Source organism: Camellia sinensis, chromosome 9 (assembly GCF_055761805.1).
Source record: "Camellia sinensis isolate YWXY chromosome 9, ASM5576180v1, whole genome shotgun sequence".
NCBI classification, from domain to species: domain Eukaryota; kingdom Viridiplantae; phylum Streptophyta; class Magnoliopsida; order Ericales; family Theaceae; genus Camellia; species Camellia sinensis.
In genome coordinates this window covers 168,114,815-168,186,903 of record NC_138969.1, presented here as the reverse complement: position 1 = coordinate 168,186,903, position 72,089 = coordinate 168,114,815, and the positions used below count along the sequence as shown (strand labels likewise).

Sequence of the window (72,089 nt, the reverse complement as noted above, 5' to 3'; positions counted from 1 at the left end):
CGATCTTTTCTCTGCTGATTTTGATACAGGTTCCTCCTCCATCGAGACGCCCTTGCTCACCCCTGATCCTGTCCAGCCTGCTCTACCTGAAGGTCTACCTCTTGTTGCCACACCTCCTTCTCCACCGGCTCTTCCTCCCACCGATCCTCCTACGGGTCGACCACGCCGGGTAACTCAACCTCCTATCCATCTTCGTGATTATATTGTTGGATCTGCTGCCTTCTCTACTTATGAACCTACCTCCTATCGTGAGGCTTGTACTAATCCTCTTTGGCAGCAAGCTATGACTGATGAACTCCATGCCTTGGACAAAGCTCATACTTGGGATCTTGTTGATCTTCCTCCTGGCAAGACTGCGATTGGCTGCAAATGGGTTTACAAAATCAAAACATATTCTGATGGCTCTATTGAACGCTACAAAGCTCGTCTTGTTGCCAAGGGTTTCAACCAAGAATATGGCATTGATTATGAGGAGACATTCTCTCCTGTTGCTCGGCTTACCTCTGTTCGCAGTTTACTTGCTGTTGCTACTGCTCGCCACTGGGGGCTCTTTCAGATGGATGTCAAAAATGCTTTCCTCAATGGTCATCTTCTTGAGGAGGTCTACATGCAACCTCCACCTGGGTCCACTTTTCAACCTCATCAGGTTTGCAAACTACAGCGTGCTCTCTATGGCCTCAAGCAAGCGCCTCGTGCTTGGTTTGCTAAGTTCAGTTCTACCATTCATGACTTCGGATTCACCTCTAGCTCCTATGACTCTGCTCTTTTTATACGGACTACTTCTCATGGTACTACTCTTCTTCTTCTGTATGTGGATGATATGATTATCACTGGTAATGATAAAGCTGGTATTCTCCACCTCAAACAATTTCTCCACCAACAGTTTGAGATGAAGGACCTTGGTACTCTTAACTACTTCGTAGGCCTTGAAGTCTCTCATGATTCTACTGGTTCCTATTTGTCCCAGGCCAAATATGCATCCGATCTTCTGGCTCGTGCTGGTCTTACTGATTGCAAAACTGCCTCTACTCCGGTTGATCCTCAGATTCGTCTCACTCCTCTCGATGGGACTCTTCTCTCTGATGCTACTCTTTATCGCCAGCTCGTCAGCAGTCTTGTCTATCTCACAGTCACTCGTCCTGACATTGCCTATGCTGTTCACATTGTCAGTCAGTACATGTCGGCTCCTCGCACTCCCCACTATACTGCTCTACTCCGCATCCTTCGCTACCTCAAAGGCACTATGTTCCATGGTCTTCACTTCTCGGCTTCTTCCTCTCTTGACCTACGTGCCTTTTCCGATGCTGATTGGGCTGGGGATCCTACGGATCGACGCTCCACCACGGGATTCTGTTTCTTCTTAGGGGATTCTCTTCTTGCTTGGCGTAGCAAAAAACAATCCCTCACTGCCCGCTCTAGCACCGAAGCTGAATACCGAGCTCTTGCTGATACTACTCAGGAACTTCTCTGGCTTCGCTGGCTCCTTGCTGATATGGGTGTTTCTTCATCTGCTCCTACCCCTCTCTACTGTGACAATCAGAGTGCCATTCAGATTGCTCACAATGATGTTTTTCATGATCGCACCAAACATATTGAGATTGATTGTCATTTCATTCGCCAGCATGTTACCTGTGGAACTGTTCATCTTCTTCCTATTGCTTCAGTCGATCAACCCGCTGATATCTTCACTAAGGCTCATCCTCCTGGCCGCTTCAATGATCTTGTTTCCAAACTCAACTTGGTTGATGCTTTCCCTCCTTGAGTTTGCGGGGGGCTGTTAGTATATACTTGTTAATTAGAATAGCTTTAGCTTTATAATTGTTAATTGTATAGCTTTACTTTATACTTTCGGTGTAATTGTTAATTGTATAGCTTTACTTTATGCTTTCGGTGGTAGTGGGTTTTTTGGTATCCAATGCCCATATTTCTCTCTATAAAGAGAGACTTCATTCTCTTTGTAACATATAACAAATATTGAAACATTTCAGAGTCTCTCTCTCGCTCTCTAGCTTCTCTCACTCTCTCAAACTAATCTTTCACTGGCCATGGTCTATGAAATGAGAACGATGGCTAATCAGAGGGAGGGAGGGAGGGAGGGAGGGACAAAGTAAGATGAGGAGAGAAAGAGAACACTCCATGCTATTTATAAAGGTTAGGTGATTTTTTGTCCTACCAATTTTTTCTTTATCATATATCATGATTTGTGACACAAAGACCAAAGTGAAATTTGAGTGAAAGTTCAAGAGTGAAAAGTGTAATTTTTTACCTAAACAGTGACTGGCAGAAGCTCTGCATTTGAACAAGGTTTGAAGTGAGAACTTAATTGTTGAAATTGGAAGACAAGGGACCAAAGTGAAATTGGAATGAAAATTCGAGGCCGAAAATGTAATTTACCCTATTATTTTTTTGTTTTGCCATTTGTTTTTCTTTGTAACCTATTATGATTCAATACATGAGCAGTTTGTCACTAATAACGATATTTGGGAAAATACAGTCAACTATTAGTGTGAACTGCCACTTTTTTCTTTTTCTTTTTTTTCATTTCCAAATTGTCCTGCCTCAGATTTCGATTTCAATAGATGAGGCACTCAAAGGTTGAACACACAGTATTTATCTAATGTAATGTAAAAAACAATGCTCAAATAGTCCATATTAATGTGCGTTTGGCAGGGAAAAGATTGGGTACAAACTTAACCTTTGGTATAGTGCACAAAGTGGTTTTCTCGAGACTTGAACCCATAACCTCAAGGTTATTAGGCCAAGATTTTGCCATTGCATAGACTAGTAATGTAATGTATATTATCTAAAGCCTAAGCCTTGTTTAAAACTCTCACCTCCATCATAATCCAAGATATATTTTATGCGCAGACCATTTGCATAGCACTAGTTAAGGATCACCTACTAATCAGGGACAGGGAGCCTGTTACAATCTCTGCTAGTGACTAACTCAACAATACTGTTATTTGTAGACACCTTGACATAACTACATCAGTAGGGAAAATAGTCAGCAAAACTGAGCAGCAGGAAAGAAAGGATCCTTACAATGTTCCCATCACCCTGTGAGTATTTGCCAACTCTTGCGTAACTCGAAAAGTTCGTGCCAACCCAAAGTCTGAAATTTTGGGATTCATATCATCATCCAAGAGAATATTGCTGGCCTTCAAATCTCTGTGAATAACCCTTAAACAAGAATCACGATGGAGATAAAGGAGTCCTCTCGCAATTCCCTGAATTATGTTGAAGCGTTTAGCCCAATCAAGTTCCACCCTGTTCTTTGCATCTAATCAGAAGCACGACAGTCAAAAAGATGCATTCATCAAGGTCAGTCCTCCCCTTACATTATATCAGCAGTGAGAATAAGAGAACAAGGAAAAACACAGTTTTAGCATTTCTTTAGTAACAGTAGTGAATGAACTATAAGCAATTGACGGTGAAAAATGAGACTGTAAATTATGGTGTTTTCCTTTTCAATAAAACAATGTGTCCGCTTAAGATAGTTAATTTGGGAATATTTCACATATGGTTCAGTCCTACTTGAACCTACAGGGGGATTATTTTGTTTAAGGAGAGTAACTTGGCATAACAATAGTATTTCATGGAGAATCGTAGGGATTTTAGTCAATATTATAATATTCCTAATGAAACTTTAATCTACAAAAAATAAGCATGAAATGCAATTTTTAAGAGAGGGGAGGGGGGGAATTTCTTTGCCAAGTCAAACTAACCAAACAGAAAAGTGTCCAAGCTTCTGTTTTTCAGGTACTCATAAACCAGCAACTTCTCTTCCCCTTCAATGCAGCAACCCAAGAGCCTAACAAGATTCCTGTGCTGCAGTTTGGAGATCAATATGATCTCATTCTTGAACTCTTCCGAGCCTTGCCCTGAATGACTCGAAAGTCTTTTCACTGCTACTTCTTGCCCATCTTCTAGTTTTCCCTACATAGTCCACAAACTTTATTGATTACTACATAACTATACGTATATCACAGGTGCATGTATATGGTAGTATGAAATATTTCAAAGAAAAGAATTTGTTTACCCAATAAACAGGGCCAAATCCTCCTTCCCCAAGTTTATTCGTGCTGCTGAAGTTATTGGTAGCAACTAATACTTTATCAAAGTCTAACAGTGGTAGCTCCGATGACTCTGAATGTATCATATGGCTTCCCCAGAGATTATCTTGTGAGTTGTCCATTCTATCAGGCAAATCAAATCCTTTTATCCTGTTTCTTCTCTTTACTGATGTTCAAGGTTAAACCATGTGACAAAAAATCAATTAGCCTTCTCAGATGAAGCTTGAAGACCAAGAGAATTGGAATATTTCAACACTAACTGATTATCATAATTAAGACAACATGTTTCATTGTGAATCGATGGGAAAATGATGGGGACACAGATATGTGACATGATACCGACTCGACACTGACATGTTGACATGAAAATTTTCAAGAAATGTAAGACACAAATACGTGGGACACATGCAAATAAATAATTTTATATGTTTATTATATGTCATATATAGTAAATAGAGAATTTGAGACATCACAGATAAGGAATTGGCCATGTCCTACGACTACCGAAATTTTACAACCCTGCAATTTATTTTTCTCTTTTTCTAAAATAAAGATTGTTAGGCAACAAAACCACCAAATTTATGACTTAGCAATTACTGATAAAAGAACCAACTGGGGCTACCCAAGTTGACCAGAACCTTGCACCTCACTAGAAAGTCATCGGCTCAAGTCTTGTCTCTCCTCTCCCCCAGGCTACCACCTCCTATATATTTAAAAAAAAAAAAAAAAAAAAAACTAATAAGAGGATTGTAACTAGTTTTTCTGTGTTTGGCAGCCCATTTTTTTTTTTGTAAAATCATCTTATTTCTCATAATTTATGGTTCATAGAACAATGATTCTGTTTCTCATAATTTATGGTTCATATAACAATGATTCTGCAGATCTAAGCATTAATCCACACAAAAACTAAGGAATTTTCATAGCATCTGCAGAAACCAAAGAAGAAGAAAATGTTTTTGAATCCGTCATTTGTAATAGAATTCAGACTAATGTTTGGACCGGATGAAGGTAGAATTCAAACTACTTTCGATGGAATGACAGTCATTGTTTACCTAGAGAAATCTTTAGTATGGCTTTCAGGGAGAAATGAATATTTCTAGTTCATTTACTAAAAGATGAAGTAACGATGATTGGTTGTTCAATGTAATCAATGTAAACAAGCAGTAGAGCATTCTTACCTCTTTGGTTGGCTCTCCACCTGCACGAACCAAAGATGACAGCACCCAAGAGGAGAACCACAGAAATTGTCGTTACACTGATAATGATTATTTCTCTTTTTTTCTTACGATCTTCACCTGGAAAAATAAAGAGAAAATGAAGACTCAAACTTATATATATATATATATATATATATATATATAAGGGTTGGCAATATTACTCATTCGCAATATATATTATGGGCAGAATTGAATTTACCCAGCTCTGAATTTGCAAGGCGGAGAAAAAGGTCATTCCCGTTAATTGAGAACTGCTGGACATCAATGAGGCCTCCAGACCAAACTATACACCCAATTCCAGTCACAAATGCATAAGCCATACAAGAACAGTTACTCAAGCATCGTTGTTCACAACTTGAGGAAACCTCATTGAACAAATAATCATACTGATCAGGCAGCTTCATTCCACTCATTCTCCAAAACCCATCATTTTTAGCTCCAGCTGCAGCTAAGCTGCTACTGTTCTTTTGGCATAGGAGTTCCAATCGCCTCACACACCCACCTGTCCAATTTCCTTTGTTCCAATCCTCAGTTGAATTGGGTACAAACCCTTTTAAGCACTCACAAATTGGGGACCGGTTCTTGTTGCAACCCCCGTTTGGTCCACAATATCCGTAGACATCACATGGATTCGCTGGTGCCACCCAATTAACATGCCAGCTCTTCGTTTCTTCAGCCCACACCATCGTATTCACTGTTCCTGCTGGTGTCATGACAATAATTGTGACAGCAGAGGTGTTATACACGTTGAATGAGAGATACACACTTTGCTGCTGATTATCCGGTACAAGGTTGAGTCCATTGACATAGCCCTGTCCGCTGTCTGGTATACCTATGAACTTCCATCCATCCCATGGACCACCTCTCCACAAAGTCTTGGAACCATTCCAACAGACAATTTGTGGCGGTCTATCTGGTGTAAGTCCAAGAACAAAATTTCCAGGTGATGGGTCACCATCTGTTTTCCAGGAAGACAGGAATCGTTTCTCTCCTGTGTTGTTGTTCATTCCAATCATCATCCCTGAGAAAAAAGTGTCACATGGATATTTAAAGCTTTCCCATGAGATAAATCCCGAGACATTATCTTTGAGAACAAAATCTCCCAAGTCAGAAAGCACGGCAATTGTGCTATTTGATTGGACAGAGCTATTTGTAGACCAAACAGTGTTCCTCTTGCCATCTAATAGTCTCAGATTTCCATCGCTGCCAATTGTGAGACTTGAAGCAGAGTCTGTAGCTTGAAGCGGGTTCTCCCTGTTCGCCACCCACACAACTTTGCGGTCAGGCATGTTCTTGTACCATATCCCTATATATTGTTTACTAGAATTGCTGGGAGTGAAGAAGCCTAACTCAAATATTTGGCCTGCAGAAATGAGATTTTGTCCTACTAAGATTTGTTGGGACTGAGTCAAGGTATCAGTTGCACATACTGATGGAAATATTAAGAAATACAAGAGCAACGAGAATGACAGAAAATCACAAGCATTACTTTTATTTATGATACCCATTTTCCTCTGTCACCTGCAATATTGTATTGTCTACAGCCGAGTTGAGTGCTTTAGCAAATCAACCACAGCTAAGCCTTTTGTCATCCACATTCCAAACCCTTGCCTGCCATTGAAGTTATCAATCCCGGACAATGTACCATTTCTGTCATTGGTACGAAACGGGACTGATAACAATGCCTGCCATGATTTAGCTATTGAGACAACTCTATCAGTAGGAAACTAAAAAGTTGGATCCAATTGCATTGCTGTGGCAATTGAATGAAGAACAAACACAAGGGTGGAGACTTATACTACTTTCATGGAAGTCATTTCCAAATAGTTTTAAAAAGTGGTTTTATGTAATTTATGAAAATGAATTCAGGGCGGCTGAAGCATTATTCAGGTCAAATGGATAACAACTAAAGAAAAATACAAAGTAATATTCATGACACTAAACGGATATAAATAATATTATCTCCATCACCACTAGTGCAATAAAAAAAAAAAAACGAAGTCAACTTTCTAGAACACCCCCTGATGGAAGAAATTAATCAGCTTGTTTGGTTTCGTTTTTCTGAAAATAGTTTTCAGAAAATTCTACCTTCTTATTTTTCGTATTTTTTTGTTTCTAATGAATTTTTTTAATATTTTAAGTAATTTTTTTAATTTTTTGATATACCTAACATAAATATACTTAAAAAGTAAAAAATTTGTGAAAAAAACCTTTTAAAAATTCACTAAATACCAAAAATACAAAAAAATACGAGAATTCAGTACATTTTTTTTATATTTTTATGTATTTATTAATTTTTAAATTTTTTTTTACTTTTTAGATACATCTAAATAAGGTGCATCTAAAAAACTAAAAAAATGTTTAAAATTTTAAAAATATTCACTAAAAACAAAAAAATACGAAAAATAAAAAATTCAATTATCAAAAAATTTAATCCAGAAAACTCAAACCAAACACGGTGAATAATATTGTGAAAAAACAATGGTGGTGGCTGAGGCAATCTTCAGATCAAATGGATAAAATATTATTGCACATGCCATGACATAGAAAGCTGGAAATCAATGGTTTTATATAAATATATAAATTTCCGTAGATTTAAGTCAACTTTATCAAGCTGCAATGTTCCCACTGCTCCTATCAAAGCCAACAATGCAAAAAGCATCTTCAAAAAAATCCAACACCACTTATGTGGAGACAAACTCATCTTAGTTTAATTTTTATAGATTAAATTACATAAAACTCCCTAGAAATTTCAAACAGTTACAAAAACCTCCTTGTAGTTTTTAAAATTATGTTCTCCTCTATGAAGCATAAATACTTCTAAGAAATAAATGTGACACGAAATGGCAAAACAAAAAGATAAACAAATCAAAGAAATCAAACACACACACAAGAACACAAAGATTTATATAGTTCATCCCAGAATAAAATTATATCTGGCTGCTGTGGTTTACATTATAATCAAAAAAATAATACAACTCTATTAACCAACAAGAGGTGCCCCTTCATCTATTTATAACTATAAAATTAGGATAATACGGAAGCAATTGAGAAATTATCAAAGTACCCCGGACCCCTCCCCCTTGGACTCAGTGTTCAGTGAATAATATTTATCAGGGTTCACAGACGCAACATATGTTTGTGTCACATCTCTTTCAAACATCAATACTCCTCGAAAATTTCCCGGCACATATCGAACACTCGTCAAAACAAGCTTTTTATTTTATTTTTTATACAAAGACATGATTCGAACATTTGGGAGACATATGTGGCCATCACTTAGATGCAAATGAAACTAACTATAAATTTGACCAAAACACTAGAGATGAAAAGATATAAAAATAATATAAAATTATAAAAATTAATATTGTGTTGTATCATTCAATTACTTTTGAAAGATATATTCATATATATATATATATATATGAGTAAATTATATATGCACTCTCTGAAGTTTACTTAAAATACGGATTGTCTTTTGTAGTTTAAAAAATTACAAATATCTCATTGTAAAAAAATTTTATTTATTAAAATTAATTGAAAAAATAAAATTCTTAACCGCTGTCCTATATAATAATAAAATTACTTGAATTATTAGTTGAAATAAGATTTTAACATCATTAAAAACTATTAATTAATTTGATATTTTATTAATAAAAGGAGTTATTTGTTATGAAATTAAAAACTTCAGAAACAGGATATAATTTTCAAAATCACAAGAAACAATTTATATTTTAAACAAATATCAATGAGTGTTTGTAATTTATTATATATATATATATATTATTGTGTCAACATGCTATGTTATATTGGCTGTCCCCCAACTTTAACTAAGAAAGGGACATTACGGTTCAGCGGTCACAACAGTCGCCTCCCTTTGTTAATGGACTGTCAATAAGGTTTACAAAGCTTATCTCAGCATTTTATTTTATGATATCACAATGTCAAATTTTCCCTTAAAAAATTGAAACAATTATTTGTTTCTCCGGACAAACAAACAGGATATCCCATCAATTTCTTGTCTCCATGCCAAACGCATCACAGGCCCACTACTCTCATGGGGGCTTTTCCCATATTAAGCCTATTTTGTATCTTAATTTTCAAATTGGGTCTAGTTTGGAAGAAATTTCCAAACTAAGCTAAAGCGCTATTACAAATCGCGCTTTCACTGTTTAGAGCTCAAAATGGGATGAATAGTGAAAGTACTATTGCAAATCGCGCTTTTAATTAAGAAAGCGCGGTTGAAAATCACGCTTTTAACATAAAAAAAATTTCTAAAGAAAACGCTATTCGAAATAGCGCTTTCACTGTGCATTCGTATTCGGAAAAAAATGTTATTTGAAATAGCGCTTTCATTGTGCATAGCTGTTTTCTTAAGAAAACGTTTAAATTATATTAAAATGTGACCAAAATAAAACAGAAATGCCTTGTAGCACAAATGGTAGTGGGCTTGTTTTGCACCACAGTGGCGTCGGTTCAATCCGCGGGAATTGCTACTTTTCAATTAAGTTCAACTCTTTTTTTCTTTTTTTTTCCTTCCACTCACTCTATACTTTATATATTTAGTATGTAATTTTTTTATCAAAAAAAAGTAAAATGTTTGTTTGGTTAACTAAAATTTTTTTCTATAAAATACAATTTTTTTCAAAATGTCAACATGATTATTTAAAAAGTATTCAGCGTATTTGGTTTGAATTTTTTGGATTTAGTTATTTGAAAACTGAGTTTTTTATTTTCGTATTTTTTTTGTTTTTAGTGAATATTTTTAAAATTTTAAGCTTTTTTTTTTTTTTACTTTTTAAGATGCACCTTAGTTAGATATATCTAAAAAGTAAAAAAATTGTAAAAAAATATTTTAAAAAATTAATAAATACATAAAAATACAAAAAATGTACTGAAAAAATATTTTTGTATTTTTAGTACCTTTTCAGCAAATTATCATTTTTTCAGCAAAATGTACTCAAAAAAATATGCACAGTGAAAGCGTACTCAAAAAATATTTTTTCAACAAAATGTACGCTTTTAAAATGTACCAAAATATTTTAAAAGAGTACATTTTGCTGAAAAATTTTATATTTTGTATTAATTTTTTCAGTACATTTTTTGTATTTTTTTATATTTTTTCACTCACTCTATACTTTATATATTTATGAAAAAATAAAAAATAAAAATGTACGCTTTTAAAATAATTTTAAAAGCGTACATTTTGCTGAAAAAAAATGATAATTTGCTGAAAAGATACTAAAAATATAAAAATATTTTTTCAGTACATTTTTTGTATTTTTATGTATTTATTAATTTTGTAAAATATTTTTTCATGATTTTTTTACTTTTTAGATACATCTAACTAAGGTGCATCTAAAAAAGTAAAAAAAAAATTAAAATTTTAAAAATATTCACTAAAAACAAAAAAATACGAAAATAAAAAAACTCAGTTTTCAAATAACTAAATCCAAAAAATTCAAACCAAATACACTGAATACTTTTTAAATAATCATGTTGACATTTTGAAAAATTGTATTTTATAGAAAAAAATTTTAGTTAACCAAACAAACATTTTACTTTTTTTTGATAAAAAAATTACATAATAAATATATAAAGTATAGAGTGAGTGGAAGGAAAAAAAAAAAAAGAGTTGAACTTAATTGAAAGGTAGCAATTCCCGTGGGTTACTGTGGTGCAAAACAAGCCCACTACCATTTGTGCTACAAGGCATTTGTGTTTTACTTTGGTCACATTTTAATATAATTTAAACGTTTTCTTAAGAAAACAGATATGCACAGTGAAAGCGCGATTTTCAATAGCGTTTTCTTCGGAAAACGAATACACAGTGAAAGCGCTATTTCAAATAGCGTTTTCTTTAGGAAATTTTTTTATGTTAAAAGCATGATTTTCAACAGCGCTTTCTTAATTAAAAGCGCGGTTTACAATAGCACTTTCACTATTCATCACATTTTGAGCTCCAAACAGTGAAAATGCGATTTGTAATAGCGCTTTAGCTTAGTTTGGGAATTCTATCCAAACTAGGCCTAGTTTGGGAATTAAAATACAAAATAGGCTTAATATGGGAAAAGCCCCACCCTCATGCCCTCCTCTCTGTTCTGTTCCTTTCCGATAATTATTTAGTATTTTCAGAATATGGACACGTACTGTTTTATAAGGTTTTGATTGGTAAAGAGAGGTTGGAATTCACGATTTATGTTGAAACAAGAGAACAAGATAGGGCTAAGTAATTGGTGATTGATTTGAAATATGACCATGTGGTGTTTCAAAATTATTAAATAATTTCCCTTTGGCACTCCAAAGCTACCACCACCACCCAACTCCTACACCTGCAAATTTCATTTCATTACCCCAAACCCAGCAGCCCGCCACCACTACTTTCAACAAATTATTGTGGAAATTTAATGCCAAGCAAAATAATATTGATGGTTTTGGAAACCCAGCACTCAAGAGTCAAGACTAGGATTGGGGTTTTTGAAATTTTCCACAAAACTGAATATATGTATATATATACTGGCGATTGGCAAAATTTACAATTTTAAAAAATAAAAAATATATATATATATATTTATTATATAAACTCAAGTGAGTCTTTTTCAATAGAAAAAAAAGGTTCCAGTCCACTCGTCTCATCTATCTAATATGTATATATATATATATTTAAAAAAAAAATAGTTTTAAATGAAATAATGTAATTGATAGAATGGTTTTTCATTACTTACTTTGATGATTAATGAGCTGAGTAAGCGTGAGAAATGAAGAGAAATAATGAGAGAATTTCAATTTTGAACCTTCAATTGTATGAATTAAGACGATTTTCAACACTCCAAAAAAAAAAATCATGATTAACATCGTCGTATTAGCAAATGCAAAAAATAAAAAAAATATATAAAAATTTGGAAACAACAAGACTCACCATCCATCTCTTAACTCTGGTGGTGCTCGACCATGGTACTGAGAACTCAACATGCATATAGAGGGGCTGTGGCCATGGCGGATGGGAATGCCGCGACTGCCACGTGGCCGTAGACGAAACCGAAAATTTGGGAAGATCCATAGGAGCAGAAGCAAAGCTCAAGACTTGGCTTGAGTTGGGCTTAGGATTTTCTGTTGTGAGAGAAAAGAATTTTTGGGTCTTCTGGTTGTGGAGTTTGTGTTGGTGGCTATGGCTATTTGGTGGTTGCTGGGTTTTAGCGGGCATCCACGATGGGATAGCCAAAATTGTTTGTTAAAGTGTGTTATATGATAAAAAGTGATAAAAGTTGGGCTTACAAATATTTGTTAAGATGTGTCAAGAGTTTGTTAATTTTACAAAGTGAGTGATTGTGCAATGAATGTGTTAAGGTGTGTGTTAAATATATATATATATATATGTGTGTATATAATAAATAAAATAAATAAACAATTTAGTTTAATCAAAATTTCAAGCCCAAAATTAAATTTCAAGTCCAAAAAAAAAAAATCCCAAAAAGTTTAAAAAAAAAAAAATTTGCCGTTGACCTGTCAACCGGCCGGTCAACCCGGAAGACAAAAAACTCACTTCCCCTCCCTCGCTAGAACACTCGCTGGAGATAACAAACACACTAACAACTGACACTAACAAAGTGGACTAATACTACCATTAACAGCTCCATTGCACGACCTAACAACAAACATTGCTAGTTAAATCTTAACAACTGACACTAACACTAGCGTTAGCAGCTCCACTGTGGATGCTCTTAGGGAGGAGGGGATACGCTTCCATCCTCCATATCTCAATATATTTTTTTTTAATTTTATCAATCTGAATTTTTAATAATAATTTGAATCACTTATCTTATAAGTCTTATAATAAAAGTAATTTATACAAAAAAATTATAAGTATAAAAATAAATCACGTCTTATTTTATAAAATAAATAATAAATATAATTAAATTTAAGCTAGGAAAAACTACTCATAAATTTCATTCGGAGAAATGTTGCTCTAATTAATCCGGAGTGTTTTTTTTTTCTAAACCATTTAGTTCCTTTTATTTTGGATATGATAGATTTGTTTGTTGTATTGTATATACAGTTTACTGATTTGCCCATAGTTTTTTTTTTTTTTTTTCTCCTTGCTGTGTGTGGGGTAAGGTAGGTTGTAATATTCCTTTTTTGTAGCAGTGGTGCGTGGATTTGTGGGTTTTTCCCAATTGGTTTTTAGTTTGTAATGTTGATTTCGGTTTTTGTTTGTGGGGTAAAGTAGGTTGTAATAATCCTTTTTTGTAGCAGCTTTGTTGATTTCGTTTTATAAGTTGGGGTGTTTGGGGTCTTCATGTTTGATTCTTCTTGGGGTATACGATTGATGTGTTGTTCATGTTCCAGTCAGGTTGGTTTTATTTCAGTTTTTTTACTTTGGTTTTAAAGAGTTTTGAATGTTGTTTTTTGATGTCCTCCGCCCCCTGCGGAATGTGGTATTTCAATGTTGAGATTGGTTTTCGAATGTTTAATTTGGTGGTCGGCTAGGGGTTTTGGTGGTTTGTTGATGTGTGTTTCGGTCTCGTGGGGGCAGGGTTCGTATGTGTACATGAGGTAAACATCAATTTTGTTTGCCAAATTGATGTTTGTTTATAGTGTATCGTTTAGTCCTGATAGTGTTCCAATGTTGGGCATTTGTCAATGGAGTAGAAGACTATGCCTATTTGTGGGTTTCATATTGTTATGTTCTTTTATTCTTCTTCCTGTGTGTCATTTGCGATAAATTACTGGGGGAATATAACATTGTGTGGGGGTGCCCAATATGGGTTTAATTTCATGGCAATACAACATTGAGTTTGGTGTGCTGTGTAATTGGTTTAATTTTTTATGGCATTTGGTCGATTGATTTTACATATATTAAACCATTCACCGATTTATGTTCATAAATTTGTGTGTGGGATGTTTTAAGTTCAATTGTGTTTTTTTTTGGCAGCCATTGGAGTTCGCAGTGTTGTTAGTGTGTACGTTCAGTTCGACGAATGCGGTGTTGCGTATTAACAAACTTTCACATTTGCTCAGTTGGTTGGCAGTGTTTGCGACAAGTTTGATATCTTTGAGCCGGGGTTGGTTTATTTCTTGTTCACCATTCTTGGCTATAATAAATTTAAGGTTAATTGCGACGATGATGTGCAAAATATGTTGTCACTTGCAAAGTCATTCTGTCTTGATCATATAGACGCACTAATTCAAATGCAGAGTAATGTGTCAGCCATTCAACATGGTTTAGTTGTGTCACCCGATGATAGGGGGTGCGAGACCATGGAGTGGCGGACATCCGATATGGAAGATCGAATTGATTTGTATCTTCATATTGTTCTCATACAAAGAAGAGGTTCTTGTATGCTAGATGGGCGTTTGGTATTACTAATGTTGGTCAATCTTTTCTAAGGGGTGCGCATAAATTCCGAACGGTTCTTCACAAGTATGCTGTTGAATGCGGGTTTCAGTATAAGTACGTGAAAAATGACTCCATACGCGTCACTGCTGTATGTAAGTTCGCAACATCAACTGGATGTGAATGGTTGGTTCATGCAAGGGTGTCTGCTTCGAACGGGATTTTGTGTTTGAAAAGGTTCAATAGTGTTCATTCTTGTGGAGCTGCTGTACAGACGTATAGGAACCCACGAACTGGGTCAGATTTGGTATCCGATGTTATCGCATGCCAGTTGTGAACAATCGCTCACGCACCCAGTGGATGTGGTCTTCGACATGAAAGACGGATATGGGTTAGATGTTAGTTACTGGGTTGCTTGGTTGGGAGTGGAAAAAGTGAGGAATGAAATATTTAGTGATCATGCTATGTCGTTTGACCAACTCAGGTGGTGTAGCTATGCTGTTATGCAAAACAACCCACATAGTTATATTAATTTGGATTTCGATCAACAAACTAGATGGTTCGTAAGGTATTTTATATCTTTCCGTGCATGCATCGATGGGTTCAACAATTGTTGACCGCTTTTATTTTTGGATGGAACATTTCTAAAGGGTAGGTTCAAGGGGACGTTGCTTGTGGCTACCGCTAAGGATAGGAACCAAGGTATGGTGGATATTTTTATAATGGTTCTGTTGTAAAGAGTCATGGTTATGTTACACCATTGTCGCGCACCACAAATTGTGGATTGCATCCACATTTGATCTTATTTTTCATCTTACTAATTGGAACAAACTTTTTGTTAGCCTATACGTTACGTTAACGCATCTTTCGCAGGATTATTCCCCGTTGCATTTGCTATTGTCGATTCTGAAAACTCATGTAATTGGAAGTGGTTCTTACGTCATTTGTCCGAAGTTTTGGATTGTTCTAGAACTTTAACTTTTGGGTCCGACCGTAATACGGGGTTGTTACAATCAATGTGAACTGTCTTACTAACCGCACACCATGCATTTTGCTTGTTACATTTGCAGATGAATCTTCGAGACCGGATGAAATATGTTAATGTTGATCAGAAAATTGGACTTATGTGGAAGTTACGAGAATGTGCTTACGCCCCTACAGTGAATTCCTTCAATCACAAAATTGAGATTCTGAAGCAGTGTAGTCCAGCGGTGGTTGGAAATTTTTTGAAAGATTTGGGGCTAACTCGTACTTTACGTAAACATTTTGGTCCACATTTATACTACGCAATACACACCAACAGTTGTGTAGTATGCACGTAATGTATTGCCATTTTTTTAACCCGCAAGGGCCGTAGATATGGCGAGATGTGGTCCAACGCTGCCTAGTTGTTCAATAACTAAATTCGGGAAGCTCGTCACCTTCCCATTACTCAACTTGTGGATGCAATTAGGGGAAAAATCATGGAACAAATGTCAAAGCGTAAAGTCAAATCCATTGGATGGGTAGGAGAGATTTGCCCAAAAATGGAAAAAATTTTGGTTCATGCCTTTGAAAACAGTAGGTCGTGGATTGTTAGTCAGTTGAATGACAATGTTTTTGAGGTTCGTTTGCACCCATCGGTTTTAGTCGACATTGGCAAGCTCATGTTCTTGTTTCCAATGGCAATTGAATGATTTCCGATGTGCACACGCAGTTGTTGCTTTTCGAAATAGTGGAAACAACATTTACGATTACATAGAATTGTTTTACAAAGTGGTGGAGTATAGGGCAGCGTATGCAGGGTCTATCCACCCAATTCCCATGGTGGAAAAACCCAAGTTCACTATCTCAAGACTATTTCATTGCGCCACCTATTTATAAGCATCCTCCTGGTAGGCCTAAGCGAAAAAGAATTCCATCAAAGGGTGAGGTTGTTCAACGTATACGGTGTAGTCGTTGTGGCAAGATGGGTCACCACAATAGGAAAACATGCAAGGAACCAATGTAGCGTGCTCGCCGTTTTTGTCCCCCAATTCTCATCCCTACCCATTGATCAAATAATGGCTGAACACTATATTATTTTTTTAGAAATAATATGCCAACCATATTCGTACGCTTCTACGTCATTAGAATTTTATAAGACGTAATATATTTATTTTTTACATTTGTTTTAGTACAATAAATTTGTTCATTCGGGCTGAAACTGTTTTCCCAATTTTGTTGCATTGTATATTTCACCATTTAATTTTTTTTGGTTGTTACGCCATATTTCATATAACATTCATAATGCAACCCATTTACCTCAAACATTGTACAATGTCCAAATGTTGAATTTTGCACATTGAAAACCAAAACCATGAAGATGCCATTGTTCACTTTCCTTACATCCTTGTTTGGGATGGGGGATCACAATGTCCAAATGTTAACTTTTTCACGCTGTGCATGCATATTAGTATAACAAGTTTCTAATGGTTCAACCCCCAATCATTTGACAGCTATGTCCACATCATCTTTGCAAAGTACTTGCGTAGATTCAAATAATTGTATTACCACTAATACAATGTTGCTGTTAATCGTGACTCTCAACTTTCAATAAGATCGCAAGCTGAGTTTTATTTATTACATTACCGTTACTGACATGACCTCAACGTACCCATACTATAAACAATCAACAATTTGTCAAAACAAACCAGCCATTATAATCTACGAAACCACACCAAATGTTCGAAGCCAGAACAAAACATTTTGTTATATTATGTGGTTCAAATGCATCAACAAACATAACATTTGCACCCATAATCAAACCATCATCATACACAATCATAAAACACGACGTCCACATATGGTACATCAAAGACAATAACTGTCCAACACCTATGTCCACCAACTACTTTATGAACAAAAAAAATATTCGGAACGACAACCCGTGCATAAATTAAAATGCGGTGGGCTGGTGAGGTAGGACAGTGTCATTTATGTGTCAATGCACGGAGGCCTCTAATGGGGTCATTCAAAAACATCTTCACTATTAAGGCACGTAGCTCGTTTGACGTTTTCCTGTCCATCGTCCTACTAATATCGCCACCCTCCATGTACTTCCCGATGATGTAACACACAGATCGCACAATCCATTCTGACACGTCACAACAAAACAAACATTTCAACACCATCATGTTTGGAGAATAATGTAGTTTCATAAAAATTAAGAACAAAAACAATATCATCAGTACAAGACATATCACCCAAGACAAAATTGTACAAACTAATAATCTTATTCTATGTTGAACCAATAATGCACCCTCAATTAATTTACGATAACAGCATCAATGTTGTTATAAGTTTAAGACATGAAACTTCAACAGTCGTTGGTGGTTGCAAACTTCATTTTGGATATGAAAAATCATTACTACCACGCCGATTAAGCCCAAAATAGGACTTAATGTAAACCCAAATCATACCAAAAAATGAAACATTGTGGAACTACACATATGTATCTTACCCATGCTTGACATAGTGCATTACTGTCAAAAAATTCCAATCAGCATGCACAACCTGCAATTTATTCCTCCCCCCAAAACCAATCAACTACACACTTCCATAATTCGTATAGACATTTACAAAATAACATTACAACTTACGTATCCGGACTTTGCTATGGGCAGTCAATGACTGAAACAAGTGGCCCATCAAAATTAGGAATTTTACCACTGCCAGATGCCAATTGTTGTTTGCCAAATCTGGAATAATATTATTCCATCCACTGTTTTTGCAAAATCAATGTTTTCATACATGTTATACGTAGAAGTTGTACATAAAATTGAAATCAACAGACACATTCAACATAATTGGGTAAATCCCCAATTAGTGTATCTTACACATTGCAAAACAACAAAAACAAATACAACAACTTTGTACAAGTATATTGACCGTAACTTCCTTACCATTTTCAAGGCTTCATTATAATGTTTATCCGCATCCCTTGCTTGAGTTTTGAAGAATTATAATGCTTCCATGTCCCATTGACTGCATCGTTCACCATTATAGTCCAATGGTTGGCATGATACATCGGGTAATGGGTGTATCTATGCCCTATCGCGCCTTTGGTTTGCATGTTTAGATACTTTTTCCTTGATATCACACTTGGATTCTGCATCACATCCTGTTACAATTTTCCAAAACAATAAACCATTAACAATATCATTACTTTCAATGCTCGCCACGTTGTGTGCAATGTCAAATGGACATGTACAACTTCAACCTTCAAATCACACACATGTACTGCACATACATTGCTAACAATGTACAAAGTCCCTATATCTTCATTGTTACCAACTCCAGCTTTTTGCACCTCCATGAGCACAACTGCACATGCGCCAATCACCTACGTTAAAATCCAATTACGTTATCACTGCCAACCAATAACTTCTTACATATAAATAAGCGACCACCATCATTTTATACACATTCACACATCACAAACATGTAGCACAATTTCATTTACGTTCCCTTGAATTGAGACCCGCTGCACTAAGTCACGAACATCTGAAAACCGAACCTGTATACCGTTGTCACCTCCATCCCATATGACAGACCTGCACCCAATTGGGGGGCATTAGTTTTTTCAAAAAAATCATAATGTTAAAGCTGCTCCTTGAAATACATATGCATTGGACTACTACAAATTTGCAACTACATTAGCTGAAGCAGCAACGGTGTCAGGGTCTAAAATTTGGTCCATACGTAAGCCGTTACAAAAATCAGACCAAAAGCAACTTCAAAAATTATGTACTTCACTCTAACTATACAAATACACAAGAATAGAGTACTACACAATTTTAGACTATTACACATTTTGGTACATTAGCAATTAATTTGATTACAAAATTAACTACGCAGTGAATTATTACAAAATTAATGTTTACCCATCGCCATCAAAGCTATAAACATTCTCAAGCAGCTTTGTTTCGTCATATGACAACATGGTCCACACAGCATGTTTCCTGGTCATTCCAAAATCATGCCACGTTTTTTGCTCCACTCCTACATCCTCAACGTCGTATCCCTTTTGTGCCCATCTTTCAATTTTGCTTGCCACGAAACACAAAGTTTGGGTACTCGTAATCGATAAGTCTAAATTCACATCGTTCCTAGCACTTCACTTTTCTTACCAAGGACATCATCTTTGGGTCGGGGCTAATACATCTGCCCTTATCCCCTTCGGTCTAAACCAACATCATCTACGCCAACAATGCTGTCTGTTCGTTGCCCAGCATTCCCCCTTCCCACGCCACAAGTCACTACCACAATGTCATTTTTACGCAACCAACATACTCAACACCTAATTGTGCCACCTAATCCATTTCATCCACGACTTTTTCTGACTCCTTCACAATTGCCACATGTTTTCCCCCACACCGTCCGGAACATTCAACATTATCACCACTCGGCATATTTCCCGACCCATTACTTTTTTCGAAACAATTTCCCGATCGTATGATGGTTGGAATTATCCTTCGCAATTGATTGTGTCACTTCATGAACCTCACGCTCCTCAACATCGTCCTCCAATGTCATTATTCTCTCCTCCAAGTTCCTAACTAGTGCGTTCAGTCGAGCAATCTCGGTATCTTTTGCCACAAGTACACTATTGAAGCCGATGAATAGGTTGCTGGCTTGTGCACCAATTATCCTCTCCGTGGCCTCAACCTTATTGTCTAACTCACGAACATGTGCATTCTTTTCTCGGACTTCTAACTCTAGCTCCGTAATTCGTCTCGTCACTTTTATTTAGCTGTTCACTTACATCTGCTGTCCTATCACAAACAGTGCTGTTAGGTGGTGTACTTGACAGGTCTAGCAGGTCGGGGAACAATACCGGCCATGCTTCCCCAGCTGCCAACATTTTCCAATCCACTTTCTTTCTACCACAAGTCTTCGTGGTAGGAATGTATTCTTCTTTCGTTCCTAAAGTCAACTTAACCTCACCTCCATTCCATGCGGCGAATTTGGCTACCAACAATCAAAAGTAGGTTCTCCTATGTTAAGCTTCTCACCAACCACATTACTAACACCACCAGCCTACGTACTAACCAGCTCTACCTCTAACACAGCTTCACCATGTTCAACAGCCACACCTACATCTGTTAATACCTTGACAAAATACCGGTTGATGATAGTCCCACAAAGTTTCTCAATATTAACCTGCAAACAAATTAAAACAATTAAACAACTTCAATTACACATTACCCAAACATGAAACACTTATCAGCATTAAAACGTAAGGCATACCTTTATGGAACCCTCCACCGATAGGTCCACACCTTTCAATTTCCCTATGAATTTTCCAAGGTCTCACCGGCAAAATCGTGGTGACTCATTGCGCTTGTCAGGTTCCACAATGGCCGTGTGCTCACAAAGGAGGAACTGTAACCAGGAGAAAACTTAATAATGTTGCATACAGCATCAAAACTTTTGTACGGTACGACTTGTAATGTATTGACACTACACTGCTAAACAAGTACTAATATACCAGTAATGCAACTACACAACCGGTAACTTTTTCCGACCTACTGTACACCTTGTTCAACGAACCTATCAGTGCGTTGCGGATCGTCGCTGTCCAATCGTACATGCGCAACGTGTCCAACTTATCGATCACCCGCACAAATGCCCACCCGATGGACTTGCCTGTCATCTCGAAAAATAACTTCGCGCATATGTAAAAGCACAGTAGTTTCGCAACATCTTCTTCATCACGTTCTGTCTTCCCCCGTATTGCCACCACGAGTAAGTCTTTGATAACATTGGCAGAAATTTTATTGACGTTTGGGCATCTTCGTTGGATAAAATTTGGACCCTTACCACCATGCCCCAAATCTAACTTATCCTCCCTACATTGTATCCCAAAATCAAACGGATGTCACTGTTCCGCAGTGGTAGTCCTCTCCTCCCGATGTGAAACTTTTCATCACTAGGATCGTACGTCTAAATTATACGGCACACGGTTGCTTCACACTTCTTAAATGATTTTGGATCCAACTTATGTACTTGGATCGCGTCAATCATGAGCCAAAACGATGTCTTCTGCAATTGTTTCACATGCCCATCACCAAACTCAGGCTTCAACACAGTTTTGATTACACCGGCAACATTCGATTGGTACATTAATTTCGATGTATCCACAACAGTTTTTGGAATAGTTTGTGCCGTTGTTTTAGATCTTTTGAATGGCAATTGTGTTTGCCTCTTGGTTTCCAAACGGGTAGACGTTTGACCTGCAGAATGTGACCATGGAGATCTCCCCTGAATGGTGCGTCTGCCATTTGCCCGACTTGAACTACTTGTAACACATGTAACATTACCACATTAGCTTGTTATACCCTAGCCCCACACACACACCTTCCAAATTCACTATACTAAATTTCACTTCACAAAAAATTACAACCAAACTGACACCCCACCTACGCGAACTACAACATTTTTTTAACAGAACACGCACGTGGAACACCGATTTACATTTACCATGTCCAACCACCCGACATTACCTAACAAAAAACAACGTTCAGTGGCCCTAACTTTAAAAACATGCACGGATCTTAGTTCTATGAAAACACTCACACATGCACACCATTGGTCACTTACACTATTTCAATGCCACTACATCTCATATCAACAGTCGTCTTTCAAATACGTGCAACCCAAATTATCCACTGCTGTGAAACATTTAATAATAACATAGCGCCAACAACAACTAGCTCATTCAAACCCATACCCAAACAAGGGACCACAGACCATATCACGCATAATATTGTACTACACACATTACTTTTACCACATACATCATGTGTTGGTCAAAACGAAAAATTATCAACCAACATCATTGGTAAATGCCCAAAAAACTATGGCCCTTCACCTATATTTTCAAAAAACAACAGGCCCACCACCATACATTACCACAACATAACCAACACCCATGTTTGGATTAGTCAAACAAATACACCAACATACATTACCACCATATAACAACGAAATACATTAGAACAACATAACCAACACCCGTGTTTGGATTAGTCAAACAAATACACCAACATACATTACCACCATATAACAACGAAATGTTAGTCACAGCTAGAACAACAAGCAACCCTATCTCCATCCCCACTTTGACATTAACAAACATTAATGTACATTACAAAACACAACATCACCACACCATATACACGCAATCAATACAAACAAATGCACAAGGAACATAACATATCAGGTCTATTTTCACCAAATCCATAACGGGAAACAAATATAGCCCTAGTTTAGAAACCCAAACAATTCATACTTGGAGCCAAGTTATCCGGCAACGTTATTCTGCGACGGTAATGTGTAGATGTCATCTTCACTATTACAAAAATGCATGAAATGGTGATCACACCCAACCTTACGATCAAGACAACGTATTATGGGGGACATAGACAATCAAATGTTGATTTGGGCAACTAGGGTTTACAAATGTAAACCCTCGTCAACTTCGGAAATTAACATCAAACATTACCAAATCAAAATCAGAATCACGCCAAACAATCTCCGGAAATCACTGATACACCAAAATCCAAATCCAAACCCTATCGTCTTCACCGTTTCAGATTCGATCGCACAAAACCCTAAAGTTACTTGTTGGACTTTTTCATAAATTGAACATCAACACCAACCCACATTTACCCTCAATTATTGAAGCCCACACGCCCAAAACATGGGTACTAACGTCTTTACAATTGAAATAGGACTTATTCGTCCTTAAAAAAAATGCCAGGACCTAATGGTTTAACATTGTCAAATTTAGGATTTATTGGTGTTTTGCACTTTAAACTACCTATTTTATAAAACAAAATGCGATTTATTCTCATATTTATACTTGTCCGATGAAGTTCCTTTTTTGCATGAATGACATTCATTGCAAAACTTATGAAATAGACGATTCGAATCATGTCCTAATTAAAATTCATAAAAAAATATGAAGAGATATGGAAGGAGCTTATCCCTTCAATAGGAGAGAGAAGGTAGCGGATTTTTTTTAGCTCAAGGTAGGGAGAAGTTATTAGTTGATCTTGGAATACCACTACGTGATGTCTCAATAGTGTTATGATTGGTGGAGGGGTGAGACTCACGAATTTACATTGAGTAATTGAAAAATAAGGGAGAACATGGTGAATTGTTATTGGTGTGGGGAATGGCTATGTAGCGCCCCAAAACTAACCAATAATTTTCCAAAGTGGGGGATGTTTGGTTGTGATAGTGACATCTTTGGGATTTAATTGATTTGATTGTGTGACTAGAAAAGATAATATAAAGTAAAATGTGAAAAAATTATTATTCTTTGGGCACTATGTGATTTTGCTGTTGATCAATCATAATTTTTTTTTTTCAATTACTCAATATAAAATTATGAATCTCATTTTTACATCAATTATATTTCACCTGAGATATTATGTGCTCATATCTTAGGACCACCAAATAACTTCTCGTAAAATGTAGGGTTAAGTTTTCAAATTGAAGGATGCTATTAGGTATACGCTTTTTTTGGAAGCACATAAATAAGCTACTTATTTGTTTATTAGTTTATTTTTGGAGCACTTTTTCATTAATCTCTTTTTATTTACTTATGTTCCATTTAATCCACATTATTTTCTTATATTCAAATAAGTCCTATGGGTGACATAATTACCAAAATACTCCTAATAATATTCACATTTATAGTGCGAATTCCGTGATGTGAATGTTCACACCGTCAATGTGAATGTTCACACTGTCAATGTAAATATTCATATTGTTAATGTGAATGTTCACACTGTCAATGTGAATATTTACACGTCAATGTGAATATTCACATTGTAAAATATGAATGTTCACGTCACTAAATTGCTAACTGTTCAAAAAATATTTTGTCACACCCCAAATCCGGGCATGACCGGCCGTGGCCCACAGGGACTTAGCCCAAGGCACACGTAAGCCTAAACACGAATCCAATCACATTGAACAACTGAACAATAGTCCAATAATAAATAACCAAAACTCAATCCAGACATGCCACAATTATAAACGGCAAAATCAACCGTAATCAAAAGCCATCCAAACTTATGGGATATAAACAACCCACAAAATAAAATAATTCTAAATAAAACCCAATCACAAAGTATGCACAAAACTCGACAAAGCAACCTAAAAGAAAATTAAATAAATTCCCTAGAGGTCCATGCAATTGAGTCCCCGCTACGCCATGAGTCCACTCTAAGTCCATCTAACACCTGGAAATGGTAAACAACTAAGTCAGCTGATAGCTCAGTGAGTAGCAACATGGATAGTAAATACAGTTTTGAAAACAGGGTTCAATTCCAAAATAAGATATATATCACAGAAACTAGATTGGCATACAGTTTGGTAAATACAATCTGTTTCAAAAAGAAGGTTCCACAGTTCAACACTTAAAATACTCATGTCTCGCAAGAACATGATAAACGACATTTTTCACTTAAAACAGATTATAACATGAACACCAATAATTTTCTGGGTACCAATAAAAACAAATAATCTGCCACACATTTCTCAGGCTATAAGCCCCGTTGGATCCAATACCGAACTAAGAGTCATCCTCAGGGTGGCACCTGGGCCTTTTCTCAAAGACGATCCGATTGAAGGTCACCTAGTTGTTTTTAAAGGTCTGTTCCTTACAATCGTTGAGCACTAGAGTCATCACGGCCCAACCCGGATCTGTTCCCTAGTGGCCAGAGTCACCACACATAGTGGAATAATTTCCCTGGACTAAATACACACATGGTCCCAATAATCAATACACATCAGTTTTCGCAAAACATGGTGGTTCATCATTATAAACATGAGACCAAAACAAATAGTTTACAGTATGCCAAGTTCACACGTGTTTCAGAAATAATTTGATTCAATTGATAATATAATAATTTATCAAAACAGTTTAATCATGAAACAACAATTTAATTTTCCCAACAGTTCAGGGTAAGGGAACATTTATAAAAATACGTAGCATGAAACTACTCACCTGAAACGAAATGATATAATCCTTGAATCGAATAGAGTGTAAAAGTCCAACTAGTGCCCTGAACGAAGTATATAAAAAAAAAAAAAAAACTACACGTCACAACTAATTTAAAATACTACAAAATAGGAACTAAGTAACCTCAACTAAAGCGCACTAACACGGCTCAACCCAACTCACCGCTACTCTTAAATATTAGCTAAGTTCATGTTCTTCAATGTTTAAAATCACCCAAGACATGGGTTCCGGTCAAAACTTAATTAATTGTGACTTTAAGATAAAACAGAATTTCAAACAAGCCTTCCCAACCTATTCGCTAACTTTGAAAATTACAAAAACCCACTCCACGCTATTCAAAAAAATTCCAATAACCTCCAGATATGATCTAATGTATCCTAAGTTTCAAACCCAAATGGTTTCACTTGATTTGCTTATCAAAATAATTATCTACAATTTATTATATCCAAACAGGTTGTTTTCTGCAACACTTTAAAGAAATTGACGGTTCTCTTAATATACATGAGCAATCAATGCAAGGCCAAAAATGTACGAAACTAGACTCGTAACCGGTTCTAATGACACTAATTTGATAATTTTTGGATTTATACCCCAAGAGAACAACACTCCCGAATTTACTATTTCGGACTGGTTTCCCGGACAGATTTGAATACCTCAATTTATATGGAATTTGACTCCCAAAAATTATGAAAAAATTCAGATATACAATTCAATATGTATTTGATCTACTGAAAAAATTTCAGTTCAAAATTCATCCGTTTGATATGGTTTCTTGATTTTTAAATTTTGTGATTCTGTGCAGAATTTTTAGACTAAGAATTACACCATTCTTTATACATGAATTTAACTCCTCAAATTTCTTAACAGTATATATATATATATACAAAATACATAAACCTACAACTTCTCCATCAATGATCTAAATAATAATAGAGTAAGAATAAAGAACAAAAACAAAGAAAAAAAAAAAAGAAGAAAGATACCTACCACACCCAAAAATTTCTCCTTGTTTGCAATCCCCTTTTTTCTTCTTCTTTTCTCTCAAACTTCTTCCTCCCCATGGCTGTTGTGGCTGCTGCTATAGAATGTATTAGGAACCTAGGGTTTTTCTTTTCTTTTCTTTGTTATACATAACATAAATGACTCTAGACAAACATGTCCTTTGTTTTATTTTATTTTATTTTATCTCTCCATTAATTTAAATAAAATACAACTACTATTAGATCAAAATATGCTTACTAATTTGACACTTAATTTTATTTTATTTATTTATTTATTTTTTTTTTTAAATAATAAATCTTGCCTTTAAATTGAAGACTTTCACCATAAATTTATTTTAGGTTTTAAAATTAATTAAAAGACCCTCCAAATATTTAATTTGCACTTTAGAATTCACCATCAAAATATTTGAGATTGTAATATTATTATTATTATTATTATTATTATTATTATTATTATTATTTAATTATTTGCTTAATTTTTTTATATTTGGGTCTTCACATATTTGTAATGGTAGAAATGTCCATAAAATACCTTAAATATGATAATTATGATTTGGTAGATCAAATGTTCAAATAATAGGATTTATTGAAATACAAGAATATCTTATGGACTAATTGAGATACAAACATTTCAAAAGAGATTTTTTTAATAAATCTCCCTTTATTTTTGTCATATCATCTTTCTATTTTCTTACACGTCATTTTATAATAAGTAAAAAAATCAGCATATAAATTATATCCAACATATCCTAAGTGGATTCATTATCGGAATCCTTTTGACAATTGAAATCATTTATTTTGTCGATTTTTATAGGTAGATCAATCACAAAACAAATTAGATTGATTCCATAATTATAACTATATAAATTTATTATTTTTTGAAGAAAAATAATCGATATATAATTTTAAAAATAGAACATTCATTTTTTTAAAGATAAATTTAATAAAATTATATAATTTTGATTATCAGATCAGTATCATTTTTTTTAAGGGGAAAATTAGTCTAAGGTCCCTCTCCCATTTTTAATAATGGAAGAGATCCACAATATTATTTTATGATGTCTAAGGTCCCTCAATCCCCAACACCCATATATCACAGAGAAATTTGATTCCCTTAAATCAAACTGCCTCTCCCTCTCTTCTTTTCTCTTTGCTTTTCTCTCTCCGACGAACTCTACCTCCATCATCGGAGTTCATCGTCGTCATTTGTACTGGACCGGACCGGATACAGTAATCAAGTATATGACAGATGGTATGCTTCTGAGAGAGATTTTGATTGATGAGAATTTATCTCAGTATTCAGTTATAATGCTTAATGAAGCTCATGAGAGGACAATCCACATTGATGTCCTTTTTGGATTGTTGAAGCAGCTTGTAAAGAGGAGACTTGACCTTCGATTGATTGTCACATCTATCACATTAGATGCAGAGAAATTTTCAAGTTATTCTTTTGACTGCAATATCTTTACAATTCTTGGAAGAACTTATCCGATGGAGATACTCTACACCAAATAGCCAAAAAGTGACTACCTAGATATATCTCTAATCACTGTTATAGAGATCCACTTGACAGAACCTGAGCGTGATATCCTCCTCTTCTTGACTGGTCAAGAGGAGATTGCTCTCTCTCTCTCTCTCTCTCTCTCTCTCTCTCTCAACTCATACACATATAAGCATCCATGTATATAGTATGAAGTTAAACTGTTTAACAAAATGCTTCTTAGAACTCCAAAACACATAACTGTGAGATATGGTTTGACAAAACTCTTTTTAGAACTGTAAAACATATAGCTATGAGCTTGGAAGCTAACTTGTTTGATAAAATGTTTCTTAGAAAAATAATCATAGAGAAAAACAATTACAATTTTCTCTAGTTTGTTCAAAACACAGAGAAAATTATGATTGTTTTTTTGTTTCTAGGTAGCCCAAATTTCTCTGGTTTGGTTTGATTTTGAATGACCAATAATAAAGAAGTTTAGATAACCAAGAAATATTTCCTGGTAGGTAACCAGAGAAATTCTTTGATTTTGAATGACCAATAATGGCTATGAGAAATTTGAAGAATCAGAAGCTTCTTCTGCAACCATATATCCAAAGAAAAAATATTAGAGAGTGAGAGAGAGTTTAGGCTAAGATGAGACTTGAACTTACTTTGTCCAAAGAAATTAGAGTGGGAAATCCAGAGAAATTTGGCGAGAATTTCTCTAGACAGTGGGAAGTCCAGAGAAATTTGGAGAGAAGTCCAGAGAAATTTGGCGAGAATTTCTCTGGACAGTGGGAAGTCCAGATAAATTTGAAAAGAAGTCCAGAGAAATTTGGAATTAGGTAAGGATAGATATACCCTGGAAAATTTGTAGATAAGTACAACAAAAATTTATTGAATTCATTCAAAGAAAATGATAGGAATTTCCCAAACAATTGTAGAAATTCTGAATCAATATCAACAATATAGCATATTCAAACAAGATGAAGCACATTACAATTTCTCTGGAGAGAAGGGAAATTTCTCTGGAGAGAATGGAAGGCCAGAGAAATTTACAGTGGGAATTCTAGGGAATGTTAGAGAAATTGGAAAGTCCAGAGAAATTCTTCCCAAAATTTCTCTGGACTAATTTTCTTTTTGAAGTTGAATTTTCTCTGGAAGGCTAGGGAATGACTTCTTCTCTTTCTTATCTATGCTAAGGTATGGCAAGATCTTACTGTCAACCACCTCATCTTGTTGGACTTGATCTACAAAGAGCACTAGGATTAGCAAACAGAATTTTGATAGCAACCCTTCATGAAAAGATATTTGTAAGAGAACATATAAAATGCACGTTGATGCAGAGTTTCCTGGATTGTGTGAATTTTCTCTGAACTATCTGAATTTTCTCTGGACTATCTGAATTTTCTCTGGATAAAGAGAATTTCTCTGGATGTCTGGAAAGAATTTCTCTGGAAAGTCCAGAGAAATTCTCTGGATCGAATTTTCTCTGGATTGATGTTGAGGGACCTTAGACATTATGAAAATATTAAGTGTCCTTTATGCTATAAATTCTTAATATCAGAGACCTTAAAAAAAATCCCCCTTTTTTTAATGAATGATCTATACGTAAAATTCGATAAAATAAACAATTCAAATAGTCGAAATAAGTCCAATAGTAAACTCTACGAAACGTAATGTCACTAGACCCTAAAATGTAATTCTATTCAACAAATTTTGGTATGGATTGGAGTTTTGCTGTGATCTCAGTCAGCTGTTGTGATGTCTCGTGTGGCTATGTCTTAATTTTTTTTTAATAATTCAATATTGTAAAATTTATCGAGTAGATCATTCACGCAAAAAAAAGATTAAATTGAATGGAGAATTTTTTATTTTTTATTTTTTTAACTTTTTTTTTGATCGGCAAAATAAAACTTTATTGATGAACAAACAAGTACAATGAAACAAGTTAAATACATCAATAAAGGGCATGGGAGTGCAACGCATCACAATGAGCAAATTGATCCCAACTAGGTTGGCACCAAAGAGATCATCAATAAAAATTGGGCCGAAGTTATTTTTTTTAACTTTAAAATTTGACTTTTGACTCTAACCACCTTTTGTTAGTTTTGAAAATATTTTTTAATACGAGATTTGCCAGTCAAAACAAGAAAGGCTTCTTCGGCCCAATTTCATCATGAACTGCCATCAAATGTAAACTCTTCAAGAATATCTTTGGCATGAGTATTCAAGTTTGATGTTTTGGCATGTACTTTATAACAAGTGCCCATAATTTCATGGCAAAAATTTCCCCATCGGTTGCCTGTTGAGTATTTACCATAAAAGAATACGACTTACAATTTTCATAAATTCGAAAAACTCTTGGATATCTAGTTTACAGTCTAAAATATTTTCAATATAAACACAACCACTAAATTTAGGCAATTTTCATATATCAACGAGAATGAACGTGTCTATGAACAGGTTGATCGTGAGTGAAATATCAGATGCTACACCCGTTACTATTACAATTTTTGTCTAAAACTTCTTATGAGCTGCACAAACTCCGTCATTGAGAAGTATGCTAAATTTGCTCGTCACTCCTCATGGCAGGCAAATCCTCGGTCTTATACCAACTTATGCAAAGTATAATTTAGTGAGTGGTTATCGCCCTTCAATAGTTGATATGATGTCGCCATTCGTGGAACATACATTGTTGCATCGTGACCGAAGATCAGAGTCCAACAAACTTTGAATAGTAAATGCAGGTTGTTTTGGTAGCGGAATTTCCATTTCACTGCTTAGCATAAGAACTACAGTAGACATGGTTGGCCTATCCGTAGCATGATCTTGAACACAAAGAAGTCCAATATGTATGCATTTTACTACTTCTGAATGGGAACACGAGTCGGCCAATGCTTCATCCACTAAGTCTAACGACCTGCTTTCGTTCCACATTTGCCATGCCTATAAAAGTTTCACATAGGTCAATATAGGAAATTGAAAGAACCATACATAGCGGTGGCAACTAAAATGTTTGAAAGCAAGTTAGGGTAAAATTAGTGCACTTACATAACCAAGGAGGTTATGATGTTTTTCATCATAATGATGTAAACTGGTACTCCTCGTGCCATTAACAATCTCTAGTAGCAAAACACCAAAGCTAAAGACATCTGATTTTTCTGAAAAAAGCCCTCCCATTGCATACTCAGGAGACATGTAGCCACTACATTTAATGAGGAAATGTTATGTTTATGCTTAGTTGAGATTACAAGACTTCAATAAATAAATGTAATGAAACTACTCTTAGATTGAAAAATGAAGGGAAGGCAAAACACTATTCTGCTCTGGTAACCGTATACAATACATGTGCTCAGTTAGTGTTAGATGTCATGTGTTCTGTTAATATCAAAAGGTCTATAGTAATACTACATAGTTCGGAGATAACTTTTATTTTTCCTGCTTTGTGTATCATTATCATAAAGGAAAAAAATGAAAGAAGAAAAGGAAAAAAAAACATAAAAAAAAGGTGTTTTTCTACAAAACAAAACGATTGCACTCTAGTGGTATGCTTATTTTGTAGAACCTGGAAGCTATCTATGCTGCTTCTCTAATAACAGAAGTATTTATGATAATACAGTCATCTAGGCAGCCCGGTCCATTTAGCAAAGGCTAAGTAGTTAGGATAATACCCCTTTTTGCCTATCAAGAATTCTGCTATACAAACGTGAAATGGGTTTTCTTTGTCAATAATATTTATAGAAGGTGTTGTTAGATGCTATATTACTGACACAATTCATTATCACTAAAGAAATGTCTATTGTCTAAAGCTTAAGCCTCATTTATAATTCTCACCACCATCCTAATGCAAGATATTTTCCATGCCCATTTGCACAGCACTAGTTAGGATCACATATTAATCAGGCAGCCTGTTGCAGTGATGTGTTCCATATTTTACATACCAGGATCAGTAGGGAAAATAGTTGGCAAAACTGAGAAAAATCTATTTGAAGTAAGGGTTTCTTACAATGTTCCCATCACCCTATGAGTGTTAGCCAGTTCTTGTGTCAATTGAAAAGTCCGTGCCAACCCAAAGTCTGAAATTTTTGGGTTCATATTGTCATCCAAGAGAATATTGCTGGCCTTCAAATCTCTGTGAATAACCCTTAAACACGAATCACGATGGAGATAGAGTAGCCCTCTGGCAATACCCTGAATAATGTGGAAGCGTTTAGCCCAATCAAGCTGCTCTCTTTTCTCTGCATCTAAACGGCAATATGACAGTCAAAAAGATTAATTCAACATGGTCAGTCCTCTCAATACAGTTCACCATCAATGAGAATAAGAGAACAAGAATGAACACAAGTTTTTATATTTCTTTCCTCATTGATAGACAGTAATTTATGAGCTATGAACAATTGACAGAAAGAAAGAAGAGTCTATAAATCTTGATATTAGGTCTTATAATTTTTTGTGCCTTCTTTTTCTTCCTTCTTTTTTATTTATTTATTTTTATTTTTAATTTAATTTGGCTGAGGGTGAGAATACAATGTGTCCAGTTAAGATAGTTAATTGGGGAATATGTCAAGTGTGGCTCACTCCTACTTGAAACTGATGGGGAGATTAGTTTGTTTAAAGAGGGTAACTTGGCATAAGATAATTTTTCATGTAAAAGTGTATGGATTTTACATTCCGTTTGTATTTGCAGAAAATGTTTTCCAATGTTTTGTTGCAACCTTGAAACTTTGTGATAGTGGTGGTGTTAGTGTGGAGGTGGTAAGGTGGTGGAGGCGTGGTGGTAGGGTGGTGGAAGTGTTGGTGGTGGTGGAGGTGGTGTGGTGGTGTTTGTAAAAGTTTAATCCACAATATGTTTGTCACCATTTAAAAGTGAAAAACGTTTGATGCCCAAATAAATTTGTTTTCCATGGTCAACAGAAAACATTTTCTTTTGACTTTCATTTCCTTCATACCAAACCACAAAACATGAACAAAGGAAGTGTTAGTCTATATATCATACAATGTCAATATTCCAAATGGAACTGCTAATGTGCATATAAACATGATACTTAATATTTGTTGTTTGTACTTATTTAATTTTATAACGAAAAAAAGAGCAAAGTCAAACTAACCGAAGAGAAATGTGTCCAAGCTTCTATTTGTCAGGTACTCATAAACCAATAACTTCTCATCCCCATCGATGCAGCAACCCAAGAGCCTAACAAGATTCCTGTGTCGTAGTTTGGAGATTAATATGATCTCATTCTTGAACTCTTCCGCGCCTTGTCCTGAATGACTAGAAAGTCTTTTCACTGCTACTTTTTGCCCATCTTCTAGCTTTCCCTGTAGTCCATTTTTATTATTTAATATATGGATGATGGATATATGTCACCTTTGAATCATATACTTGAAGAAAAGAATCTAATTACCTTATAGACTGGTCCAAATCCTCCTTCTCCAAGTTTGTTTGCTCTGCTGAAGTTATCAGTAGCGACTAATATTTTAACAAAGTCAATCATTGGTAGCTCTGATAACTCCAAATGGGTCGCATGATTCCCCCAGATACTATCTTGTGAAGTGTCTCTTGTAGTGATCAAAGCCGAGCTTTTTACCTTACTGCTTCTCTTTACTGATGTTCATGGTTCAACCACAGAACAGAAAATTGAAAATCAATTAGCCTTCTCATACGTGGCTACATGACCATGAGATTTGGAATTTAAAAAAAAAAAAAAAATGATTTCCCAAATTAATATAGCATGATGGTTTCTGAATCAATGGGGGAAAAAACCAATTATGCCAAGGACTTAATGCACAAAATTTCCTCTTTCACAAGTGAAATCAAGAAATCACAGATAAGGAATTGGCCATGGTCTATGACTACTGAATTTTACACCCCTGGTTTTAATTTGTCTCCCTTTCTGACTAGTTATCCTGTGTGTGGCACCTAAAAATAATTTAAAGTACTGTTCTTTCTCAAAGCATATTGTCTTCAGAAAGTATAAAATTTCTAGTTAATATGACAACGATACTATAGATCTAAACATTAATCCATGGAAAACTATGAAATTGTCGTAGCATAGCATCTGCACAAAAAAATTTAAAAAAATAATAATAACAATAATTGTTGACTAAAACATGAAAGAGAAAATTGATGGCCAAATCTTTAGTGTAACTTTCAGAAAGAAATGAATATTTCTCTGCTAATTTACTGAAATATGAAGTGATTGATGATTGATCGTTGAAAGCAATCATTATACAGAATGACAGCCTTCTTACCTCTATGGTTGCATCTCCACCAGCGGCACAAACTAAACAAGAAGACACCAAAGAGCAGAAGCACAGAAATTGTCGTTATGCTGACAACGATTATTACTTTTTTTCTCTCATGATTTTCACCTGGAAAAATGAAGAGAAAATGAAGAATCAAACAGATATATAAGAACTCACAATATTACTCATCCCCAATGCATATAAATAATATTCTACCCAAATCTGCATATGCAAGGCGGAGGAAAAGATCGTCCCCAGCTACTATTGCAAACTGTTGAATATCCAAAAGGCTTCCAACCCAAACCGTACACCCAATTCCAGTCACAATTGCATATGCCACACAAGAGCAATTACTCAAGCACCATTGTTGGCAACCTGAGGAATCCTGATTATACATATACACAAAATGATCGGGAAGCTTCAACCCGCTCAGCTTCAAAAACCCATCATTTTTAGCTTTTCCTGATGCTAAGCTAGTAACATTCATTTGGCATAGCAGTTCTGTTCGCCTCACGCACCCACCTGTCCAATTTCCATTCCTCCAATCCTCAATCGAATTGGGTACAAACCCTTTTAAGCACTGACAAATTGAAGATCCGTTCTTGTTGCAAACCCCGTTTTGTTAAAATATATCATCACCTACCACCTCCACTCAACTCACCTACCACACACACTCACCTACTCCCCAATCCTCTCCTATATAATGAGTACCTCACCATCTGTAATTTACACATCAATCAAGATACATCAATCAATAATACATAAATTCTTACATGGTATCAGAGCAAGGTTAAAGATCTTGGTGTTCTCGGTGTTCTCCGCTTTCCGGCGGGCGGCAACCTTGCCTTGACCGCCCGCCGGATCCTCTGCATCAGACATGATCCCTCTCCCTCATGGCCATGGCAGCTACATTTACGCACAGCAGCCCACTCGAACTCTACATCCACTGTAACTTCCTCAAGCTCTTTCAATGGCGGCAGACCAGCCAGGCATAGCCAAAACCTTCCCAGTGAAACCAAAACTCAAAGCCATTTCCAAAAAAAAAAAAAAAAAAAAAAAAAAAATCAACACCAGAATCAAAGTATTGGAAATCATTCAAAACCCAACCAACCCAAACCCTAATCTCCTCCATAACCTCCCTCTCTTTCTCCCCAATTTCCCCTCACGATTTCACCACCACCGACGACCCACTGACGAGCCAGTTCGCCACCCTCAACGACCTCTGCTACGAGCTCTCCTCCCTCCAAGACCTCGCTTCCCGTGGCTCATGGCGATCCATCCTTGACAAGGTCGCTCGAGCCCGCAAGCTCTCTCTCCTCCCTAAACCCGGCGGGGCCACCACCACAACACCCTCCTCGCCACCGAGTCACCACCAAAATGGACACCATCGACTCACCGGAAAACCAACAAACCCAACTCACCACCGATCTCCAACCCCTCTCTAATCTAACCAGACCACTCCTCTGGTCTGCCTAGGTCTCCACCACTGCTTTATGTATTGTTTTCTTTGGTTCCAGTGCTCATCACATGGCCGACAGTGAGATCGCCAGCTCCACGGCATCACTCTGCCCCACTTTCCTCATATTCCTTTTCCTCTTCTCTTCTTATTATTATTGTTTTTATATTCCCCCTCTCCACCTGTTTTTACTCTTCCCATCCGGCGCACATGGTTCTCCCCTTCTCTTCTTTCTATTTTTTTTATATTCCACCACTCACAATGTTTTTCATATCACAAGATAGGGGCTCGGGCTTGGTGCGCCTCAAAAGGAGATCTTCCACATTTTTTTTTTTTTTTTATTTTTCTTTCTTTCTTTGCGCAAAAAAAAAAAAAAAACAAAAAAAAAAAAAAAAAAAAAAAAAAAAAAGCAGAAGAAGAAGATGAACTGCCCACCATCAAACTCATTTCATTTTATTCATGTCGGGGCTCACCCCGATCACCATTTTACAACCAAAAAAAAAAAAAAAAAAAAAACAAACAAATCCCACAAACACACCACTCACACCCACAGCGGGATTTTTCTTCTCTACTCTGCTGCAGGTCTCTTCTTCTTGCCTCCGTCTTGGACAGCCCTTGACGGTGTTGCCTCCGGATTTCCCACGCCACCGAGCACATTTACTCCCTGCTCCTCCACTGCCGCATATGGCGGTCCTCCAAATCGGAACATCACGGTGGCCTTCCGCTTCAGCTCTTTGTTTTCTGCCCTTAGCACGCTTATCTCTGCTCGCGCATCCTTATACATGCGTTGGAGCAGAGCCAGCTGGGAGTTTAAATGCTGCACCTCATTTGTTCTACTCTGCAGCCGGTTCGACAAATTTGTGACCGCCGTCATGCTTTCTACACATGCCTTCAAAGTATACTGGTTGGCCTCCACATCTGACAGCACTGCCATTCTTTGCTCCACCGACCGCATCGGAAAGTTCAACGGAGTAAACTCCGGGGCGCTTGGTTGAGTTTCCAGTGCCACCGCACCAGTTCTCTCTCTCGTTGACTCGTTGAGGTCGGGAAAGAGGGTGAGCAGCCCGCGGGAAGACGATGAAGCCATTTTTCTGGGCAACAGAGTATCTTTCTCAGCCAAACGAAGAATTTTTCAGAGGTTTCTCTCAGTTTTTCTGTCTCCGCTTCTGCCTCAGCCTCAGCCTCCGTCTTATAGCCGAGGCAGCCACGCGCATCGCGCGCCTCTTGACCCCCGACAAACTGGCACGCCTTTTCATGGCACATCTTTTGATAAAGTGGGCACGCCTTTTGATGGCACGCCTTTTGAAAAATTGGGCACACCTTTTGAGGGTGCAACTTTTACAACGGTCCGACATGACCCCATAAACTGTCCCGACATTGATTCCGGTTAGTCTTCTACAACGGTCCGACAAGACCCCATAAACTGTCCCGACATTTGATTCCGGTTAGCCTTTTACAACGGTCCGACATGACCCCATAAACTGTCCCGACATTGATTCCGGTTAGTCTTCTACAACGGTCCGACATGACCCCATAAACTGTCCCGACATTTGATTCCGGTTAGCCTTTTTCAGCGGTCCGACATGACCCCATAAACTATCCCGACATTTGATTCCGGTTAGCATCTCCGACGGTCCGACATGACCCCATAAACTGTCCCGACATTGATTCCGGTTAGCATACCGTGTCCTCTACACCGTTATGGCACCACCTTTCAGTGTCTTCACCAATGGTCTGACACGACCATACAGTGTCTCCTATCTTTTTTTATTTTTATGTATTTTCTTGTTTTGCTCCTCTCTCCAAACTCAAGTTGGTTAGTTTCTATCCTCCTTGAGTTTGCGGGGGGCTGTTAAAATATATCATCACCTACCACCTCCACTCAACTCACCTACCACACACACTCACCTACTCCCCAATCCTCTCCTATATAATGAGTACCTCACCATCTGTAATTTACACATCAATCAAGATACATCAATCAATAATACATAAATTCTTACACGTTTGGTCCACAATATCCGTAGACATCACATGGATTCGCCGGTGCCACATAATTAACATACCAACTCTTTGTTTGTTCAACCCATACCATTGTCTTCACAATTCCTTCTGGTGTGACAACTATAATGGTTACACCAGAAGTGTTATACATGTTGAATGAGAGAAACACGCTTTGCTGCTGAGTATCTTGAATGACATTGAGTCCATTAGAATAGCCCTGTCCCCTATCCGGTATACCTATGAACTTCCATCCATCCCATGGACCACCGATCCAAGTTGGCTTAGAATCGTTCCAAAAAATAACCTGTGGCGGTGCATCTTGTGTAAGTCCAAGTACGTACTTTGAAGGTGATGGGTTATCATCGGTCTTCCAAGAAGACAAGAATCGTTTCTCACCCGTATTGTTGTTAAATCCAATCATCATCCCGGACAAAAAAGTATCAGAAGGGTACTTGAAACTTTCCCATGAGATCCAACCCGTGGCATTATCTTCCAAAACAAAGTCTCCGTTGTCTGAAAGCACTGCAATTGTCTTGTTTGAAGGAACAGAGACATTTGTAGACCAAACAGTGTTTCTCTTGCCATCTAATAGTCTCAGATTTCCGTCACTGCCAATTGTGAGACTTGAGGCATTGTCTGAGGCTGGAATTGGGTTCTCTCTGTTTAATACCCACAAGACTCTTCGGGCAGGTATGTTCTTGTACCATATTCCTATATATAGGTTACTAGAATTTCCGGGAGTGAAGAAGCCTAACTCAAAGACTTGTCCCGAAGAAATTAGAGTTTGTGCTATAGACATTGGTTGGGACTGAGTTATGGTATCGGTTGCAGACTCTGATGGAACCATTAAGAAAAACAAGAACAATGAGAATGAAAGAAAAACACAAGCAAATCTGTTTCTGATACCCATTTGCAGAAAATACAATCAAATCTTCCACAATTCATCGATTGAGACGCTTCTATCAGCAAGAAACTATAAAGTTGGATCTCATTGTTGTGAGAGTTGAGTGCAATACAATCCAATGGCTGTGACTTTTTTTACTAACTAATTGGAAGCTATGTTTATAGGACCTCTAGTGAAGGAAATTTCTGAAATCTTATGGAAATAAAAGTAGGCCGGCTGAGGCATAGTCAAATGGGGATAAAGACCAACTCAGCAAAACAACATATTATTCATGAATTTTATGAATAATTTGATCTTTCATGTTTACTAGTGCAACACAAAATCTAAGATTGGTGTTTTTTATATTCTTAATAATGAAAGTAAACTTTCTAAAATGTGGAAATGTCAGATCCATTGGAGACATGAGTAAACAAAAATAAATGAGTGTAGGTATGATGCATGATATTGAAAGCTGGAAACTATTGTTTTATATATAATTTATATTTTGTATTGATCTCTACTGATTGTGTGTTGTTGGCCAAAGTTAAGGCAACATTTTTAACATCCACAAGGTCAACTTTGTTAAGACTATGGCAAAAGGGCAATACCCCACTCCTCCTCGGAAATAAAGCCTGGATATCAGCAAAAAGATGATATTTTGGAATACCAATCGATACATCAATATTAGAAGTCCAAAACTCCGGCGGTCGATATTTAACAGAATACCATAAAAAATGAGATAAAATCATATAAATCTAATTTAATTATATAAAAGTTCTTAAGATTTCTGATAATTACATCATTAGTTTTAAATTTACAATTTCTTCCACTTTTCTAAAACATACAGAGACCTCTACTCCGTTAGCTCTTTCTTTTTTTTTTAAAAAAAAAAAAAAAAACTGACGTCAGCATTTTATATTATCAAAATGTTAATTTTGCCCTACAAAATAATTTTTATACCATCGATTTCTTTTTCTAGCAACCAAACACACCATATCTCATTAATCTATACTAATACACCAAACCCCCATTCATGTTTTTGGGTCTCTATACTGATATAATTCTATACTACTATATAGAAAGGGGACACCAATTTGATATTCCCCCGCAAAGTAGACTTTGACTTTTCTTTAAATGGCCTTTGACCAACCATATTTTATTCATATTTTAATTGACTTTTTTCTTATATAGTTATATTGTATCCAATTTATTGAATACAACAAATTTATCATATACAATAAAATATGAAAATATATTATTTTTGTATTTTTTTATATTTGGTTCATTTTTTTAAAGTTTTTTTTTTTCACAAATATTATACTTTTTAGGGTATTTAGATTGTGTATCTAAAAAATTAAAAAAAAATTGCATAAACTATTCAAAAAAATCACTAAAAACAAAAAAAAACAAAAACAAAAACAAATAATGAATGACTTAATTTTCTGGAACTAAACATGGTGAATAATAATAATGGGCAACTTAAACTCACCTGAGATTGGGGAAAATACAATTAATTCGACACTTTTATCATAACTACATTGATTTTTCTTTAAATTTTAATTTACACAACAATTAGAATGTTTTTTTTTCAGTGTTTGGCTATTTGTATTAGTTTCAGTCACTTTTTAAAAAAAATTTCTAAACTTCAAGGGAGGTTAGTGTAATTTTTCTTAGAGTTTTGCTATATACCCTATTTCATCACCCTTAATTACACCTTTAATGAGGCAGCAACTATTTTTGAAAAAATAAAGAAGAGTTCGAAGAAAGTTGATTGGTTAGTATTGTTTGTTACCTCATTAGATGTGCAATTGGGAGTGATGAAATAAAGAGATGGGAACACAAAATTAATTTAGGCTTCGTTTGGGAAATGGGTTGGTTTTTTGATTTTTTGGCTTTTTTAGCTATTTTAACCTGGGTTAAAAAGCTTGGTTTGGGAAGGACTTTTTAGCTTTTTTGACCTTTTTTTGTGAGAAAATAGTGTGATAATTATGAGTTGGATTTGATTTTTGTTTTTTGTGGCTAAAATAGCCTATTTTGTCTTTTGTGACTAAAATAGTCAAAAAAAGCCCCAAATCCATCTTCCCAAACGGAGCTTTAATTACGTTAAGAATGATATTTAAATTTGTGTCCTTACTGCTCAATTACTGAAGGTTTTGCAAAATTTAGGGCTAAGGATGGAAGGTTTTGCCAATGTCAAATGGTATAATTTGTTTAATTAATTTTGTCCTTTACTACTCAATTGTTGCAGTTATTCCAGATTTAGGATGTGTTCCCAAAAATTGTGACAAGAATAAAAATCTGTGCGTAGGTTGAATAATTCTGTATACACTAACAATTTTGCTAAAAATATATGAGGTCAAATGTGATTGGTTGTTAAAAATAAATAATAATAATAAAAAAAGCAATCACTGTGTTTGATTTCAATTTTTTTAATTCAATTTTTTAAAAATTGAGTTTTTTGTTTCTCATATTTTTTTAGTGAATATTTTTATGAATAATTTTATTCATATTATTCATGAATTTTATGAATAATTTTGGCTGTGTTTGGTACAGCTTTTAAATTATGATTCTACACTCAAGTTTGAGTGCGGCGTTTGTTTACGGTTTTCAAAAAACATTTCTACACCCGCATTTGAAAAATAGTGTACCCGGATGTCCCATCGGACGTCCGGCCGGTCGTCCGGAACAATGTTCTTGAATTTTTTTTTTATTTGCCCGTGTTATTTTTATATGTTAAATAAAAAATATTTTCAATTTTTTTTTAAAATTTTTTTTATGAGTTTTGAATAGAATTTTGGGTTGTGTTTGGTTATGAGTTGTAAGTTTTTGTATAAAAATTATGTCACGCCACTCAATTCAAAAACTCTTTTCAAAACTCATTCACCAAACAAATTTTCTACATTCAAATCATAATTTCAAAACTCACAAACTCAAAATACAATTCATATTCTCAAATTATATTTACAAAACGCTACCAAATGCAACATTTATCTTTCATGTTTATTAGTGCAACGACAATGCTAAGTAGCTCAAATTTTTGTGGCTCAAATGGCTCAAATCTGTCAAAACGACGTCGTTTTGACAGATTTTGAGTGTAAAACGACGTCGTTTTGACAGATTTGAGCCATTTGAGCCACAAAAATTTGAGCTACCAAACATTTTCCATTAGCGCAATACAAAATCTAAGATTGGTGTTTTTTATATTCTTAATAATGAAAATAAACTTTCTAAGATGTGGAAATGTCAGATCCATTGGAGACTTGAGTAAACAAAAATAAATGAGTGTATGTATGATGCATGACATTGAAAGCTGGAAACTAATTGTTTTATATATAATTTATATTATGTATTGATCTCTACTGATTGTGTGCTGTTGGCCAAAGTCAAGGCACCATTTTTAACATCCACAAGGTCAACTTTGTTAAGACTAAGGCCAAAGGGCAATGTCCCACTCCTCCTTGGAAATAAAGCTTGTATCTCCTGAGAATCACTATACATATAGGTATCAGCAAAAAGATCACATATTGGTCAATATTAGACAAATATGTCAATATTAAGACTCAGATTTAGGATATGTTCCTGAATCACTATACATATTGAAGGTTTTGCAAAATTTAGGACTAAGGATGAAAGGTTTTGCCAATGTCAAATGTTCTAATTTGTTTAATTAATTCCTTTACTACTCAATTGTTGAAGTTATTCCAGATTTAGGATATGTTCCCAAAAATTGTGACAAGAATAAAAATTAGTGTCTAAGGTTGAATAAGTTTGTATACACTAACAATTTTACTAATAATATAAGAGGTTAAATGTAAAAAACACAAAAAAACAAAAAAAAAAGTGATCGCTGTATTTGGTTTTAATTTTTTGAAAATTGAATTTTTTATTTTTCGTGTGTTTTTTTTTTTAATTTTTAGCTAATATTTTTAAAATTTTAAGTATTTTTATTTTTATTTTTTTAGATGTACCTTAATTAGATGTATGTAAAAAGTAAAATATTTGTAAAAAAATATTTAAAAAAATCAATAAATGCACAAGAATATGAAAAATATACTGAATTTTCATATATATATATATATATATATTTATATTTTTGGTATTTAGTGAATTTTTTAAAGATTTTTTTCTACAAATATTACACTTTTAAAGTGTATTTATGTTAGGTGTATCTAAAAATAAAAAAAAAATTGTTTAAAATATTAAAAATATTTAGTAAGGACAAAAAAATTCGAAAAATAAAAAATTTCAAATTTTTGAAATGTGAATCCTGAATTATTAAACCAAGTAAGTTGAACATTGAATAACATTTAGACATGTATGTTGTTAGTAAAATTGTTAATAAATAGATATAACATTGCTAGTCAAGGTCAAAAGGTAGACAAACACCGAGTTGGGCTGAGTTTGGACTAAGTTTGTACTATATGGTAAGAGAACATATGTCGGTCTGATTTGATATCAGACCTAATCTAATCATTCCAAGTCAAGCTTGGACCTAAAAGAACTTCTATATTCTCAAGTCCATCCACTTAACTCAACAAATATGAAATATTTTTATTTTCTTCTGGGTCTTGAAATGCTATTAAATTATTTAGATCATTTTAATAATTATTGAAACTAGAAACATTAATAAAATTTAATTATAAAATAAATATGATCAATTAAAAAATATTTTAATTTAAATCTTATAAAGAAATATATATACTTTTATTTTATTATTTTTAAATTTATTTTGTAACTAAATAATATAAAATTTAAAATTAATAGTTTAGGGACAATTACAAAAAAAATAAATAAATAAATAAAAAATACCCAGGGTTTGAATCTTTTAACCAAATAAATCCCAAGGTTTTGATTTTTTGCCAATTTAAACTATAATCTTTTGATTTGTTTTTAATCTAAATCATTTGTCTATTTCTGTTAAGTAAAACTGACAGGAAAATAGTATTTTAATCATTAAACTCAATGTAGGTATATATAAAATGTCTAAAATATCTTTTTTCATTGAGTTCAATGACTAAAATATCATCTTTTTTGTTGATTTTACTTAATGAAAATAAACAAATGGTTTAAATTGAAAATTTGGGGTTTAACTTGACAAAATTAAAAACTCAAGAATTTTGTTTTGTTTTGTTTTGTTTGTTTGTTTGTTTTTTTTTTTTTTTGTGTTTTTTGTAATTTTCCGAATATTTTATAAATAATCCGGTTGGGCTAAATTTTTTTGTTTCAAATTTAACCAGACAAATTGAGTGATTCCATTTGCATCCAAATAATAACTTAGTACGCCCAACTACATTTTTGAAATTTTAATTTCTATTATATCCTAATGTAGATTTACTAATAATGACAATACACATTAAACTCTAAAATAAAAAATTATTTTTTTGCTTATGGTACACCCAAACCACTTATCTGTATTCTTCATCTTCAACTCCCTACATCTTCTTAATCAAGTTTCAATTATTTTCTAAGAAATTTTCTTTATCACTTCAAAATTCAAATCCACCCCACCAAAATTCACCATTATCATCAATATCATTGTTTCTTATTATAAGGTTATTACTTACAAATAGAAAAAAAAATTAAATAAAATCAAACAATTAATGAAAATAAAAATCAAAAATATTTTTTTGAAACAATCCATCCAATACACGTCTCTTTGGCACCCTCTTGCTCTTACGAATTGGCTCTAATTTCACCTTCGTTTCCAGATGCATTCTTGCCAGGCATCTTCCCCATCAAAGAATCCTCCTTTGCACAACTACCTGCTTATTAAGAAATCTTTTCACGGAATACCTAGCATGCCACTGTTTTTATACGGAGGAGAATTAACATCATCAGAATTGTCTTGGAATTGAGAAAAAAAAAATGTTTAAAATGTTTATTTAAGGAATTTTGAAAGGGTTTTACAAAGTAGTGTAATTTAGAATTTTTGATTTGTTTGTTATTTGGGTATATTTTGAAGGGTAATTTATAAAAAACATAGGGTGTATTGAGAGTAAATTATAACTATAAATAATTTAATAGCGTATAATAAGAAATTAGATGTATTTTTTTGGTGCAAATAGAATCCCTTAAAAAAATTAAGGGCAAATTATATTAAAATCCCTCAAACTATCAGTCATTTACATTTTACTTCCCTAATGTTTTAAACCTAACAATGATTATATTAAATTTTAATGTAACCATCATGTGCACAATACTTGACAAATTTTCATCCAAAGATGACTAACAAAAAGACTTAAATGTTCAAATTCAAATAATTTGAGGGAGATAATTGTTGGATTTTTAGGAGAATAAAATGTAAATAACCGATAATTTGAGGAGATTTATATGGGAAAATTACTCATAAATCCCATTTAAGAAAATGTTGCTCCAGTTAGTCCCGAGTGTTTTTTGTTAAACCATTTAGTCCTTTTTGTATTTTTGGTATGTTGTTTTGCTTGTATTTCTTAGACGTGGTTTACTTGTTTGCCCTTGATTTTGATTTCAAAAAGATTTTGTTGGTGTTGTGTGGATAAGGCATGTTTTTAACATTACTATTTTTCTGGGAGAGAGGATTACGGGACTCTATTTGGAATTGTTGATGTTTCCTTAAGTGATGTTTTGTGCCTAATGTGGGTTTGGTGTGTAATTTTGATTTCTAACAGTTTGTGGTGTTTATTGGTTTGAAGTGCTGTGCGGCTCTTTCAGGTTGGTGTTAGTCCATTGGTCAGTTTTTCGTTGTGATGGTTTTCCGAATTTTGATTTGGCGTGTGTTGCATAATTGGACTCGTTATTCAATTTCGTACATCAAGTAATGAAAAAAATTTTGGTATTACATTATTGTACGCATGTTTGATGACATTGATGATGTTGAAGATGTAGTTGATGTTGATAATATTTGATGATATTTAATGATGTTGTTGATGTTGTGATGTTTGATGATGTTGTTGATGTTTGATGATGTTGAAAATGTAGTTGATGTTGATGATGTTCACAATGTTGATGATGTTTGTTGATGTTTGATGATGTTACTAATGTTCGGAAATGAGGGAAATCTAAAAAAGACATATAGTAAGCTTTTTGGGTATTTTTGTCATTACAACATCAGTAAAAACTTACATTTGCCCTCCATAAAAAAAAATTACGTGTTAAATAAAGGGGTATATACGTAATTCATATTTAAATAGGACTTATTAGTCTACAAAATAAAAGACAGGACCAAATGATTTAACAATTAAAATTTGAGATTTATCGGTGTTTTGCCCATTTAATATAGCCTGCCCAAAAATTAAATAAGTTCGAAATTTCAACCCAACTCAATTTTATGGGCTAATTATATTTTTTGAAATCCTAAAATTACCAAGTTTAATTGGGCAGGCAGAGTGGGCCATAACCACCACTAGTTAGAAGACAAATCACAAACATAATGGCCATGTTTGTTTACCAGTGTGGGAGGGAGGATTAGAGTGTTATGGCTGTAGGTCCCGTTCACAATTTTTTTTTTTTTTTTTTTTTTTGGGGAGGGGGAGTAATAGTTCGACGGGTTTAGTAATCCTTCTCAGTCGGGGGGATTAATTTGGCTAGATTTTGGTTGGGATTAGAAAAATAGTAAGTGGATTGAGTCTATTTTATTTTTTTTACCAAGTGCACCTGTTTGTTTTAATATTTGTTTTATCTTTTTTTTAATATAGAAGTAATTTCTTTTATTTATTTTATATAAAAATAATTTAATAATCTCATCACTATCATCCTCCACACTATTATTGTAAAAACACACTTTTATTTATTCTCCTCACTAACAATCTCTACATTAACAATCTCTTCATTAATTATCTTTTCACTAATAATTCCATCTAATCTAATCTGCTAAACAAACGTAGACAATAAATCTAAGGCTTTTGTGGTTAAAATTTTTGTTTTGCATCCATTTGTTGATGTCAATGATAGCTTCTAGATAAAATTAGGAAATTTGAAGGAATTGATGCTGTTTTGTGATGTATGATATGGTTTTTCTTTATAGATTATAGTGTCCTTCATAATCTATTTTTTTCCCCTAATAATATGATTATTTGGTATATTATTTTTTATTTTTATTTTTTGTCTTATTGAAAAATAAAAACAAATCATAAAGTTTTTAAAAATTTAAAAAGGTTTTTAACTAGACAGTGCACAACCATGGTTCCTCGGACATACTTTGAACTGGACTCTTTAGTCAACCACAAGAAAGCCAAACAATTTAGTAGGAATATTAGGTTTTTATTCTCGACAATTTTGTTTGACAAAATTCTTTTCAGTTATAATTTTATTTATTCTTTTATTTCAGTGAGGTTATGAGTTTTTAAATGCGAATCTAATCCTAATTGTGTCGTGCAGAGAAGTTTGTGATGTTAATTCTTTCATGTTTGTCACTTCGCTGACTATGTCGAGAATCGAGCTGCTTGGTCAGCTAGTGGGGGTCTGGGGGGCAACACTCGAGCGTAAACCCTTGTTCTGAAACATGCGTTTTAGTCAGTCTGCTTGAGCGGCCATTCCTGCGCTCGAGCGGAGATCGCGGATCTGTTTGCTAGAAAAGCTGCAGTTCAGTCAGGTTTTAGGATATGGTTTCCAGATCTTCTTCTTGGGTATTAGGGTTTTCATCTGGAGCTTCTTTGCTTGTTTCCTTTGATATCTGTGAGAGTTTATATCATGAATTGAGTGGATTGTATCAAAGGGTTTGTTTATTTTGTTTTATTCAAAAAGAGAGAGTTGTTCTTTAGTAGATTCCAAGGAATTTGGGCCTGAAGCTATGGTGGATTCCTGAGTGGTTCATCATCGTGGATTCAACATCGGTGTTGTGGATTCAACATTGGGCAAAACAATTTCGAGGTGAAGATGGGGCTGGAAGAGGCACATAGGGGTCGGTTCGATTTGGGCGTGGATTCGCTAGGTAATTGAAAGTACACTTGTGTAATTCCTTGATGTCTTCTTAGTGGATTGTTTTGTGGCTTTTGCCCATGGTTTTTTTATCACAATTGGAGGCACTCCAATTGTGATTTTTTTCACGTAAAATCGTTATGTCAATTTATCTTTGATTGTTTGATTGGGATTGCTACTTACTGGTTAAAATTGATACATAATTACAAATCAATATCTAAGAAATTTTTAAAATTTACAGTTGGTATAAAAGCAGGTCGCTCTATTTAAAAAAAAAAAAAACTATTAGAGCGAGATCTTGTTTGACTTGTGATAATAGATTCAATTCATAAACTATATGGTTCGACCACTCCTTCTTGACAGATCTAATTATTCTTTTTTGAAAGTTTGGATAAGATCGTTTTTAAAATCTATTGATGAAAAAGTTTGGCAATCTGTCATGTATAGGTAGATTGAACCAACGATTATTGTTGATGGAGTAATCTTTCCTAAACCAATTGATAAGTGGGACAGAATTGATTATCAAAATTGTAGTTGGAATAGTAAAACTATCAATTCTCTCTTTTACGCTATCATACCAGAAGAGTTTAGTCGTATTTGCAATTGTAAAGTCACAAAAGAGGCTTGGGATATCTTACAAACTATTTATGAGAGCACTCCTTCTGTTAAATGCTCAAAACTTCAAAGGCTCACGTCTAGTTTCAAAAATCTTTCAATGAAAAATAGTGAGACCTTTGATGAATTTTATGCGAAGTTGAGTGACATTGTAAATTCTAACTTCAATTGAGGAGAAAAAAATACCGGAATCCAAGATTGTAGAGAAAATTTTGAGGTCCTTGCCCGATTGGTTCCAAGCAAAAGTTACGGCTATTGAGGAGGCTCAAGATGTTGACAACCTCAAACTGGATCATTTGGTTGAAAATCTCCAAACTCATGAGGCACATATGAATTCAAAAAAGAAACAAAAAGATGTTATTGCTTTTAGTAGTACTCATAGAGTTGGAAAATATTCTAATGAGGATTGTAAGATAGATTCTAAGATTACGGATGCTTTTGTAAAACAATTTAAAAAATCTTTTCTGAAAAAGAATTCTAATCTACTGGAATCAACTCATAAATCCAAAGGTAAAGATAAACTCAAAATTAATTCTATAACCAAGAAGGAGAAAAGAAAGATACAAGGGAACTCTGAAAGAGTCCAATGCTATGAATGCCAAGGATTTGGCCACTTTGCTCAAGGATGCCCTAATCGTTTGAGGGAGAAGAAAACCTTCGCTATCACTTGGGATGATGAATCCGAGTCTGATAAAGATGAAAGTGACAACAAAGCACAAGGTGAAGAGGGGCATGAACAATTCCTTACTTTCATGGAGGCTTTCGAAACTGAAGGACAAATAGAGTATTCGAAGAGGCTAGTTAAGAATGTTACTGATGATGAATCCTCATGGAGTGATGATGAAGAGCTTCAGCAAGCTTATGAAAAGTTATATAAGGAATCTTTTAACTTATCTAAATTGAATGACAAACTCACTATCAAACTCAAAGCCTATGAAAGTGAGAATGTCAAATTAAAGAAGGAGATTTTCAAAGCTAGGAATGATGCCATTAAGATTTCTGGTGATCGACAAGTTCTTTGTACGAATCCCTTGACTTGTGAGATAGAGAGGGATGAGCTACAACAAATCTATGCAACGTATGAAGAAAAGATAGAAACTCTCGAGGTGTCTCAAGTTGCCTTGGAAGAACTAATGATCAAGAAAGAAGAGGAGCTCAAGTGTGCTATGGCTACCATTGGTCTTTGGAAAAAAGGATCAAAGACTTTGGATAATATCATTGGGTCTCAACAAATGTGTTAAGACAAGAGTGGCACTGGCTTTGGTGATAACAAAGAGCAAAAACGGAGTGCATCCATATCTCATGATACAAGAACTCAAGGGCAGGGGAAGCAAAAGATTCAACGAGAGGAAAGACTTGTCAATCTTCCTAGAGTTGGTAAAGTCAAAGAAAAGAAGGTACACCCTGTTTTTGTTTGTCATCATTGTGGTATGTATGGTCATATTCGCTCTTATTGTTATGAGTTGCATGGGAGAGTGTCTCATAGAGAAGAAAGAAATTTCAACATCTCGTGGGGTATAAGCCACTTCATTAGTGGTGATGAGGTTAAGGGTCATATTAGACCTCGTTATTTTGATTTACTTAAGACCAAATATGAATAGAGGATGTGTTTTCTTAGACCTAGAAATAGAAAGTTGGACACCAAGTCGTGACGGGTTCCCAATGAAGGAGAAGGGAACCACATTGTGAAGACACCACCCGAGAACCGTAATTCTCACAACTTTGTTCATACTAAAGCGGTTTGGGTGAGAAAACTTGACTTGTGTTAATTTGTTGATTCGTTTTAGTTTTTTTTTCTTTTTGCTATTGGGTTTTTTGTTTGTTTTTTTCTTTTTGGGTTATTTAGTGTGTGCTCATTCATTTTCTGTCTTGTTTTGTTTTAAAAAGAAAAAAAAATCTAAAAAGATTTTCTTAGTATGATTTTGCAAGCTTGTAATTTTTGAGAAGTTCTTGTTGCATATTGGAATTGATGAGAATATCCATTACATGTTAATATGTGTGTGTGCTTTCTGTGGTCATTACTCATTTCGGAGTGTATGTTCTTTAATTAGTATGTCTCATTCTTGTCATGACCCAAACCTGCCTCTATGGATTTAGCATCGTAACCGGCCAGTAATCCTTGGATTACCGAAGGCCTCTGAATTGATTAACAAAATTAAGGGGCTAGCGGAAGCAAATACATAAATATAATTGTCCAATGAGCTATGCTGACTTATATAAAACAGAATATTTAAAACTTTATATACGTATCCAAAAGTCATTCATACATTATACCCACACACATAAAAGTATCTTAAGTACATCTAACAAAACTACAAGTCATATACACAAGTAACCGAAACTCATAACAAGTGACACATCCGGAACCTCCACGTGAGGTGCAATGGTTGGTTGATAACAGAACACAGATCCAGACAAGAGTCTTCAGGACTGATCTCCAAAATGCCCACCTATACATATTTATACATACAGTGAGCTAAAGCTCAATGAATAACATTAAGATAAAGGGGTTAGTGAACGAATTCTGAACATTTCGTAATCATAAGGAAAATCATAACATAATCATTCTCATGTCTGAACATACTAATGGTACCTCCCACAGAACACATCACATATCGTCTCCGACTAGAGTAATCGGTTCCGAATACCGATTAAACACATATCACCACAGTGAAGTGGCCAACAAGATCTCGTATCACATATATGTCATGGACCTGCATTAACATGTCATCCCCCATGACTTGGGACTATCTATGGATGCCATAATAGATTTCAAACATAGGCCATTCGTTTACGTAAACAAATATCATTTCAGAAATCATAACTTATCAAATCACATTTGGAACATAATTCATATGAACATATCTTTACAATAACGTTACTCACAATGGTTCCCGTAAATGGTCAATTAGTCTTCGAGTCTTGACCTATAACCACAAAGTACATAACACAAAGATATCTATCATTACACATTCATGTGGCCATCATGGCTTAGCTTTCATTACATTGATTCTTGTTCTTTCTTAACACATTGCTTAAAACACACACTTACAACTTCTTAACTAAGTGCATTTCTTTCCTAGTGTGTTTCTACCTCATAACCTCATTACCATGGCTTAATTAAGGCTTAGGGATGCTAAAGATGCAATGGGGATGCCAAAATATGAGTTGAAACACTTGGTAAAATTTCTGAAAACAAGGTCCCCGTTCGAGCGTATCTTTCCTCGCTCGAGCGGATATGCAAACATGCGAGGGGTCGCTCGAGTCGCTCGAGTGAGACTTCCTTCGCTCGAGCGGTCTGCAAACTTGGAAAAAGTGCTAGTTGGTCTCAATCTACGCTCGAGCTACAACTTCCACACTCAAGCGGATCAACGATATGCAAAGGGTTCGCTCGAGCGTCGAGCGGAGCGCTCATGCGTGCAAAAATACTGAGGGCTCGCATTCTCCGCTCGAGCGCATGTTTCCTCGCTCGAGCGGACTGTGAAATTCTGGGTTTCCAAAAACAGAGTTTTGACCTGCAAAATGCAATTTCAATGGCTACACTCATGCGTAGCTTGACCAAAACACTTGGAAAACTTTTCTAAAACACAAATATATGATCATTTACAAACCTTTAGCTCAAGAGTCATGGATTTAGCAAATTTGAACTCAAAAGCTCCTGCACGAAAGATTTTCAAACTATTTTCTTGATTTCTTCAAAACATGCAAATGGTTGATAAGAATCCATGAATTTCCAAAACATGATGCAAGATACGAACTCACATGCTTGCAATGACTTCAAAACTCTGACTCAAAATGATGGAACCAAAGGTTAATCTCCAAGTTTGCACATGCAAGTCATCTACAAGCCCAAAGACCCACTTCTCGTGCTAATTCATGAAATTGGTTCAAAGATGTGTTGAAGTCATGATGCATGGGAGTTGGCTGCAGAAAATATGCTCAAGACTTGTACGTAGAGCTTTGACTTCAGAGATGTGAGATGAATCTCCCTAGTTTCCTTCCTTCTCATCAAACTCTCTCAACACAAGGGACCAAATGAGAAAAAATGGATGATACAACACTTCCTCACTCAGCTGAATATACACATACACACTTCTCCTCAAAATGCCCACGTGGTTATGCATGCAAGGCTCCAACACACACAAAGGTTGTGATCCCCTACACTCAACATCACCAAGGCCTTAGCACACCATACTCTTAATCACATCTTGGATCGTTAATAGGATTAGATTAGGTACCAATCATGCATCATTTAAATCAAACACAAGTAACCTTAATTTATCCAGGTTAGCTCAAAATTCAATTAATCCAAAATAGTTCCCATCAAGGCTCAATTTAATCACATGCAAATTTTACTGAACTGAATCAATATTTAATAAAAACTGCCAAATGATTCTATAAATTCCAAATGACACATCCATGTAATCAATTCAGGTTTTGGACACCGGTAAGGTTTTCTATTTTCAAATTAATACAGAATTCACAACAGATAGAAAATCAAATAGCATACAAAATTACATAATTAACATATAATTATTTAATCACTTGATTAACGTCCTTAATCACAGTTTAGTAACTAATTACGGATCGGGGTTGTCAAAATTCTATACACACTTTTGGATTAGCAAATATCGGACTCTTCCGCCTCAGTGATCATTTTTTTCTATGGACTTCTAGCATTGTGTCTTTTGTTTTTCTAGAGGAATTGACCTATACTAGCACATCATGGGTGATGTTGAGTCTCTTAACCACCTTCCATCTTTTTGCATTTCCATGGCTTTCCCTTCTGTTCTTTGTAGTCCAGCCATGAGAAAAAGGCTACCTTAGAGTCACCAACCAGGCTATCCTTATTGTATCCATGCTTCTCTGGTTCGGTTTCCATACTTTTTAGCATGAAAGCCGCTAATGAGTGTGCAAAGGAAAGAAAAAAAAAATGCGCAAAAGAAAGAAAAGAAAAAAAAATGTGCAAAAGAAAGAAAAGGAAAAAAATGTGGAGAAGAAAGAAAGAAAAAAATTCATTGATTGAGGGAATGCCTCCGTTTTTACTCAACAAATACCCTTTGATTCCTAGTGGTCTGACTTTCCTTAGTTGTGCTTAGATTCTCTTGCCTGAGGTCCAGCTTTCAGATCACTACTAGGATTTGAATCTAGTGTTTGTCGAACTCCAAGAGTCACACACACACTTTTATCATGGGATCTATGCTTTTCACATAATGCATCACTTTCTTTTATGAGGAATCTTTTAGAAGCTGTGCACATTGTGTTTTCAAGTAATTGTGTTTCTTGGATAATCTTGTGTAGTTTAAGATACAAATCTGAAATTCTTTGCTTGCTCCACCATATTTTTTTGTTGTTGTTTTTCTTCTTGTTTATTGTTTTCAATGTTTGTGGTTACTTTTAGTATAGGGGTGTTTGGTTTATCATTGCAAAGTTTTTCTTTAAGCATGAACTTATGTTGATTGGTTTGGTAAGGGAGATTGGCATTAGTTGGTTTGTATGTTGCTATCCACTGCTTGTTCATTGCTTACTTCTCATAGGTTATTAATTTTTATATCATCTTGTCCCTGCTTGTGTGGTTTATGCTCTTGCTTTTGTTGATTGAGCATCCTTTGACAATTCATGACAAAAAGGTGGAGACGTTTGAGTCAAAATCAAAAATGGTTTTTGAGCGTGTTTGCATGTTTCTAAGGATTGTCATCTATTCTTGCTACATGTTCTTAAAATCTCCAATTTACATCTATTCATATTTCCATCTCATGCTTTAAGATAATCTTGTTATATACTTATTTTTTTTCATATACTCTTGTAGCACTAATAGTTGTTTTGGAGATTGTGGCACTAATAGCTATTTTGCATATCATAACCTTGAGAATGAAGTTTGTTTTTGTTGGCTATAATGGGTTGTAATGGGTTGGGGTGATTAGGATTTTATTTGTTAGGTGTGGTTTTGTCACGACATTGCCAAATGGGAAGATTGTTAGGTTTTTGTTCTTGGCAATCCCGTTTGACAAAATTCCTTTCAGTTGTAATTTTATTCATTCTTTTATTTCAGTGAAGCTATGAATTGTTAGATGCGAATCCAACCCGAATTGTGCCGTGCAAAGAAGTTTGTGATGTTAATTCTTTTATGTTTGCCACTTCGCTGACTACGTCGGGGATCGAGCTGCCTGGTCAGCTCACGGGGGTCTAGAGGGTAGTGCTCCAGTGTAGACCCTTGCTCTAAAACACACATTTTAGTCAATCCGCTCGAGCGACCATTCCTGCGCTCGAGCAGAGATCGCGGATCTGTTTGCTATAAAAGCTAAGGTTCAGTCAGGTTTTAGGGTATGGCTTCTAGATCTTCTTCTTGGGTATTAGGGTTTTCATCTGGAGTTTCTTTTTTTGTTTCCTTTGATATCTATGAGAGTTTATATTATGAATTGAGTGGATTATATCAAAGGGTTTGTTTATTTTGTTTTATTCAAAAAGAGAGAGTTGTTTTTCGATAGATTTTGGGGAATTTGGACCTGAAACTTTGGTGGATTCCTGAGTGGTTCATCGCCGTGGATTTGACATCGGCATTGTGGATTCAACGTTGGGCAAGACAATTCTGAGGTGAAGACGGGGCTGGAAGAGGCACATAGGGATTTGTTCGATTTGGGCGTGGATTCGCTAGGTAATTGAGAGTACACTTGTGTAATTTCTTTATGTCTTCTTAGTGGATTGTTTTGTGGCTTTTGCCCGTAGTTTTTTTTATCACAATTGGAGGCACTCCAATTGCGGGTTTTCCACGTAAAATCGTTGTATCGATTTGTCTTTAATTGTTTGATTGGAATTGCTATTTACTGGTTGAAATTGATGCATAATCACAAATCATTATCTAGAGAATTTTAAAATTTTTCAAGGAATATAACTTGATTTAAATTTATTCATTGGAAATTTTCATATATTCAAAAAAACTCTTTGATATCTAGTATCCAGTCTAGAATACTTTCAAAATATACAAAAACCATTAAATTTAGGTAATTTTCATATACATAAAATCCCGATGAGTATGAACATGTAAACAAACAAGTTGATCATGAGTGAATATTCAATGCTACACTCATTAAATAACACTTGAAAATTGAAACTTCTTATAAGTAACATTTCCCTTCGCATGATCATCATTGACGAGTTTTCTATCTCTTTGCTCATTAGTCCCCAAGTCAGGCGAATCCTTACACTGATACCAACTAATGCAATATATAATTTGGTAATTGGTCACCGCCCTTCAATAATCGATACAAGCTCACTATCCTCAGAATATATATTGTTGTATTGTGATTGAAGATCAGAGTCCAACAAACTTTGCATAGTAAATGCAGGTTGTTTTGGTTGTGGAACTTCTAATTCACTGCTCAGCATGAGAACTACAGCTGACATGGTTGGCCTATTCCCAGCGTGGTCTTGAACACAAAGAAGGCCGATATGTATGCATCTTGTTACTTCTAACCGGGAACATGACTCCACCAATGTTTCATCCACAAAGTCTAGTCCCCTTCTTTCGTTCCACATTTGCCATGCCTAGAATAGTTCCACATATGTCAAAATATGAAATTGAAAGAAGCAAATATAAGGATGGTGACTAAAGTGTTTGAAAGCAAGTTACGGTGAAAGTAGTTTACTCACATAACCAAGGAGGTTCAGATGTTGTTCTTGATAATGATACAAACTAGTATTCCTCATGCCACTAACAATCTCTAGTAGCAAAACACCAAAGGCAAAGACATCTGACTTCTCTGAAAACAGCCCTCCCATCGCATACTCAGGAGACATGTAACCACTGCATTTAATTGCAAAATGTTATGTTCATGCTTACCTAATGAGATTGCAACAGGTGGGAAGGAAACAAAATATTCACTAAATCACTTATACAACTTCAAAACTGTTCTGTTTGCATGTGTGCTCATGGAGGTGCAATAGAAAATAAGGGCAGTTTTAGTGTGTTAGATCCCATGTGTTCTGTTAGTACTGAGCAATCTATAAATAGTACTACATAGGAGACATGTTTTTTGTTTCTAGGAAAGAAAGGATCCTTACAATGTTCCCATCACCCTGCGAGTATTTACCAGCTCTTGTGTCACTTGAAAAGTTCGTGCCAACCCAAAGTCTGAAATTTTCGGATTCATATCATCATCCAAGAGAATATTGCTGGCCTTCAAATCTCTATGAATAACCCTTAAACAAGAATCACGATGGAGATAAAGCAGTCCTCTAGCAATTCCCTGAATAATGTTGAAGCGTTTAGCCCAATCAAGCCACTCTTTTTTCTTTGCATCTAATCAGCAGGATGACAGTCAAAAAGATAAATTCATTATGGTCAGTCCTCTCTGTACTTTTATAATCAATGAGAATAAGAAAACAAGAATGAAAACTAATTTTGATATTACTTTCCTCACCGATACAGTAATAGCAGTAGATGTGCTATGAACAATATGCAGGACGAAAGAAGAATCCATAAATTTTGATATTTGTTTGTTTTTGTTTTGTTTTGTTTTTTTAATGAAAAATCATTAATTTTATTTGGCTGAGTCCAATTAAGATAGTTAATTGGGAATATATCAAGTTTGGTTCACTCCTACTTGAAATTAGAGGGGGATTTGTTCGGATCCATGATTATGACTTTTGGGGTGCCAAAGTACATTTAACCTCTAACCAATAAAATTTGAAGTTAACACCAATTTCTACTAACATGAAAAAAATCAATAATGTTACGATAAAATATTGAACTATATATTCCTTATCTAGATAGTTGAGTACAAAAAGCTAATCATACAATTGAGAATTTTTTTTTTTTTGCCCATATTCACTTACAAAAAGTAGTAACTATTTCTACATGCATTTATTTACAAAAATTAGGCATCTTATAGTTTATATATTTGTAAAAGTAATTTCATATTTTACACTTTGACCCACTAAAGTTTCTAAATTTTTTCTTTCATCTTGACCTAATTTAAAAAATACATATACATGAAATTTAATATAGATTATTATATATGTTAACTAATTCAAAAAAAAAAAAAAAATTCCAAATAGTTTAAAAAATTGGGGGCTACTTTATATAATTTTGAAATTATCTAAAAAATATTTGGGGAACTCCTATAATTTTAAATTATTTTAAATTTTTTAGTATAATATATAATATATTTTCAAATTTCTGGGGTGCGGCCGCCCTCCTAGCCCCCCTAGATCCATCCTTGCAAGTAGGATAACTTGGCATAACAATTGGTTTTCATGGAAAAAAAAATAACACAGATTTTAGTCAATAAAATATAAAATATTCCTAATGAAACTTCCAATCTACAAAATAAACAAGATACGCAACTTTCATTATTGTTTATATTCATTAATTCAATAAGAAAAATTGCCAAGTCAAAACTTACCGAAGAGAATCGTGTCCAGGCTTCTGTTTGTCAGGTACTCATAAACCAATATCTTCTCTTCTCCTTCAATGCAGCAACCCAAAAGCCTAACAAGATTCCTGTGCCGCAGTTTGGAGATCAATATGATCTCATTCTTGAACTCTTCATTGCCTTGTCCTGAATGACTAGAAAGTCTTTTCACTGCTATTTGTTGCCCGTCTTCTAGCTTTCCCTGTGGTCAACAAACTTTGTTAATTACTACATAGATATACATCACAGGTGCATGTATAAGCTTAGCATCACATACTTAAAAAGAAGAAAAAAAATTGATTACCTTATAAACAGGGCCAAATCCTCCTTCCCCAAGTTTATTTGGTTGGCTGAAGTTATTGGTAGCGACTAGTATTTTATTTAAGTCTAACATTGGTAGCTCTGATGACTCCGGATGTGTCACATGACCTGCCCAGACAATCTCTTGTGGGGTGTCTCTTGGATTGACCATTCTCTCAGCCGATTCGAAGCTTTTTATCCTGTGTATTGTCTTTACTGATGTTCAAGGGGAAACAACAGAACAGAAAATTAATTACCCATCTCATATTTGAACAAAAACTGACTACCAAAAATTAAAATTATCATGCTGCTTTCTGAACCAATGGGAAAATATTGAGCATTGTAATTCAAAGGGGAAAAAAAAAATGATTTGTGAGGTTGTTTGGAATACGAACTTTTAATCACAAAATCTTGTCTTTCACAAATGAAATAAGTAGTAAACACGGAATTCAAAGAAATCATAGATAATGAATTGGCAATGGTCTATGACTACTAAAGATTTACAGCCTTGCATTATTATAATCTCTTTATTAAATAGCAATCATTAACTTAAGCGACAAAACTACCAATTTTATGAATTAGCATTAATAACAGATAAGAGAATTGTATGTAGTTATTCCATGTTTGGAAGCCAAAAATATTTTTAAAATCTTGTTGTTTCTCGAAGAATACTGGCTTTAGAAGTATAAAATTTGTGGTTTATATGACAACAGTTCTGTAGATCTAAGCAATAGTACATGGAAAACTAAAGAATTTTCATAGCATCTGCAGAACCCAAAAAACATAAAAGAAATGAAAAAAGTTATTGACTTCATTTGGGTAAGATGAGGGAGTAGTTAGGGGTCCTTGCCTTTCTACTTTTGATGGAATAGCAATCTTCATTAATTTCCATATGAAAGAGAAAATTGATGGCCACATATTTAGCATAACTTTCAAGAAGAAATGAATATTTCACAGTTGTTTCACTAAAACAGGAAGTGATGATTGGTTGTTCAATGTCACAAATGTAAACATGCAGCAGCCAAATAGAAGCCTTCTTACCTCTTTGTTTGGCTCTCCACCAGCGCAAACCAAACAAGAAAGCAGCCAAGAGGATAACCCCAGAAATTATGGTAACGCTAATGATGATCCTGTTTCTTTTCTTGTTATCATTATTATTACCTGGAATAGGAAAAGAAAAAACAAATGAAGAATAAACATATATAAGAACTGTCAATTACTCAGAACACAAACACAATATAAATTATGGTATAATTAAATTTACCTAGCTCTGAATCTGCAAGGCGGAGGAAAAGGTCGTTCACTTCAATTGAGTATTGCTGAATATCCACGAGGCCTCCAGTCCAAACCAGACACCCAATTCCAGCTGGAAATGCATATGCCACACACGAACAGTTATTTAAGCACCATTGTTGGCAACCGGAGTTATCATTGACCACGGTCAACAAAGATTGATAATTATCAGGCAGCTTCACTTGACTTATCTGCCAAAAGCCGTCATTTTTAGCTGTCGCATTTGCTAGGGTGCTAATGTTCTTTTGGCATGGCAGTTCAGTTCGCCTCACACACCCACCTGTCCAATTTCCTTTGCTCCATTCCTCAGCTGAATTTGGTACAAACCCTTTCAAGCATTGACAAATTGGATTATTATTGTTGTTGCAAACCCCGAAAGTTCCACAAAATCCATAGACATCACATGGATTTCCCGGTGCTGGTGCTATCCAAGTAGTATACCAGTCTTTTCCTTCCTCCCAATTTATCGATGTCATAGATCCTTCTGGTGTAAGGACTATAATCGTGACAAAAGAGGCATTAACCGAGTTGAAAGCGAGAAACACGGTTCCCTGCTGATTATCTTGTAAGATGCTGAGTCCAACCATATAGCCATTTGCAACGGATGGTATACCAATGAACTTCGATCCATCCCATGGACCGGATCTCCAGTGAGGCTTCAAACCATTCCAAACAATAGCTTGTGGCGGTGTATCTAGTGTAATTTCTTCCACAAAATTCCCAGGTGATGGATCGTTGTTTGTCTGCCACGAAGTCAGGGAGCGTTTCTCGCCTGTTTTGTAGTTCATCCCTATCATCATACCAGACAAGAAAGTGTTACCAGGGTAGTTAAAGCTTTCCCACAAGATCGATCCTGAGGCATTGTCTTTAAGAACAAATTCTCCCTTATCAGAAAGCACTGCAATTGTGTTATTTGACTGGACAGAGACATTTGTAGACCAGAGATTGTTCATCTTCCCATCTAATAATCTCAGATTTCCATTGCTGCCAATTGTGAGACTCGAGGCATTGTCTGTGGCTGAAAGAGGATTCTCTCTGTTTAATACCCACAAAACTTTCTGGCCAGGTGCAGTCTTGTACCAGACTCCTATGTATTGTTTGCTAGAATTGGTAGGAATGAAGAAGCCTAGCTCAAAGATTTGGCCTTGAGAAATAAGAGTTTGTCCTACAGATATTGGTTGGGACTGAGTTAAAGTATCAGTTGTTGCACATTGTGATGGAATAATCAAGAAACACAAGAGCAATGGGAATGAAAGAAAAACATAAGCAGGACTATTTCTGGTACCCATTTGGCTTTCTCACCTACAATGTTGAGTGCTAAGGCTTTTATCATTCCCTAGCTGCCATGATTGATGTATTGAGATGCCCATGTCAATAGTAAACTACAAAAATTGGACCTGATTGAATAGTTTTGAGAGTTGAATACAAATCAAAGGGCAGTGACTTTTACAATAACATGAATGAAATAACGTGTTTGTAAAAATCCCAAGTCAAAGAAAATGAAATCAAGGCGGCTGAGGCATTCTTCTGATCCAAATGAAAGACCAAATAAACAAAAATAAAGTGCTCTTCATGACACTGAAAGGCTAACCAATGAAATTTTATAAATAATATTATTTCAATCTCAATTAGTGCAATACACAACACAATCTAAGGGGGTTGAATTGTTACAGCCTTAATGAAGTGAACTGTCTAGAACCTCTAGTTGAGGAGATTTCTACAACTTGTGGTCAAATAATGGAAATTGATGATTAAACAAAAATGGAATTGAAAAGCTGGAATTCAATAGTTATATATAAATTATATTAGATTGCCGTCAACTGAATCTGATGTGGCCGGAGGTTAGGTATCCGTTTCAACATCTATAAAAGTCAATTTTGGTGTGCTGACAATAATATTCCCATTCTTCCTTCCAAGGCCGACAAAGTCATCTATCAAGAGAGAGGGTCAACCCGCCGGCACTTGAGACATTTGTGCTCTGTTTGGTTCAGTTTTAAGAATTTATTTTCTGAAAAAATTTCAAAAACTTGGTAAGAAAAAAAAATTTGGAGAACACTCATTTTGTTTTGTATTTGTTTGGTTTGAGTTATTTGAAGAGAAAAGAAATAAAATGGATAGAAATGAATTTCAATCACTTGTTTAGATTACCAAATAAGACAGAAATCGAAAGAAATGGAAAGAAACACATTTATGTCATTACTCCCATTTTCAATCTCCAAAAGTGGAGAGACTGGGAGTGAAATGCCACCAAACATTGTTATAATACCAAAACTATCCTTTTAGACATCAAACAAATAAAGCCTCCGTTTGGGAAGTGGGTTGGTTTTTTAGCTTTTTAATTTTTTTGGCTATTTTACCTTGGGCTAAAAAACTTGGTTTGGGAAGGGCTTTTTGGTTTTTTGGCTTTTTTGAATTTTTTTTGTGAGAGAAGAGTGTAATGATTATGGGTTGGATGTGATGTTTTGTTTTTTGTGGCTAAAATAGCCTATTTTGTCTTTTGTGGCTAAAATAGCTAAAAAAGCCTGGAAAAGCCCTTCCCAAACGGACCCAAAAAGACTAATACCTATAAGAGGTTGATTTAATAATATAATATTATATCATTTTGTTTCTTTTTATTTTATATAACTTAACCAAACAAGATTGGAGAAAAATTAAGGGAGACTTCCGTGTAGGTTGTTGGTTCTATTAAGTGGACTCATTGTCTAATAAGTCCTATGATAATTAATGACATTTTTCATCATGTACTATTAAAAGACGTCACAAAAAGTTAATTTTTAGCAACAGTTTAAAAATTTTGTCACAAAAAATGTCATTAATTAAAAAATTTAGTGTCAGTTTAAAAAAAATCGTTACAAAAACAGGGTCACTAATTTTTAACTTTCAACGACAATTTGAAAATCTCGTCACAGAAAAATGTCACTAATTGTAAATTTTAACGACAATTTATAAAAACCGTGACAAAAACAAAGTGCCTAATTGTCAATTTTTAATGATGTATAAAAAATCGTCAAAAAAAATATTTTTAGCGATGATTGTATTAGGACTTATTTTCAATAAGACTTGATGACAATTAAGTCCAACTATTAGGATCTATTGGTAGTTTACCTAAAAATTAAATATCATTTCATTTCTTTTTTCTTTTATCTATCCAAGCAAAAGAGGAAAAAAATTACAATCATTTCATTTCATTTCTTTTCTCTTATAACTTATCTAATCATTTCTTTTCTTATTTATACTAAGTTACCAAACATACTATTCTCTTTATTGGGACAGAAATAAGTTTTTAAAATTTAAAATATATTTTTTCAGGTTTATTTTTGTCAAAATAATTTCTACTTTTTTCAAACCAAAAAAAAAAAAAAAAACAGGAAACAGTCGTAATTTTTTCAAATTTTGACTCAAAAATAATGTCCCATCTAAGTTCAATCCTTATACTGGTAAGCATAAACAAAACAGCATTATTTTTATTAAGCCTTGATCAAGACCCTTACGTATATGTTTGGTAAAAAGAGGAGAAAGATTGAATAAAGTTTAAAGTCTAACATTGAAGCTAAATTATATTTGAAAAAGATATACTTAGGCGGTGTTTGGTTTTCATGTTAGGCTAAATAATCACAAAATGATAAAAAAAAGTCAAAAAATCACAAAAAGTCAAAAATCACAAAAAGACAAAAAAAAATCCACTATTCTAAAGCTAAAAAGCCAATCAAGAATACCAAACGTACAAAAAAATCTCAGGCTAAAAAAGTCAAAAAAGTTAAAAAGCCAACTAAAAAAGTCATTGCCAAACGAAGGCTTAATTAGATAAGTTTAATTATATGAGCTTAATTGATAATTTTACAAGAAAAATGTAAGAACAATAATGTTTAAGAGTTATTTTCTTGTAATTGGTTCAAATTTTATTTTATTTTTGTTGATATTATAACTTTAGATTTTGTTTTGGTATTTTTTTCTTGTTGTAAATTGAAATTTGCTAAACTATGAAGCAAGACCAAATTTTAATTTTTTGAGTTATTGGAATGATTTTTTAGATCTTAATCTATGTAAGTAAATTTTAGTATATATCTTGGTAATTATATGCAAGCAAACTGTAAGTGAATATCATCAATTTTTATTTTATTTTATTTTTTTCTTTGAAATTGTATAAAAGTCCCATCTTAAAAATTCATAAAACCATCAAAGTGTTTAAGAGAATTACACCAATCTTTTTTGAAATTTCAGACAATTCCAGAGACATTCCCAGTAATTTCTATATTAGCAATATAAAAGACAACGGGCAGTCAAAAAATTATAAAAAAAACTCATGTCGGCATTTTATCTTGGCAAAATGTCAATTTTACTGTTAAAAAGAATTTTTAATCAATTAATTTTCTTTTCATGCAAACCAAACACAGCATATCCCATTAATTATTCTCCCTACACCAAATACACCTAACCCCCCATTAATTTATTATCCATAAAATCAAATCAAGCACATCATTATATACACATATAGGTGTGGGAAGAGAGGGGTAAGATCCATTGAAGCAGAACAAGCAAAGCTCAGAACCGGGCTTCAGTTCGGTTTGGGGTTTTTCTATAGAGAGAGAAAGACTTGTTATTTATTTATTTTTTAAAAGAGAGAGAGAGAGAGAGAGAGAGAGAGAGAGAGAGAGAGAGCATACAATTCAATTTTAATTTTTTTCAGTGACAAGTTATGTTTAAAACTGAAAATTAAATTTTGAATTTTTTTAGTTTGAAAAGTTATTTCTTAAAAAAATAATTATAAATTAATAATAAATCCCTTTTAGGAAAAATTATTCAAAAATTTCATTTGAGAAACTGTTGCTACATTTAGTCCTGGAAGTTTTCTTCTAAACCAATTAGTCCTTTTATTTATGGTATGCTGTTTTCGTTTAATTTAGGGGTTGTGGAGTTTACTTGTTTACCCTTTATTGTAATTTTGGTTTTGGTTTTTTTCTATGGTATTGTGTTATTTTTCAAATTTTTTGTGGGGATTGTGTAGAGTGATTTGGGGGTTAGTGATGTTATCTATTTGATGTGGGCTTCTGATGTGGAATCTTGGGCTTCTGATGTTATTTTTCATCTTTTTATTGATGTTGGGTGGGTTTATTAAGGTATGATGATATGTTCTTAATGTTTTTTTTGGGAATTGTGTGGAGTGATTTGTGGGATTAATGTTATTGCCCATTTAATGTGTTTTTTTGATGTGGAAGCGTGGATTTGTTGGTGTAGGGGTAGGGGTGCAATTCGGGCGGGTTCGGGCGGGTTGGGAGATTGTCCAAGCCCAGTCTAAGTTGTACTGAGACCTGCCTAGGCCCGAATTGTAACCCGAAGTTGCTTGTCCAAGCCCAACCTGAGTTAAACCCGAATTGCTTGATTACCCAAATTGCTCGAATTGTAAATGATTTTTTTTGTTTTGTTTGTGCAGCTGCTTTATTAAATTATTAAAATTTGACTCTATTTACAGATTTTTATTATATAGAAAATCATTAATACCATCAAAACAAATAATTTATGCCTCCGTTTGGGAAGTGGGTTAGCTTTTTGGCTTTTTGGCTATTTTAGCCCGGGCTATTTTAGCCTGGTTTGGGAAGGGCTTTTTGACTTTTTGGCTTTTTTGACTTTTTTTGTGAGAGAGGATTGTAATGATTATGGGTTGGATTTGATGTTTTGTTTTTTGTGGCTAAAATAGCCTATTTTGTTTTTTGTGGCTATTTTAGCCAAAAAAGCCTGGGCTTTTTCTTGCCAAACGGAGGCTATATAATGTAAGAGAGATGCCGTTATAATAGTTCTTACAATTTATGAGTAAAAAAAAAGAAAAAAAAAAAGAGAGTATGATTTAATGTTATTTGTATATATAATATATATTCAATATGATTTAATAATTTAAATTACTTTAATATCATGTAATGACTAATAATTTATATGTATATTTAATATTTTTATATATCTATATATGTATAATTCGGGTTGCTCGGGGTTGTTCGACATTTTTGCCCAAGCCCACCCAAATTTAATTTGGATTTCTGAATTTTTGTCCAAATCCGTACTGAATTTAAAAATATCTTGCTCAAGTCCTAAAAAAATTCAGGCTGAGTTCGAGTTGTTCGAGTTGAGCCCACCCAAGTTGCACCCCTATGTAGGGGGTGTTCATTTTTTTGTTCAATTTCTGCTTCGGGTGCTATGTTGTTGACGTTGCTGCGTGGGAATTTGCAAGTCTGTTTCATTGCTGTGTTGTTGATGTTGCTGCGCGGGGACAAATCCATGTACCACCAATACAACAAAACCTACTCAAAACGGACACAATTCCATGGCCTTCCATTGAACATCATAAACATATACATCATTATAAAATTTTCCTTCCTCTAACATTGACATACACACCACTCCACGTCACTACTAACATCAATCCAACTGGGAAAAACGGGACAAAGAAAAACAAGAACATGTACGTGTGTTTGATGAGGAAACAAAGACAAACCCATGAAAGATTGACCAAACAAAAAAAGAAAAAAAAATGGACTGATCGAAATGTAATGAACATGAACAAAAGAAACCTCTAATTCATGAATGTAAACAGAAAAAGCTGTAAGAATCAAAGCTTGAAAACCCCAAATTAGTCACAAAACCCAACAATTCCACAAAAATTAGAGCTAGAAGATGTGTATCTTTTCTGGGAAATAATGTTGATGTTCTGGGGACATTGTAACTGGGATAAGGGGTCCCTCCTCAGCAGGGTGTGCAAGACGACACAGTTTCTTCTTCTTCTTTTTTTTTTTTTTCATCTTTGGTTTGAAACAAAACAAATAAAACCAAATCTTCATAGGCATTTATTGTAGTGAGGAGAAATATATACTAGCATATTTTTTATTTTATTTTTGAAAATTCACATGAGTTGAAATTTATTATTTATTCAGTATTATATTTTTAATGTTTTTAAAAATCAAATGAGACTAATTATATTTTATTTGACATTGATATTTATTAGAGTATATTGGTTGATTTATTGACAAATCAATAAATAATATGTAATAATATACATCATTGCAAGTAAATTTAACAGTAATTTTTTAAGGATTTTATGATTTTTTTTTATTGATTTATCTGAGTGAGTACAATATTATTGTTGTTGTTGTTGTTGTTATTATTATTGTTATTTGAAGAAATTATAATAAAAAAAATCTTAGAAAGTGATTGTTGTAATAAAATAAATTTTTAATTTTTAATTTTATCAATTTAAATTTTAAAATTTTGATTTATTTTTAATCTCAAACCATTCATCTATTTTTGTTAGGTAAAACAAACAAAATTTTTTTTTTAGTCATTAAACTCAATATAAATATATATATAATGTGTAAAATATCATTTTTTGTCAATTTACCTAACGAAAATTGGTCAATAGTTTAAATTAAAACAAATAAAAAAAATTAATTTAAATAAATAATTTGTTACAAAGACCAAATTTTGAGATTTTTTTTTATTTATTTTTTTAAATAATTTTACCGTGTTATGTTTGTTAATTTTTCTTAAAGTAATGTAATTTTGACAAGTGTGCTCATGCCAAAAACTAACCAATAGCAGCACACACAACAATAAAAAAGAAAAAATAAAGGAAAAATTATATTATAAAAAAAAAGGCACAAAAATTGTGCCGTTTTGCCGCACAGCAATACCTGCTGTACAGCAGGCACCCCTATCCCTTGCAACTATAAGGGATGTTCAAACATTACCAAAAAAAACATTGCAAATCAAGACAATAAGTATTGTTCAGTACACTAACATTGCAATCCCATAACTTGCCAAATTCATCTCTTCTGGATTGATCGAAAAAGAGGGAAATCCAAAAGACTCTACAGTTTGCTTTTTGGACAAATCGGTAAATTCAACATCACCAAAATATCCTTCATACCCCTACCTTTTGTACAAATAGATCAGGCAACGATATACATAAATATCTTTAACATTGGTATGGAACTTATTAGTCTACGAGAAAAAAGATTGGACTGAATGGTTTATAAGACTTAAAATTGGGATTTATTGATGCTTTACCCTAAATTTTATTAGTTTTAATAATTAAAAACATAAGTTTTTTAATATATTTATAATTACTTTTTTAAAATTAGGCTGAATTATAATTTTTCCTTTATTAAAAGCTAAGTAATAAATTTAATCAAATTATTTAATACATAAAATAAATTAAAATTTGAAATTTATCGTTAATATCTTATCTTGTTTTATATTTGTGGCCATGGGCGGGTAGTGACGCTGGTTTGGTGGAGTGTAAGTTGTGGTGACGAAAATGGCGATTGTGTGGTGGTAAAATAGTAGTGGTGGTGGCATGATAATTGAAGGGTGATGCTACATACCATCAATCTAGCCACTTCTCATTGTGCACTAATGACTAGGCACGATGATGTGGAATAAAATAATAATTTTTTTATATATAATGTGCATTTGTTTTTTTTTTTTTTTTGTTTTTTTTACAGTCACAAAGATAATATTTGTAACTATTAGGTTTTTGTAATTGACAATCTCGTTAGACAAAACACCATTCAGTTGTATTTTTATTCATTTTATTATATCTGTGAGTTATGAGAGTTTAAATACGAATCCAACCCGAGTTGTGCCTATGTAGAGGAGTTTGTGCTGACATTCCATATCTTGACTTGAGCATTCCTTATTTGCCACTTTGTTGATTAACCGCTTAAGCAGTCTTTTGTGCGCTCGAGCAGTGAAGTGATTCATCTAGCATCTCTGCCTACATTTTGAACTTCTGGAAAATATGTTTTACCGCTCAAGCGGTTCGCCTATATGTGAGTATTGCCTTTACTTACATCGCTCGAGCAGTAAAGTGTACGCTCGAGCAGCCTTCAAGGCTCTGTTGAACCTGTCCAAATTCTCAGAGAAGAATAAAAAATAAAGTTTTCTATATTGGAGGGCGTTTATATATGAGTTTCCTTGACGTATAGAAGGTAATCGATTGATCAACGAACTGCATATTGTCAAACATCAAGGGTTGTTTTTATTCTTTCATTCACAAAAAGATGGAGGTGCTCATCAATGGATTATGGGGAACTTAGTTCTGAAGGTTTGGTGGATTTCAAAGTGGCCCATCATCATGGATTCGACATCGTGCGTTGTGAATTCAACTTTGGGCAAAGCAATTCTGAGGTGAAGACGGTGGTGGAAGAGACACATCGGTTGGTTCAATTTGGGCGTGAATTCGCTAGGTAATTGAGAGTTCTCATATGTAATTCCTTTTTGTCTTCTTTAGTGGATTGTATGGTGTCTTTGGTCTGTGATTTTTTTATCACAATTGAAGGTGTCCAATTGTTGTTTCTTCTACGTTAAATCGTTGTGCCGATTTGTTGTTGATTATTTGATTGTGATTGCTATTCATTGTTTAAAATTGATTTATAATCACAAATCAATATCTCGGGGTTTTTAGAATTTTCAGTAATGAAAGAAATTAAATACTGATTATTTAGAAAAGTACCTTAAGATTTTGCTTTTCCATACCTATCTTGCTTCATTTGCTACTAATACTTTTCAAGTCTTTCAACAAGTAGAAAACATATTTTCTCACTCTCGGTGAATATTACTTTTGCTTGTATCACTACTCTTAGACCTCCAGAAAATTAAAAGGCAGTAGACAAAGTGTATATGGAAATGAAAAACTTTTATTGAATAGTTGAAAAAACTACAAATTACTAGACAGATAGAGAACACACTTGCTCACTTATAAGACTCTGCTTCTTGACTCTACTTCTACAAGCCACACCTTTTTATAAGCAAAGAGTGGACTTCAACTTCAGAATTGAAATGCATAAAGATAAGGTTCTTGTAACAAGATAAGAAACCTTTGCATTCTGATTTATTGAAACTAACAACTTAATAGTGGTATCTCCACCACTTTGGTTTTATTTAGCATGTGACTGCCTTGTCTTTATTCACTATGTGATCCACTTTGTTGTGTCTGCTTGGCTGTATCCTTCATGTGAGTTCTCTTTTGGTTTCTTTTGTCATATGAGCCTTTCTTGGCTTTGTTATCCATGTGACTATTCTAAAGAATTCTTGCCTTTTTTTGGCTTGATTTGTCATGTGAACTTCTGCGTATTTTCCAGGAATGCAGAGGTCCATGTCTTACATTGATTCATAGTCAATTTGGGCCCTCCTTTTGATTTTGTAGAGTTCCCAAATAACTGCAAAGATGTCTAGTGCTTTAATTATCTCTTCTTGGAGCATCTGGAGGATTTCCTTTGCTTTGTCTTCTTCTAGCTTAGATGGTTCAATGAAAGCTTTTTCGCTTCTTATCACCACAACTTTCTTCCAATCACAGAAGATTGCTGGTTCTAAATGTTGGAGAAGAGTTTAAATGTGTTATGGAAAAACATGAGCCCATCAATTTTGTCGATAGTAGGATCATATCCCTTCCATGATCTTTTGTTTTTATCATAGTAGAACGGATTTTAACTAGTTACTAGGTATAGATACCAAATCTGATATGGTTGATAAAACTGATTTTCAATTCTTTCAGTTAGAGTGGACACGATGTGTGCGGTAATAAACATCGGACTTGCTTCCATAATTGTAATAGTATATTTAACTATTGCTGGAAATTCATTCAAGAGATGAAAATCTTCTCCATCAATTTTCACAAAATCAACAATTCCAAGTTCAATCTAGTGCATATTAATTTAATCCATGGACAACTTAAAACTTGGCCAACCATAATCCCAGTTTAAGGATTCTGCTAAGGATGGCAAACGAAGTATTTCTTCATGTTCATCTTGTTTTTTTTGGCAATTTGTTTAATTTTTTCAGCCAACTCTTTTGGGGGGGAAAAAAAAACCTTTCTCTTTTTTTTTTTCTAAATAAAAATTCTTTTTTCTCTTTCTTCCTTCATTTTTTCATCATTGCAGATGATTTTAAGTTCCTTTTCTAGAAACCCAACATTATCACTAAGAGCACTGATAATTCTACACATATCTTTTCGTTTATTTTTGCGTAGAGCAGACCAAACCAATTTTTTTTGAAAAGCTTGATACTCTTTGGTGCTAGTCCAGGATTATAAAATGGTCTTTGATTATAGCATGGAGTTTTGCTATATTTATGTGTGTGAGTGAATTTCTGACCACACTGCCAACTCAGTATTCAACTGGAGAGCATTGGCAGAATAGATGGTGCCTGAGTGACCTGTAACAGAAAGAAGAGATTCCAGCGGTAGTTCGTCCACCCGGGGACACTCCGATGATCAAGTCAGTTATCTCTCAAAGATAGATAAAATGCTTAACTCACTGTTCAGAATATAAATTGCATACCTTAGACCCATGGGGGTGCCTCTCTTTTATAGCCAACACAATCCTAGTCCCAATAGAAGCCTCGCTTCAATGGACTTCAGCTCAGTGCTTATCTTGGACTCTCCAATAGATAAAGATAAACTCCCTAAGAGCTTTATCATTATCCAGGCTGAGGTCCTTCCTCATTCTAGGACTCTTGTCCTTTATCTGCTTATCCTGGACTCCGATATCTTCGGAGATAACCTCGGCCTAGCCAAGATCACCTCGGTGTCACGACCAGGACACGTGGCACCTCGGCTAACACGTCGGCGTCACCTTGGCTACGTGTTGGTACTCTGAAAATATATCCCCACAACTGCCCCTAGGTTCTATTACCTCGGCATCCTGAGGTGATGGAACCTATATCGTGAATGTCGGCGATCTTGCTGTATCATCCATTTATCGAGGTCATAATACGTCGGCTTCACACGACCAGATCCTGTAGTCTGTCTCATCAAGGCTTTTAGGACCAATAATCTAGTTTATTCGAGTTATTTGGCCAAAATATTCCTACCAGCCGAGGTCATTCCTTCATTAAACCAAGAACTCCAAAGGTTTTATCACGCGTATGAGCTGTCACGCAAAATAAATCAACCATTTCTGCCACGCTGTAGACCGCCCCCGAGAACTCCCATCTCCACGCCGCGAGGGCACGAATCGTTTTGTTCTTAGCTACTATAGTTCGGACTCGTGTCACGATTCTGAATCTAATCTCACAAAGTGCGATGTGAGACTGATAAATCACCAAAGAGTCCAAATCCAGCAAATCGTTTTGAAAAACTGATTTTAATAAAGAAATGCCAAACATGGACTGCTTTGCCAGATACAGAGTCGCCACCTAAATATTTTATTTTGGGAGAAATTTAGGAAATCCTGACTCGTGCCTATGGCCACGTGTCCGTCATCACCAAAGTTGTCTCGGCTCGGGAACTTGGGTATGAGAGGGGAAGGTCATGCAATGAGCACCCCCGCTCACCCGATCGAATGATCGGCCTTTACTAAGCATGATATTTTGTTTTTGAAAACACATGTGTTCTTATTCCGGTTATTAACCTAGAATTACTATGTGATGCGCTCAGCATACAAGTATAGACTAGATCGCCTAATTTGGAACGAAACATTGCATGTTCGTTTATGAAAATGATTTGAAGTTTGCTACTCACAAGTAAGCTAAATCGGGGATTTGATGAATTGTTCCATTTCAAGCAATCCAACCTTCACCCACAAGCATTCATGCAGTTATATCAGTTAAGCAGTTAGCCTTATGGCAAGCATGCTTTCATGCCAACATTAACACACATGCAGTATGCTAAAGCGTAAACACTCACAGTGTACTCCGAGCCAAAACAGAGAACTAGTTAGAAATCATGCATGATCCTAGTTCATGTTAAGATGGCTAATGCAACACATGTAAAATGCAACTAAGATAGGCTCGGCCATTCTACGATGTCATGTGAAATGCAACTTGGTACATG

General features: G+C 34.7%; 3 protein-coding genes and 1 long non-coding RNA gene across 8 annotated transcripts in view; all 4 read right to left on the bottom strand.

The window, feature by feature from the left end:
* LOC114270038 (G-type lectin S-receptor-like serine/threonine-protein kinase SD1-29) overlaps window positions 1–7,210 on the bottom strand; it is an 11,812-nt gene extending 4,602 nt beyond the window's left edge. For 2 of the 4 annotated variants that reach the window (XM_082887962.1, XM_082887964.1), the window contains exons 1-5: window positions 5,490–7,197; window positions 5,252–5,368; window positions 4,040–4,239; window positions 3,726–3,936; window positions 3,043–3,280 (exon numbers count right to left, since the gene is read on the bottom strand). In XM_082887962.1, coding sequence (XP_082744088.1) covers window positions 3,043–3,280; window positions 3,726–3,936; window positions 4,040–4,239; window positions 5,252–5,368; window positions 5,490–6,798 — 2,075 coding nt within the window. In that variant the 5' untranslated portion in view covers window positions 6,799–7,197. Of the gene's footprint in view, window positions 1–3,042; window positions 3,281–3,725; window positions 3,937–4,039; window positions 4,240–5,251; window positions 5,369–5,489 lie in introns of all 4 variants that reach the window. The other 2 variants (XM_082887963.1, XR_014340561.1) reach the window with 2 other exon arrangements.
* Window positions 7,211–24,628: 17,418 nt separating this feature from the next.
* On the bottom strand, window positions 24,629–26,849 carry LOC145799567 (uncharacterized). The gene is made up of 3 exons (XR_014341288.1): window positions 26,671–26,849; window positions 25,669–25,726; window positions 24,629–24,901 (listed from the first exon to the last, which is right to left on the bottom strand). It is a non-coding gene; the product is annotated as an uncharacterized LOC145799567 (long non-coding RNA).
* A 3,716-nt stretch (window positions 26,850–30,565) lies between these two features.
* On the bottom strand, window positions 30,566–39,264 carry LOC114270023 (G-type lectin S-receptor-like serine/threonine-protein kinase At1g61550). Its single transcript, XM_082889536.1, has 9 exons — window positions 37,873–39,264; window positions 35,334–35,415; window positions 34,630–35,029; window positions 34,420–34,539; window positions 33,573–33,772; window positions 33,276–33,486; window positions 32,174–32,411; window positions 31,219–31,372; window positions 30,566–31,113 (listed from the first exon to the last, which is right to left on the bottom strand). Exons 1-9 carry the CDS (start codon window positions 38,781–38,783, stop codon window positions 30,811–30,813), a joined length of 2,619 nt encoding a protein of 872 aa, XP_082745662.1. The 5' UTR covers window positions 38,784–39,264; the 3' UTR covers window positions 30,566–30,810.
* A 15,972-nt stretch (window positions 39,265–55,236) lies between these two features.
* LOC114270001 (G-type lectin S-receptor-like serine/threonine-protein kinase SD1-29) lies at window positions 55,237–60,849 on the bottom strand. Of its 2 annotated transcripts, XM_082887961.1 has the most exons (8): window positions 60,575–60,849; window positions 59,244–60,437; window positions 59,021–59,140; window positions 57,984–58,195; window positions 57,671–57,881; window positions 56,328–56,565; window positions 55,917–56,070; window positions 55,237–55,811 (listed from the first exon to the last, which is right to left on the bottom strand). In XM_082887961.1, the coding sequence occupies exons 1-8, from the start codon at window positions 60,603–60,605 to the stop codon at window positions 55,509–55,511; spliced, it is 2,463 nt and encodes an 820-aa protein (XP_082744087.1). In that variant the 5' UTR covers window positions 60,606–60,849; the 3' UTR covers window positions 55,237–55,508. The 2 variants fall into 2 exon arrangements, with proteins under 2 accessions (XP_082744087.1, XP_028067190.2); XM_028211389.2 differs by having other exon boundaries at window positions 59,244–60,696.
* Window positions 60,850–72,089: the final 11,240 nt, after the last annotated feature.

What these genes read in the sequence shown, in the direction of transcription:
- LOC114270023 (XM_082889536.1), bottom strand. Translation starts at nt 38,783, where the DNA reads ATGGGTATCAGAAACAGATTTGCTTGTGTTTTTCTTTCATTCTCATTG. An exon ending in GTGGAGATGCAACCATAGAG is followed by an intron (nt 33,773 to 34,419) that starts GTAAGAAGGCTG and finishes CATGAACATCAG; the next exon opens with TAAAGAGAAGCAGTAAGGTA. An exon ending in GATTTGGACCAGTCTATAAG is followed by an intron (nt 33,487 to 33,572) that starts GTAATTAGATTC and finishes AATGGACTACAG; the next exon opens with GGAAAGCTAGAAGATGGGCA.
- LOC114270001 (XM_028211389.2), bottom strand. Translation starts at nt 60,561, where the DNA reads ATGGGTACCAGAAATAGTCCTGCTTATGTTTTTCTTTCATTCCCATTG. An exon ending in GATTTGGCCCTGTTTATAAG is followed by an intron (nt 57,882 to 57,983) that starts GTAATCAATTTT and finishes TGTTGACCACAG; the next exon opens with GGAAAGCTAGAAGACGGGCA. An exon ending in CGCAGGGTGATGGGAACATT is followed by an intron (nt 56,071 to 56,327) that starts GTAAGGATCCTT and finishes AATTAAATGCAG; the next exon opens with TGGTTACATGTCTCCTGAGT.